The sequence below is a fragment of the Artemia sp. Qi Xiang Cuo genome, chromosome 1 (assembly GCF_049724085.1).
Source record: "Artemia sp. Qi Xiang Cuo chromosome 1, ASM4972408v1, whole genome shotgun sequence".
Lineage (NCBI taxonomy): Eukaryota > Metazoa > Arthropoda > Branchiopoda > Anostraca > Artemiidae > Artemia > Artemia sp. Qi Xiang Cuo.
Genome location: NC_142794.1, coordinates 68,039,166 through 68,104,098, shown reverse-complemented (window position 1 = coordinate 68,104,098; position 64,933 = coordinate 68,039,166). Strand labels below are relative to the sequence as shown.

The 64,933-nt window shown below is 36.2% G+C and overlaps 1 non-coding gene and 3 pseudogenes across 1 annotated transcript; 1 reads left to right on the top strand and 3 right to left on the bottom strand.

The window, feature by feature from the left end:
• Window positions 1-6,540: 6,540 nt before the first annotated feature.
• LOC148956637 (geranylgeranyl transferase type-2 subunit beta-like) lies at window positions 6,541-7,344 on the bottom strand (annotated as a pseudogene).
• A 17,645-nt stretch (window positions 7,345-24,989) lies between these two features.
• LOC148956636 (uncharacterized) lies at window positions 24,990-27,739 on the bottom strand (annotated as a pseudogene).
• Window positions 27,740-27,795: 56 nt separating this feature from the next.
• LOC148956635 (geranylgeranyl transferase type-2 subunit beta pseudogene) lies at window positions 27,796-28,448 on the bottom strand (annotated as a pseudogene).
• Window positions 28,449-35,726: 7,278 nt separating this feature from the next.
• TRNAF-GAA (transfer RNA phenylalanine (anticodon GAA)) lies at window positions 35,727-35,799 on the top strand. The gene has a single exon. It is a non-coding gene; the product is annotated as a tRNA-Phe (tRNA).
• The last annotated feature ends 29,134 nt before the right edge of the window (window positions 35,800-64,933 follow it).

Here is a 64,933-nt window from a genome sequence, read left to right as displayed (position 1 = left end):
TGATTCGTATTGTAGATAGTCTTGTACACTTTTAGTGTGAACACCAGTGACTTTGGAAAGCGTGGTGGGAGAACTTGAACGTAAACACGTTTTGTAATGTCCTCTTCCCTTTTGTTTACGAGTGTCGGATGATGACATGAAACGTTTTAGCTTTTCCCCCGCCAGCATAGTCAAGTTTTTTCCATTAGGTTTGCTGATACTTTCCAAAATTTATTTAAAACAGGGTTCTTCTTCTTCTTCATCTTCATGTTTTAATGATGTTGATGTTGATGATGATGTTGATGCATGTTCATTTAATTTTTTTAAAATTTGTCTATTGCTAATAAGACTTTTGGGGAAGTTTAATGTATTTAGAAAGTTGTACAGATGAGCGTCAAATGATAATAGTCTTTTACTAGATGTAAACATGTCATATATTTAATCTAGTAGATTATAGCTCTTGCCTTGAATTATAATCCCTTTCCCATTGCTCTCAAGTTGAATATGATCTTGACCACTTTCCATGAGATAAGTTAGGAGGCGTTTAATTTCTTCACGATATGAGTGGGGCATAAGATTTCCAATTTTCAATACAATTGAATCCAATTCCTCCTTCTTTAATTGTGTTCCAGCAGCAGCAGCAGAATCCTGAGAAGATGATTCTTTTTTGTGATCAATACCAGCAGTGGCCTTCGACCGATAGGACTTATGTTTGTCCACTCGGCGAAATGCATCTTGAAGTAAAAGCAGTTTTTTATCATCCTCAATATTCTCATTGTCAAGGAATTTACTCAGATTGTTCTCAAAGTGTTCCACGGGTGAAAGAGCGAGTTCTATTGGAGTCAATTTATAGGGTTTTGCCATTCTCACTAGAGAAAACTGGTTACAAGTCCTGCAATTATCGGCAGTAAAAGTGTGAAAAAACTACCGCCCGCCTGAAGAAGTCGTTTATTTTTAAAATTCTTTTCTTTCTTTTTAGAGGCCAATGTACGTACAATGAAACGATGTTGTTTAGCCTGCTGCTTAACTACTTCTGGCAGTTGAACATTGCCCTCGGTCAAATTTAAACAAATTGTCAATACCATGTTTGAGTATGGCTTTCCTAAGCGGGGGTTATGAAGTGCTTATAACTGAAAACAAATGTCTATTTTCAAGTAGTCTCTTCAGTGTCATGATACTTACTAATAGGTCTTTTTAGTGTTCACGGGGAGATATACTGTAATTGCATTGTCAAAAATATCTTTGACTACTCGTAGATCCTCGGGTCTATTTTGATTAAGATCCAATAGGATATAACCGTAGGGTTTATTAGTTTCCTGATTGTATGCTGAGAGCAGAGATTGGGGGGCACCTGGATATATTTGTTTATTGAGGGTTATTAGTGAGCTAGAATCACGAACAACTCTGTAGATGATATAATAGGTGCAGCTCAATGCAAGTGTTCGCATACATTTGCTCTGATGAAAGAGATTGTGTAGAACCAGAGTAACGGAAATCTGTTCATGATGAGAGCGAACAGTGAACAGTTTTAGCATTTCCTGGGACCATTTTTCAATAGATTCAGCCAGATCGTCAAAAGCCCAAATCTTCGCAGAAATCGTAGAAACCATGGACGCATCAGTGAACAATATTAGCAGAATTTGCAGAATGTCACCTATAGCATATTAATTTTAAACAAACAAAGTTTGTCCGAGGAAGTAAAGAGCGAAGTTGAAACTTAAAACGGAAAAAAATTATTACTTCACAGCCTATCCAATATATATCAATAAAACAAATACAGATAAACAAACTAATTATTTTTCCCTGTGTTTCTAGAATTATAGAAATCTAGCACTTTACTAAAAAAACAAAAGTCAAGCATAAGAAATAGGAATATTGATTTTGGAGTCAAAATTGAGTATGTAGTCTGACAACAATAAACCAATCTGTAAAGCTTTCCATAGTCTTACACCAATTGTGAAATCAGTAACTTTCAGTATACAATTAAAATCATCTTAAAAATATAAGCCTAAAATTTAAATAAAACAAAAAGGAATTTGACTCCTATGTAGAAATGTAACTCCTATTTCTAAAATGAAGGGATGGAGTCATAATTACGCAAGGAATCTCTCGAAAAAATATTGTTATTTCAACCAGGAGTAAGGGTCGTTGATTTTGAATGAGAACTAATTTTATAAATCTTGGATACTTTAGCTTAAAGAGCGAGAGTTGGGGAGGGGGTACACCCCATTCTCACAATTTTAAGGTTTAATTTTATTCCCTACTTTCACTTTAAAAAAAAATATTTAAGACTTTTCTTCACTAAATTAAAACGCTACAAAGAGCATATCCAGTCCAACCAGGACGCGAAGGTAATATTTTGACATCTATTTAATCGAGCATTGTTGAGAAGCCTAATAACCATAACCTAATAGTGGCTGGGTACCGACTTGCAGCGAGTGACAGCTGATTCGAATTTTCTCATAGGTCTGATTATAGCGCTCCGCGCTTTCATATGAATAGAAACTTTTTTCTCATTCTTTCGCCTTATAGATGGAAATTTAAGATAAGGACGATAAAAAAATCGCCCTGGTTAAATAAGAAAGTCACAAAGAGTTGTAGCAATGATGAAAATATTGAATTCCGTGATAAATCTAAGGGCTATTTTTTCACTTCATAAGAACACTGTATAGGAGATAATAAGCCAAAGCACTTTTTTGTAAGATATGAATTTTGAATTTTCTAGAAAAATTCTATTTGGTAACAAAATTAAATTCGAGACTTGTAAACGCGGTAAGCCGTATATATTAAGAAACATAGAAAAAAAGGCTTTAAAATGAGATACTAATGAAGCAGATACGGCTAATTCCCAAAAAACAGTGTCTGACCCCTTATACTCTGCTCTGCACTCTGCTGTGAGTGAATAGTGATTGTGCTCTGATTTGTGGCGAGTGACAGCTTATTTGAAATGTCTCATCTGTCTGACGATAGCAATCCACGTTTTGACATGAATAGAAACCTTTTTTCTCATGCTTTGACCTTACAGATGGAATTTTAAGACTAGGGCGATAATAAAATCGCCCTGGTTAAATAAGAAAGTCACAAAGAGTTGTAGCAACAATGAAGAAAATATTGAATGTTATTGTAGAATTAAGGGCCCTTGTTTTTCACTTCAGAAAAACACTGTATAGGACATAATAAGCCGCCCGCTTTTTTGTAAGACAGGGATTTTGAATTTCTTAGAAAAACTTTATTTGGGAATTAAATTGAATTCAAGACTTTTAACCGCTGTAAGACGTATGTATTATGAATCAGAGAAAAAAGGGCTTTAAAATGAGCTACTAGTCAAGCAGATACTATTTAGTCCCAAAAAGTAGTGTCTGACCCTTTAGAATCTCCTCTGCTGTGAGCCAATTGTGATTATGCTCCGATTTATGGCGAGTGACAAGTTATTTGAAACTTCTCATCAGTCTGATGATAACACTCCATGTTTTGAGAAGAATAGGAACCTTTTTTTAATTCTTATGACTTAGAGATCGAATTTTAAGACTAGGGCGATAAGAAAATCGCCCTGGTTAAATAAGAAAGTCACAAAGAGTTGTAGCAATGACAAAAATATTGAATGTTATGGTATATTTTAGGGCCCTTGTTTTTCGCTTCATAAAAACACTGTATAGGACATAATAAGCCAAAGCAAGGCCATCGCCCATTTTTTTGTAAGTCAGGGATTTTGAATTTCTTAGAAAAATTTTATTTCGGAACTAAATTTAATTCAAGGCTTTTAACCACGGAAAGACGTATATATTATGAATTAGGGAAAAAAAGGCTTACAAATGAGCTACTAGTCAAGCTGATACTGTTTAGTCCCAAAAAGTAGTGTCTGACCCCTTAGAATCTCCTCCGCTGTAAGCCACTCCGATTTATGGTGAGTGACAGCTCATTTGAAACTTCTCATCTGTCTGATGATAGCATTCCACGTTTTGAGAAGAATAGGAACCTTTTTCTAATTCTTAGACCTTATAGATGGAATTTTAAGACTAGGGTGATAAGAAAATCGCCCTGGTTAAATAAGAAAGTCACAAAGAGTTCTAGCAATGAAGAAAATATTGAATAATATGGTAGATTTAAGGGCCCTTGTTTTTCACTTCATAAAAACACTGTATAGGACATAATAAGCCAAAGCAAGGTCATCGCCCGCTTTTTGTAAGACAAAGATTTTGAATTTCTTAGAAAAATTTTATTTGAGAACTAAATTGAATTTAAGACTTTTAAACGCGGTAAGACATATATATTATGAATCAGAGAAAAAGGGGCTTTAAAATGAGCTACTAGTCAAACAGATACGGTTTAGTCCAAAAAAGTAGTGTCTGGCCCCTTAGAATATCCTCTACTGTGAAGCAATTGTGATTGTGCTTTTATTTGTGGCGAGTGACAGCTCATTTGAAACTTCTCATCTGTCTGATGATAGCACTCCATGTTTTGAGAAAAATAGGCCTTTTTCTAATTCTTTGACCTTAAAGATGGAATTTTAAGACTTGGGCGATAAAAAAATCGCCATGGTAAAATAAGAAAGTCACGTCTCTATGTGTCTGTTGTCTCTGTGCGTGTGTCGTCTCTGTACGTGTATCGTAAGAGCTGTAACAATGTAAGAGTAAGAGCTGTAAGAGCTGTGTAAGCTCTTACACTAAGAGCGTGTAAGAGCTGTAACAATGAATAAAATATTGAATTTTATGATAAATACAAGGACTATTGTTTTTCACTTAATAAAAACACTGTATAGGTTATAATAAGCCAAACTAAGGCCATCGCCCGCTTTTTTGCATGACATGGATTTTGAATTTCTTAGAAGAACTTTATTTGTGAACTAAACTGAATTCAAGACTTTGAACCGCTGTAAAACGTATATAATATGAATCAGAGAAAAAAGGGCTTTAAAAGGAGCTACTAATCAAGCAGATATGGTTTAATCCCGAAAAATAGTATCTGACCCCTTACAATCTCCTCTGCTCTGAAGTAATTCTGTTAAAGTATTTTTAATAGTCCTTTGGGTTAAAGGAGACACAATTTGGCAACACTGTAATCAATTTGAAAAATTCGGCGATCGGCGAGGGATGTTTTCTTCAAAATTTGGCAACACTGAATATAGGGCGATGGCCAGGGCGATGGGCTATTACTTCAGGCTGGTTTCCTGGATTTGTTATTCTTTCAGCATAACCACGCAATTTACTTTGGCTAAAAGGCAGAAGGGCAAAGCATTGCTCAAGAAATCTGAATCAAACTAGTACAAGTTCGATAAAATTCTATTATAAAATTGGAATACTAGAAGGTATAAAATACTGGAAGGTATTCTTAAATACAGTCGTCTTGCTACATTATTAGCAACAAGATAGAATTATAAAACTAATAAAGCAAATAAAGAATGAAAAGGGCATTATCTGCATTATTTGTTTGACCTGCAAGCCCTAGATTAAAAAAAAATCACCATAATTTTTTTGCAAATGAGCGTGTTTTCGTGGTTATTTTTGTAAAAGATATTGACAACACGAGAAAATTGTCCTCTCTGGAATTTACATTACTTTTCAGTACCCTCAACCCCCTCCCTTCATTACTGTAAATTAACACCATTTATTAATGCTAGTTCAGACTTAAGTGCTGTTTTTTCCATCGTACATGCCTGTGATAGGGGCATTAGTACAAGCTTACTTATTTAACTAATTAGTTTTGCTAAAAGATATTACTTTATTTATTGTCTTTTAACTTTTTTTTCTCTCTATAAACAGTTATTATAAACCGTGTTCTTTTGGTAGTCCCAAAATTGGAAAATTAGTTATTGTAAATTTTATTTTCAGAGAAATTCTCTTTGTCTGAAAAAAAATGTTGTCGGAGCATTGAAGGTGACTTTGCCATTTTAATGGCAACGCGTTCTGGGTGATTAATTAGCTTTTAGCAATAATTTGTGTGGATGCATCATTTTGTTTTGTTAGTCCTTCGTTAAAGCAAATGATAGCCAATGACAACTCGCCATAATTTGATTAAAGTTCCCTTAAATGGATTAATTAAAGCTGGATTGAATTCAGGATAGTATTAAAATGTTAGGTTTTAACCAATCATACTTACTTAGCTGAAGAGCTGCCTTTTTTTCTTTAATATCTATTTTACTCTAAATTAAGAAAAAGTTGAAACATTATTAGGTACTTGTCAATTAAATGGAACTCACGCAAGAAGTTAAGTTTGGTTAATGCTACTGAAATAAAACAAAATAGGATGAAAATATTATAATTTAGAAACAAACTTCGGTTATATATTTGCAAATTAGGGGGGTGGGTTGGGGGGTTAAGCATAGCATATATTAAATATGTAACCTAACCTAGGTACTTTTTTCCCCACTAAACCCCAAAAACAAAAGTTTAAATATTGTAAACACAGTCACAAACCACGTTTTATAATCCAAATTTCTATTGAAAAAAAAACAGTTTGACTTGTTTCTTAAGCATATTCCCTATACAATTATTGCGTCAGTTCCACGTGGGTTCCAGCTACTTGACAAGTACGTATAATTAGTATTATCATTAATTAAGTAATTCATAATAACACATTATATTGCAAAGAAACTGACATCCGATCTATTGTTTCTTGGGCCATGCAAAATACAGGGTTAATCATCTTGACCTCTTGTGACCCAAGAGGAGAGAGACCTGTCAAGGTAAAAACTTTATGAAAAGGGTCTGGTATATCCCCTGGTCTATCTGTAAAACCGCCCGTCTCTGGATCCAGACAAGTGAATATAAATTTCATTAATTTTTCTGAATCAATTCAATCTATTTTACCAATTATTTTCAAAGAACCAAGGACCCGCCAGCAATAACAAACATCTGGAAGTTTATCTGGTCTACCATTAAGCCCGCCAGCTGGTACCTGCCTGTCACAGAGACACCAGCCAAGAAATTAAGTGTCTACATAATATAATCTTTTTAACATTGAAATTACTCCAAGGCAGCAGTATATTTGCCCAGCATGGCTCTCTGATCCCGGAGGAACCCCAAAAGCTCCATCAAAGTTCATACATGACAGAACATAAATTGTTGCTTTGTCCACATCTATTACATCCATTGCATTCAATAATTTTAAACAAGTAATTACACAGAAAGAAAATCTAGTATCTATTTCACCCCATTTGTCACCCATAAAAGGAACATCTTCCTGCTGCAGCCTTGCTACATACTTCACAGCACTCGCAGAATGAATTGTTTCAATAGAATTGTACGTTACAAGAATCTGAAGAGCAGACAAAGTGTAGAGCAGATGTGGATCATGGATTGGACTGGTTCCAATGCCACCGCACGGATACTGGGAGGATTTGGTACATATATAGTGTTTGGTACACATTCGTCAAGAACCACATCACTATATCTATAATCTAAAAATGGAATAAGTTTTAATTTCATGCAACCAAAGAAAAAGGCAATAAATCTTTAAGTTAAAAAAAAGGCAAAGACATTGTGATATACTGAAAAGAAGAAAAGAATCCTGAAATCCAAAAAAAAACGCAAAGAAAAGAAATTCTGAAATCTAAAAAAAGGGTAAATAAATCTTTAAATAAAAAAAGCTAAATAAATCACGAACATATTACCTAGGAACCCATATTCTGGGGGAGGGGTAGGGGGTCTGAATACCCCCCCTAAATATTGTCTGACTCGTAAAAATGGAACAAAATGAATTTAAATAAATGTTAATGCGTTTCTTATAGGTTTTTAACCCCCCCCCCCACTCCCAAAAAAAATCCTGGATACGGTCCTGGTCGTCATATCGTCAGTAGTGACATATCTATATATTTGAACCGCACATTCAACCATACATTCACGCCTACAAGAATATACAGTGTTGTTTCACGTGGACATTGCAAAAAGCGACCTATAAAGTGGTCAAACACGTTTTGAAACTATAGTCAATGTTGTATAAGACAACCAGACTGGCTTTTTGTTATTGATATCAACTGTACAAGAATATGCAGCGTAGCTTTACGTGCACATTGCAAAAAAGCTGGCAAACCTATAAAGTGGTCCAACATGTTTTGAAAGTATAGTCGAGATTATATAACACAACCAGAGTGGTTTTTGAGGCAACATCCGTTTGTTAGGGCCAATCAGAGACAGCGGAGGTCGCTCCATATACGATAAGTTGATTGGTGATTGGGTTAAAAAAAAGGAGTTATTGACATTCGTCCTTGAGATTTTGTATATAATGGCCATGCCTTACGATTAAATATCCATAATGTTTTAGCATACCATGGATAATACATTAAATAGTATTGACATTGAAGCTATGTATACATCAATTTACAATGTAAGTTCAGTTTACTAAGTTGTCTTAATTTATTTCCAAATAAAATCATTTTACCACCCCCCTAGTAAATTCAAATTCAGGGGCATAGCCCCCCCCCAACAATACAAACTCTACAATATGATGATTATAGTCGCTAGAAAACGTAAAATGCTCTTTTTTCCCATTATATAAACCCCATCCCCCACCCCTCTGTTTACAAGTTTAATTCTTTAGAAATAGTTATTTCGTTCAAAAAATGTCATTTCCCATTATCAAAAATAGAGTATGCAAACTTTTCCGGTCTAAATAAAACAATCTGTGTTTATAATTACAAAAAGGGTCGTTCCAGAAACAGGCTTTAGACGGATGTCTTATTGGCATGGATTAATGCCACATGTTATTAGGGGCACTTTGAAAAAGAGATTCTTTTTTGGGTCAAATTAAACAAGAGTAAATCCTTTTGAAATGCAAAGCACAAGTGATGTTTGAACAATGTTGTCAATTTAAAATAGGGTCTATCGTTATAGTATACTAAAAAAGAGACATAGAGCGCTACAAATATCAGAACCGACTTTAGGGGATAATTTATATTATGGGAAGATGTTTTGAAATCCCCCTTCCCCCCGAACTCAAAATTTTCCAAAATTTAACTTTAGAAGCTTTTTTAAATATTTCTAAAGTGCTAATAGATAGAGCGCTACAAATATCAGAATCGACTTTAGAGGATAATTTATATTATAGGAAGATGTTTTTGAAATCCCCCTTCCCCCCAAACTCAAAAATTTCCAAAATTTTACTTTAGAAGCTTTTTTAAATATTTCTAAAGTGCTAATAGACAGAGCGCTATAAATATCAGAATTAACTTTAGTGGATAATTTTTATTATGGGAAGATGTTTTTTTAATCCCCCCTTCCCCTCAAACTCAAAATTTTCCAAAATTTTACTTTAGAAGCTTTTTTAAATATTTCCATAGCACTAATAGATAGAGCGTTACAAATATCACAATCGACATTAGAGGATAATTAATATTATGGGAAGATGTTTTTGAAATCCCCCTTCCCCCAAACTCAAAATTTTCCAAAATTTTACTATAGAAGCTTTTTTTAATATTTCTAAAGCACTAATAGATAGAGCGTTACAAACATCAGAATCAACTTTAGAGGGTAATTAATCTGTAAAAGAGAGATCATTATTTCAATCTAAATTTTTCTTCTTTTTTAAGGAGGAGGATTCCTACAATTAATCTCCCCCTGAAAAGAGAGCAAGATGGAACAATGTTAAATCGATGCAAGCTGCAAGGCCTTCCATCATCAGATATGCTGGTTCAATTACACATGCTCTGAACCAGCCAATGACCACACAACTTTTAATGCCAGGAGCCTCTCACGCCAGTGTCAGCTCTGCGCAAACCTCTATGCAACCTGGCAGAAAATTGAAAAGAGAGGGGTTGGCTTCTCATAATGCATCAGCCCCATCTACTCAAGATGGTGAGGTCATCCCCCTTCATGCTTTGTCAGGAGCTCCAGGCACACAAGTGCAGTCTGAATTTGGAAATGTAGGTATTTTACCTCTACCTTTTACCTTATTATAGAAATATCTACCTATTTCTTTCCAACATTTTTTACTCTTTTCTTTTCGCCATTATTTTTCAACACTCTAAGAGTGTGTGTATCAGAGATATTAAAATATTAATCCCCCGCCCCAAACCATTGTTTTAAATTTCTCTGCTCCCCTAAGAGATAGCTGAATATAAATTAATTTTTGATTGTCAAAGAAAATACTCTTTTGCTTCTTTCTGAACTTTCTGGGGGTGGGGGTGGAGGCATGTATTTACTTAAATAATGCTAGGAGGGGGAAATTGAGTTTTGAGGATGGGGTGAAAAATGGTACTTATTCAATATCCTGGTAAACATACGAATAGAAATGCTTCAGCATAACTTGGGTATTGCGTCTTTCTGAACTTTCTGGGGAGGGGTGGGGGCAAGTATTTAGTTAAAATAATTATAGGAGGAATTGAGTTTTGTGGGTGGGGTGTAAAATGAACATGGTTTTTTAACTTTATAAAATAATGGTTATTTCACATAGAAAATAAACCCTTTTTCTATAGATTAATGAATTAGCAGTGCCATTTTCATTGGGTCATGAAACTTCAATTTTTAGCGGACCTGAACCAATCCTAGCACCACCAATGAAGTTTAGAGATGAACCTACATTAGTTCTAGACAAAATGGAATGGCATAGGGGTTTTCTAAATGATTGTCTTGGGGACATGGCCAGCCTAGACGATTTGACTTTTGACATTGACATGGTGGAAGACCCGGAATGGACAGATAGATTTATGCGAGAGCATTTAGGCGATGTTAGCAGTAATACTAGTGTATCTGAACAGGGTTCTCATAAAGAAATTACGTCACAGGACAATACAGGCTGGCTGGATCAGCTATCCCCAAACACCCTGGAATACATACTAACTGACTTAGAGGACTTCATGCCACCTCCATCCAATGCAATTGAACTGACTGGGGGTGGTGCTATTGACAATTCTATGTCACCCCCCACCATTCTGGTTAATGATACATCCAGTAGTAATAGTAGTAGTAGTAACGATATAGCAATATGACCAGTATCCCCTCTTCCAGATTTTTTTCTTTCCAACTCTGCCTTGGACCACACAAAGGTCTACAGCGCCAAATTCGGTGACCTCTTTAACTCTCTAGTGTCGAGGTAAATAATAACAGATCCCCTGGCCATTACACATTTATATACTAATAAGATTTGAGCCATTCTTGAACAACAGATGGGGGTGTGGGGGTGGGGGTCAGATTAAAAGCATCAATAGCACTAAAAAATTTTTTTAATGAAATTCGAGCGAGCTGTATTCAAAATACTTGCACACAGAGATGTTGGCAATTCGCCCGCAGTTACCAAATTATGGGGAGGTTTTTCTAAATTGGGTTAATAGCATTCAAACTGAATGGGAAAATTATAACGAGGGGGATAGTGGGTCGGTAGTTTTATTTAAAAGTTCAAGTTCAAATTGAAAGTTCAAATGTTAATATTTGTAGATTTAAAAAGGATTTTATTTTAATAGGGGGGAGTGGGCCGAGGGGTATTGAATTAAAATATCATTCAGATTTAGAGGGATTTAGGGGGATACAACGAATCTGTTTCGATACGACGCTACAGTGTTTCAAGTATGCATTTTTAATTGGCGCCTACAGACCACTTCAAAAAGATGCCCCTAAGAAAAAGTTAGATGAAATGGCAGTTAATGGTAGGTTCAAAGTTCCCCATAGTAGATTTTAATTGTTTAAATGGTCAATTTCCCGTGACACTAAAAGGAATAGATATTTTTGAGCGGGCTGATGCACATTTAAAGACTGGTGTCACGGTGTTACAGTATGAAACAGAATTTGAGGAGGGTCACCGTTCCGATCGGAAGGGGGTATTATTTCCAGTGAGGGCTCCTTCAGTCGCATCAGTGGAACATTGGGTATGGCTTCTATACACGCCACCCACAGAGCCTGATTCAATTGGAAATTTTAATCCAATTACCGATATTAGTAGGGTTCTAAGTGAGGGTAAAAATATGGGGGTGTACGTCATTACTGTTCAACATGCCTCTCAAGATTTTGGACTAATTTAAAGTTAAAGCATCACATGAAACACTGAAAACGTCATGGATACCAGGCTGTGGAGACGGTAAGCGGAGATAGACCGATCTTACGTATTAAAAATTTCAAAAACACGCTACTACAGAGCAATAAGATCGCTTTAGACTGCGAAGCGAAACTCAGAGACGTGTACGATTCGTCAGATTGAAATTGTGTTAAAATCTATGAAGCCATAGGGGCCTCTTACGCTCACGCGTAACGAGATGCCAATAATGCCATGCAAGTGCTGTATGTAGTTGAGATGTTGGTTGAAAACAAAGAGTGCATGCACTTAACATTGGTCGGTGTAATCAACAGAGCGAATAATACGGGTTTGTACTTGTGTTATACAGGCTATCAAAAGCTCTTATCACAGGGTAACAGATCTACCCATGAAAAAAGTAAAATATAGTGTGTATGTCAGAGACACTTTGAAAATGGTGCATGGAATGGGGAAAGGAGGAAGGTGATCGACCTTGATCATTTGTGGCAGGAAATTATATCGGGGGGGGGGGAAGTAACTTTAGAGGGGTAACACATCAGTCGTGCAATTTAAACGTTAGACAGCAATATTTCGTACCTGTTTTTATGCACAATTCTAATTACGACTTAAAGTTTGTTCTAACGGCGTCGGCCCGCATTGCCAAGGGTGGAGTTGTAGATGATGCATGGATAGATGGTTATTTTTCATATAATATCATACCCAAATCATCGGAGAAGCTACTGCTGCTAGAATTCATGTGGAAAATAGTCGACAAGGGTAACACGTGCCTGAATAAAATCCGTTTTTTAGACTCTTTCAGTTTCTTCCCCAAATCTTTAAGTCAATTGATTCAGGAACAGAAAAGGGACAATTTCGATAGCTTTCCCCTCCTTAAACAGCGTTTCCCCGATGATGAAATGTATGATTTATTAACGTGAACGGGCATATATCCATATGATTATTACAACTCTGGCTCGAGGCTAGATGAGGTGTCATTACCGCCCATTGAAGCTTTTTACAATTCTTTTACTGAGAGTGAGTGCACCACTAGCGACTACGAATTTGCTAAGAGGGTTTGGGCAAAGGGCGGATGTAAAAATGGGTGGAATTATTGTAAACTATACTTGGCCAGTGTCCTACTCACTCTTCTTGATATTGTGTGCAAAAATACGGATATAATCTATGGGGAATTTGGGTTTGATTTAGGTTATTATTTTTTCAATCCTCATTTTGTGATGGACTTGATACTTAAAATCAACAAAGAAGAAATAGGTCTGATCGCCGATGTGGATCAGCATCTGTTTGTAGAGAGATCAATGAGGGGTGGGTATGTTTTTCAAGGGGATCGTATCATGAAAACTGATCCGCCCGGACAGCATGCCGATAAAAAGTCGGCCGCAGTTTTTTTGAATATGAATTCCCTTTACCCATTGGCAATGTCTCACTACTGTTTGCCGTGTGACAATTACAAATGGCTTAACAATCCATGTGCTTCGAACTATCCCGACATTGCTAGTGTTGAGGAGAATAGGGCACAGGGTTGGTTTTTTTTAAATTGACGGTGAAATACCCATGGAAATCCATGACTCGGAAAAGACTTTGTTTTTCCGTGCTTAAATAGACAAGTGGGTAGGGACTCTCTGAGCCCCTACAATTTATCTTTAGTAGAGGATGGGAGTATGCACTGGGTACCTTCAAAACAAAAACTAATTGCCGACCTCAACTCGATACAGAATATCGTTGTTCATCACGTACTATTGAAATGGATGGTGTCCAATGATTTCAAGGTCACAAAGATTCATAGAGCCCTCCAATTTGATCAAAAGCCTTACATGAAAACGTTTATTGACACCTTTGTCAGTAAGCGTTCACAAGCGAAAACGAAAGTTGAAAAAAAAGTTTATAAACTCATTTTGAACTCAGCCTTCGGTAAAATGTGCGAAAGCGTACGAAACAGAAGTCGATGTGGCATTGTAACCAATCCCAAAGACTGTGCTCGAATCATTGCGGATCCAAACTTCACATCGTTCACAATCATAGACTCTGATATGGTACCCCTACATCGCAAGAAAAAAACCATTTTTTTTTTAAAAAATATTACAGGCGGGAGTGCAATAACTGAAATATCTAAAAAACTCATGTTGTCATTTTATTATAATGTATGCAAGGTACAGTGGCCGATTGAGGGACAAGTTGAAGTGAATTACGGGGACACTGACTCACTCCTGTTAAAAATCAAAACTGAAAATCTATTGAATGATTTGGAAAATGGTGAGTACATTAGCTCACGAACGGACTACACTAATTGGGATGAATCCTGCTACCCAGAGCTAGTGAAACGCCAGGCCCCAAATCAATTGTTAATGTTAAAATCTGAAACGGGTAGCGATCTCATATCCAGTGGTGTGTTTCCTGGACCGAAGGTATACTGTTTGGAAACGGACAACAAGGATATAAAACAAGTTCGCAAGGGGGTACCTACACACTTTAGGAAAAATAATTTCGACATGAATGTGTATAGAAACTGTGTGGAACGTAGTTTAGTCCCAAGAGCGAAAGTCATGGCGATTCGCTCTTTACAATTTAAAAACTACACAGTTAGAGTTGAGAAAAACGCCATGTTGGCCATATCGGACAAAGTCTATGTACTTGAGGATGGTGTGAAGGTACTACCACACGGTCATTATTTAATCTCAGACCGAGTTGAATGTATAGAGTACATAAAACAACTCGGTCTAGAAAAATTAGCTTAAATTCATTAAAAAAGTACAAATTGGGTGGGAGGTTTTTTTTTGGGTGTTTTTAAATTCTTTTTTTTATCACAAACAATTTTCAATATGTGTATGTGTGTGTGTGTGTGCAAAGCAGATCAATTTCAATTATTTAATGCCCGCCCTGCCCCCGGCCTGCTGCAGCGGGCCCCACTTCCCAGCCTGCGGCTCTTCATGCGGCACTTCTCGGCCCGCCGCAGCGGGCCCCCACTTCCGCCACAGTTGCCGCCCCCGGGGTGACCCCAAAACTTAAATTTAAAATGCTGTAAATAAAAGTGATATTATTATTTTAAGTGTGTGTGCATATTCTAACAAATGTTGTATTTTCTATAAATAAATTAAAAAAAAGTGCATTTATTAAAGTGTTTTTTTTCTAGTGCTTATGTAAATGTGGTATTTTCCATTATAAATAAATTTTAAAAAAAAGTGTATTTTTTCATGTTTAATGTGCTTTTTTTCAATGTAGTATTTTTTAAGTGTTGTTACTTTTAAGTGTATAATAAAAGAAAATATGATTCTTTATTCGTCTTCTTCTCATTATTATTCTTGAACGGACTAGTAGGGAAATTATTTAGTCATTAGACAGCTAAAGTCTGCAGTTAGTTGTCTAGGTGAACTGTTGAAGGGAACATATATCAATTTAAAACACCATTCAGATCGTTTCTGTGCTGGCCGTCAATGTCAGGCAAAACAACACTCTTATCTAAATAATTAAAAATTGCGATAAAATGTTTGTGGAAGAGCCGAAAAAATATACTATTGTTACAGTATTTGGCAGGACTCATCCGATAAAATAAAAGCAATTGGCACGACGGGATTGGTGTATATACAATTCATATAAGGACTAGATGTTTTCAACATTATTGAACCAAACTCTTCGCGGGTTTTTGATAAGTTAGTTGAATCTATTGAACAATGTTTCCAGAAAATGCTAAAACTGTTTCCTATTTACTCACATCATGAACAGATTTCCTTTACTCTGGTTCTACACAATCTCTTTCATCAGAGCAAATGTATGCAAACACTTGCATTGAACTGCACCTACTATATCATCTACAGAGTTGTTCGTGATTCTAGCTTGCTAATAACTCTCAATAAAAAAATATACCCCGGCGCCCCCAAATTTCTGCTCTCAGCATAAAATCAGGCAACTAATAAACCCTACGGCTATATCCTATTGGATCTTAATCAAAATACACCCGAGGATCTGCGTGTGGTCACAGATATTTTTGAAAATGAAATTACATATATCCCCCCGTGAAAAGTAAAAAGACCTATTAGTTGCTATCATGACACTGAAGAAACTACATGAAAATAGACATTTATTTTCAGTTCTAAGCACTTCAAAACCCTCGCTTAGGAAAGCCATACTCAAACATGGTATTGACAATGATTTCATTGATTTAATATCCTCGCTTTGTTTAAATTTTATTGAGGGCGACATTCAATTGTCAAAAATAGTTTATAAGCGGGCAAACCAACATCTTTCCATTGTGCGTAAATAGGCTTCCAAAAACCAAGGAAAGAATTTTAAAAGGAAAAGACTTCTTCAGGCGGGTGGTAGCTTTTTCACATTTTTACTGCCAATAATTGCAGGACTTGTAAACAGTTTTCTCTAGAGAGAATGGCAAAACCCTATAAATTGAAACCAATAGAACTCGCACTCTCACCCGTGGAACACTTTGAGAACAATCTGAGTAAATTCATTGACAACGAGAATATTGAGGATGATAAAAGACTGCTTTTACTTCAAGATGCAATTCGCTGAGTGGATAAACGTAAGCCCTATCGTGCGAAGGCTAGTGGTATTGACCACAAAAAAGAATCATCTCCTCAGTATTCTGCTGCTGCTAGAAAACAATTAAAGAAGGAGGAATTGGATTCAATTGTATTGAAAATTGGAAATCTAATGCCCCACTCATATCGTGAACAAAGTAAACGACTCCTAACTTATCTCATGGAAAGTGGTCAAAATCATATTCAAGTTGATGGCAATGGGAAAGGGATTATAATTCAGGACAAGAATTATAATCTACTTGATTTAATCTATGATATGGTTACAAATCGTAAAGGACTATTATCAGTTGACGCTCATCTATACAACTTTCTAAATACATTAAACTTCCCCAAAAGTCTTAATAGCAATACACAAATTCTAAGAAAATTAAATGAACATGCATCAACAACAACAATAACACCATTAAAATATGAAGAGGAAGAAGATGAAGAAGAAGATTTTAAATCAATCTTGGAAAATACTAGCACACCTAGTGGAAACTTGACAATAAGGAGGAGCACACCATTCATAGCTAGACAAAAGCGAAAAGGTATCAAGTCACCATCACCCCCATCACCAACCACAACTAGTATACAAAAGGGTAGTGGACGTTACACTACGTATTTACGTTCAAAATGGCTGAAGTTCTGAAAGGTGTTTATGAAAATATTGGTGAAGCGGGGAGTTTAAGTTCCCCCACCACTCTTTCCAAAGTCACTGGTGTTCACGCTGAAAGTGTACAAGACTATCTACAAAATGAATCAAGTTACACTCTGCATAGAAATTATAGGCTTCTTGGTAATCCTTATCGAAAAACTAAAGCCTTTTTCCCATTGCATATAATGCAAGCAGATCTTCTAACTCTAGATGAGATTCAACAACGTCACAATATACAGTACATTCTACTTGCAATCAGTGTTTATAGTCGTTATTCATATGCAATTCCATTGCCCTCGAAGAGAGGTGTTGAAGTTGCTCAGGCTAAAGAAAGTTTTCTCGAACAGGATTCGTATAAAAAAATTCAAACGGATCGCGGTAGTGAATTTGTTAATCCTCATGTTGCAAAAGTACTAGTGAAATATAGTACACTGCTTTATCATAGTCATAGTCCTATAAAGGCTGCATTGGCCGAACAATTGATAAGAACCATTCGACTTTTAATTTCAAGATATTGTACTTTGAAAAATACTCCTGTTTTTATTAAAGATTTAGATAAAATCATGTTGATCTATAATCAACGACCTCATCGATCATTGTCCAACTCAACCCCAACGGAAGTCCATCATTCTGATCATGATACAATTGACATCTTTCTTAAACAATATTCCAATGAAACGATTGTCAAGAAGAAAAATAAATTCAATGTTGGTGATACTAATCGAATTAATAGAACAACTAATGTTTTTGAAAAGGGGAATTACTTGTGGTCCACAGAACCTTTTAAAGTGGCAAAGATCCTAGACACTAAACCCATAACTTATCGTTTGCGCGATACCAAAGATGAAGAGATTAACGGCGGCTTTTATGACTATGAACTACAAAAGGTTAAAAATAATAGTGAAATCTATCAAATTGAAAAGATATTAAAGACTTGTACTCGCAGGGGTAGGAAACAGTTACTTGTTCGGTGGCTAGGATACAACTCTGATTTTGATTCTTGGATTAGTGTTGAAGATGTTGACAATGCCCAATGATTTCTTTGTAACATTTATGTCCAACATTTCCGATCCTCTCTACAACGATTTGAATAAGACAAGTGATTTTTGGACAAAACTCTCCCCCGTCATCAAATTTGATGGTGTGTATGAAGTGGCTCTTGTCGACTGTATTCTCAAAAATACCTATGACATCCTGAGAAAGGATCGTTTGTACGTTATAAAAGTTATACCATTCAATTGGTCACTCTTTGTCGACTATGAATGGGTTGAAGCACTTAAATCTAGCGAATATCCAAATGTTAAATTGAAATATATTGAATACGATAATATGACAGATTTGTGTCGTACAATCAATAGAAAAATCTCATATCGTAGGAGTGGTACATTCCATTTTAATTATTCATTGGAACACGATAGGATTCACATTACCTCACCTGTTGACACTGAAATAATGATTCTCAATGATAATCTGAGAGACGTTCTTGGCTTTAAACAGAATATGATCAATGGGAAAAATGCTGGCACCGTTTACGGGATGGATCAAGTTATTTTGCTGATTATCCACCTGGTTTCGCCTCGGACTCTTGCATATTTCTCTATGCATCCTTTGTGGAAACATCGAGAGTTGGGAATTCAAATGTCCCCCTCCTACGTGTTCTTGAACGAAAAACAACCCATGAACGTGTTCATCACTATACTCGACAGCCTTTTGATTATGTTTCTGAAAAAACTTCGTATTTGGAACTGCCATTTAACACTAAGAAGTTAAATTGGCGATCCTTTAGCAATATCAAAAGACATAGCAGTGATTACATGTCATTTTCGACCCATTGTCGGCGACAAAACCTCCTAAAATGAACAATAGAAGAATTTCATTTGTCTATCCCGATATCGATTGTTATGTTGGTGCTCTGATTCCACGTCAAATAGGCAATGGATTGGACTACTACAAGGGGCGTACTACAATGTCTGGCTGTGGTCTTGGTAGCTGGTTTGCTAGGCTATTTTGTTCTGCACTACCCTTTGCCAGAAAATATTTTGTACCTGCTGCATCAAATTTTGCTGCCTCAACACTACAGGACTGGGGGTCAGGTAAGAGTTTCAAGGAGATTATTAAGGAAAATATTAGATCTTGAGCAAGAGCCGCTGTCGAGAAACTAAAATAGTAAGAAACTGAGGAGGGATTGAAATTGACGCGTTCATATCATTCGTTCATCAGTCACTGACCAGGTGGGACGCGACGAATATCAACAAGGACTTTGAAGAATAAAGAAAGGAAGACCAATGAGAAGAAGAAGAAAAAGAACAAGATTGTTAGATCAAAGAAGGATTTCTTCTCTTAACATGACTTGTCTCCCTCACAAGGAATCATACCCATCAATCAGTTCCTCATTGAATCTATTCCATACTGAAAATGTTGATGTCAGTGTCAAGTATGGCTACTATGAACAATTTCACCCCCAACAACCCCTCTCGGAAAATATACACTTTCAAATATTTTCCCATGAAGACTATTTCATTGATTTGTCATCAACATTTTTTTATTTAAATGTTGCGGTGAAAAAAAAGTCATATAATACAACTCCAACTGTTGCCGGTGGTCTTTCCTACGAAAATGTATTCTACACAATCTGTTCAAACAAATTAATGTATTTATTAATGGAACATTGGTGAGTATTAGCAATAATTTATCCAACAATGCAAGCTGCATAAAATTTGTGATGGTGACACCAAAGGCATACAAGGAGTTGAGAGGACAATCATTGGGCTATGAATATCGATCAGGTGTTGATACTGACGGCGAGTTGACTACTTCAGTGAGCCAGGAGTATCATTTGGTTGGAAAATTAAATCATGAGATATTCAATATATCCCAATGGGTACCACCAAATGTCAAGATTGACATAAAGTTGTAACTGGCCCCGTCGAATTTCATTTTGAGAAAAACACTTCCTGCAGCACCCGATGCAAATGTCATTATCACATCGGCAATTCTCCACGTCCGAAAACAACAGGTAATGAGCTCAGTTGCATTGGCAGTGGAAAAGCTGAGAGCCAATGGTAACAACATTAAACTTCTTGTCCCCCATACGATCACCAATCAACGTCACATTGCCACCGGCTCTCGTAGCTATAGCGATTCATTATTTATCAATGGAGAAATCCCATCAAAATTGGCTTTGGCCTTTGTGAAGAGTGGCAGTGCCGTTGGATCCTGAACCGAATCTCCCCACGAATTTAATTTTGTCGGTGTATCTAGCTTTTTGTGTAAAGTGAATGTGATTCAACTGTACACTCTATCTTTTGACAAAAAATCTTACAGAACTCTGTACGAGTTGACTATGCAATCCCTAGATAATTACTCTCAACTATTTGAAAAGGGAACAACCCATTCAATATTTTCAAAAAATTATGGGGTAATTGTTTTGGACTTGTCGGGGACTCAGGATATGAGCATAGTACGAACAGGGAATGTTCGTTTAGATTGTACATTTGCCGATACTTTGACTTAGAGTATCACGCTAATATCATTGAGTCAATTTGAAACCTATTGAGAAATCACACCCGACGGCAGTGTTCTACTAGACCTAGCACCATGAACACAAACCAAATAATCAACGTGTTTAGTATGGGTTCATACATGTCCCAGTACAAGTCCTATTGTATACCTTCGGACTTCATTGAAAAATTTCCAAGTGTTAACAATACCCTAATCATTTTTAATAGCAGTCCATCGACTTTGAAGACCAGCCATTGGCTATGCATCTTTCAAACAGCAAAGAATATTGAATTCTTTGATCCTCTGGCCTTTCGTATAAATTCTATACTCCATACATCAGCAACTTTATTGAAAGCAGTGGGAAAACGATTATTCAAAAACAACGAAGAGTACAGGATTTAACGACTAAGACATGTGGCTTTTAGGCACTACTCTTTTTCATTTTCAGATGTCGTGGCTATACGTACAAGCAATTTCTTGAAATCTACGTTGACTTTCCTCGATTGAACGACTTTCTAGTGGAAAATATACTTACAAGCGTATTTAATATTGATTTTAGTGCCCTACGAATAAAATGTTCTAAAAATGTTTGTTAATTTTTTTCTTAATAAATGATAAAAATGATTTCATCTTCTACTAAGTATAGGTATTTGTCGACAACAACTAATGCAGGTAGATTATCTGAATTCACAGTATACTGATTCTGATGTACTGCAATGTCAGGGTCACATTTTCTACAGTAGAGTGTAGCTTCACTCTTGTCATATCTCTTTGTATAGTCAATGATATTATTCTCATTCATTCTATAGAATTCACATGTTTCAATTTGATTATTTGAAACAATATCACAAACAGTGTCCTCAAGTGGCGAATCACATTCCGTAACAGCCAAATAAAAATCAGTGGGCTTATAATCATAGCAGCCATTGTCTTCACAACAATGTCGTGGAAACCATATTCTTTTGTTGTTCCAACAGTTGAATCGCTGACCTGGCTCCTCCTCTCAGAACAATTTAAAACCACGACGATACCAATCTCGTAGCAATAAATTAAAATCACGCTTATGATTCTTTCCGATCATACCAGGATATGTATTCTCCCATTGATTACATTTATCATAGTGGCAATTGGAGCATAGGTGTCCTCTAGGGTGAGAGTCACACTCCTCTTCAAGACAGTACTTACAACCTTTAATTTGTACGGCATATCCTCTATGCAATTTACACGGGTGGCATAATCTACACTTTTCATCATACTCATCAATCATTGTACAATTCTCACATAATGACCAGCTGCCCAGTGTGTACATACATAGTGGACATGTATGGAACATTTTTTCATGTGTTGACACTCTCACTACCACAATGAAACTGAGCTACCAACAGCAACAAATTGACTGGGATAGAGAGAGAGAGGAGTAAATCATCCTTGAGTACCATCTTTCTCATGAAAAAAAAGTCCTAAATTTCTAAACTAGTGTTTAAAAGCATATCCACAAAAACATTTTGCCGTGTCGTGATTAATATATCAATAAATTGTGTAAATGCATTTGGACCACGACGTAGAAGCTTCATACAATAGTCTAGTGATTGAGAATCAGTTTTCATTATATCGACAAGCATTCCCAGAGAAAATATCTTCCTTTGAATAGACAGCTCTAGAAAATCGTCATCTAGAATCAAACGTTTTCCATAAGCACTAGATTCCCCATGATTCGCTCTTTCTCAAATCTATCCATTTTTTAGATTTAACACTCTCACTACCAACTTCAGACCAACCAGAATTTTTTCTACTCTAAAAAATTTATGCTAGTCTACTATAGAAAGAAAATTAACTTTGATTTAGAAACAATTCTATTGATCATAATTACAATAATAATTTTCACTGATGCATTTTGTTCTCATCAATATATTTCACTAGCACAACTAATGCTGCCTTAAGTCTATTTATATGCACAATATTCAGTTTCGCAGCAAAACATAATTGCTCCTCCGGCTTAAATTTGCTTAATGATATCACGTATCTAGCATACATATTGTCCCATTCAAGGCATAGTCTACACCCTCTGGTTATTTCCACAGCCACATTTGGCACTCGTATATCTTTGCTGCTACCGGCTCCACCATCAATCTCCCATAATCTAAATGCTCCACTCATTTTCTCTACTAATATCCTCTCAAATTAACAATTCTCTCTGAAATCAATACTCTTACTAATATGAAATGCGATGAAAATCACTCCTTTTATTTGAATCCAGTCACCAATCAAGTTATCGTATATAGAGTAACCTCCGTTCTCTCTCTGATTGGCCCTAAAAAATGGGTGTTGCCTCAAAAACCAGTCCGTTTGCCTTATACAATCTCGACTATACTCTCAAAACGTGTTTGACCACTTTATAGGTAAAGGATTGGTCACTTTTTGCAATGTCCATGTGAAACTACACTGTATATTCTTATAGGCGTGAATGTATGGTTGAATGTACGGTTCAAATATATAGATACGTTACTACTATCGTCTTTTTTCCAAATTTAAAGTAAAAGAACACGCTTTTCAAATGAGAGTAAAGAGTGAAATTAAAGATCAAAATGAAGAAAAAGTCTCCTGTCCCCGAAGGAACCCATAGCTCCCTTTACCCCCCCCCTTCCCCAATCCCATCCCACTTTTTATACTGAAGGTTTACTTGTGCTTAACTGAAAGTATTGAAAAGGGAAAATAGCCAGTTTGCGATGGGAAGTCTTTTTTTAAGGAGTGCCTTCAAGACATTTGAACTAAAATATTGTTGAAACTCCATGCCAATAAAATCTACACAGTGGTTGATTTTTGAAGGAAAATTAAAAGTTTGATTGTCCTATTTCAAAGAGACTGATCAAAGAGACTGGAGGGTCAAAATTCGGTCAAACCCTTTCGGTCAAAATCGTCCGACCAAAAGTTTGAGATATCCATTTTGTTCAGAATATTTAAAAGGCCACATAAATTATACCTCTAGAGATACCAAGATCTCTCACGACCCCTGGGGAAATGTCTTTAAGTTATAGAATTTGTCCATTGCTTACGTATAATAATTTTTATTGGAAAGCATGCATACATTTTTCGGGTGTGGGAGGATTTTCTGCTGGGAGAGTTTTCCACGGGGAAAATTTTCCATGGAGAGTGAAGTTTTCAGGGGGTGAACTTTTCAGGAGAAATTTTATGCTGGTGGAATTTGCAAGAATTCTCATACGAAATTCTTCTTATGTCTCGCACGCAAAAAGTGAAGTATGCTTGATATTAATGAAATAAAACAAAATAGGATGAAAATATAAGAGATTAGAAAAAAAATTCGGCTATATATTTGCACATTAGGGGGGGGGGGGGGGTAAAGCATAGCATATATTAAATACGTAACCTAACTTAGGCACCTTTTTTACCCCTAAACCCCCAAGAATTGAAAGTTTAAATATTGTAAACGCAGTCACAAACCACGGTTTGTAATCCAATTTTCTATTGAAATAAACCTGTTTGACTAGTTTCTTAAGCATATTCCTTATACAATTATCGCGTCAGTTCCGGTTGGTTCCAGCTACATGACAAGTACCCTTTATTAGTGTTATGATTAATGATAAATTGAAGCACATTTGTCCGAAAATTGTCCTTAGACTTTTGTATTTTTCACTTGTCCATTGATACCTTCTATATTGTTGTTCGGTATCGTCTTCAACTTTTCATTCCTATCTAAAACGACTTAGAGCTTTGCAGAATATTCTGCCATTAGGATTTTAGAAAATTATGGACCAAGAGCTTCAGTGAGAAATGTGTATTTGAAACTGAATATTCTTCCTCTAGCAGGTATATTCCTTTTTTATCGATCTATGTTAATGTTTGACATTACCTCAAAATGTTATATTGGCATTCTTATAACTGGTGTGGATCTTCACAATTATAATACAAGAAATGCAGATGCATTTCGACGGCCGCAGTGTGAAACAACCCGGTCACAGTTCTCTGTTTTGCCGAGCTCCTGGAGTCATTTACCAATTGAGGTTGTGCGTGAGTATGACCGAAGTAGTTTCCGGGGAAAATTGAGGGATTTTTTTAATAATATTTATCAATTGGTTAATTTTTTTTTTTTTTAGTAGTGCTATAATTGAATTTTTGGTTGTGTTGTTTTGTTAGCCCATTGGCGGGGGATATTATTTTGTTTTTGTTTATTTATATTGAATTATGTGCTAGAAGTTGGAAGTTGGCCTAACAAACCAAAAGGTTCCTTGGCATTTGTTTTTTGTAAATTATGCGTAAATAAAATTATACTCCAGGAAAAAATTAAGTAATTTATTATCACACTTCATTAAATTGCAAAGAAATAGACGTCCTATCTATTTTTTCTTGGGTCATGCAAAATACAGGTTAATCATCTTGACCTCTTGTGACCCAAGAAGAGAGAAATCTGCCAAGGCAAAAAGTGTATGAAAAGGGTTCAATCTATTTTGCCAATGATTTCCAAAGAAGCAAGGGCCCGCCAGTAATAGCAAACCTCAGGAAGTTTCTTTGGTCTCCCATTAAGCCCACCAGATGGTAGCTGCCTCTCACAGAGCCAAAGGCCAAGAGATTCAGTGTCTACATAATATAATCTCTTTAATATTGAAAGTGCTCCATGGCAGCAATATATTTGTCTAGCATGGCTCTCTGATTCTCGACAAACCCCAAAACCTCCATCAAAGTTCATACATGACAGAATATAAGGCGTTATTTTTTCACATCTATTACATCCATTACATTCAATAGTTTTAAACAAGCAATTACACAGGAAGAAAATCTAGTATCTATTTCACCCCATTTGTCACCCGTAAAAGAAACATCTTCCTGTTGCAGACTTGTAATATACTTCAAAGCATTCGCAGAATCAATTGTTTCAGTAGAATCGTACTTCTTCAAAAACTCACCTTTGCACCTAGTCTTAAAATTTGTAGGCTAATTTGTAGCTAAGCAAAATCTTCCCAAGAATCTATGGGTCCACTCAGAACAAAAATTGCCAAATACAAGATGATGGAAAGAAACCCAAATAGGAAAATGAAAGAACTACTAATAACAATCAAAGACACAATTCTTTTTAAGACCGGCTCTTATAATCAAAAATAATTTGAGGCTTAAATTATACAGATGCCGAAACTGTCACCAAAACCCTATTCAGTTATGCAAATAATACTATTTTCAAATTTAATAGAAACAACACTTGTAGCTTCCTAGGCCTCGAAAAAATGGAAAATCATATTTTTTCGTCTGAGAAAAAAGAAGAAAAATTGTATATCATTTTCAAAAGTTCATGGTGAAATTCGGAAATAATCCATTCCCCACTTGATTTAGACAGCAAATAGGAAGAAATGAAGATAGTAGAATGTCAGCTATAGAGGCAGAGTCCACAATAATATTAGTTAACTTTTTCTTTCAAGCTTCTTGGAAGAGAGTTTCCCTGAGGATGTAGAAATCATGGGTAGATTAAAAAAAGAGATAAATTTAACAAACACATTTTTTTTTCCAAAGGGAGGGGACATTGGGAGGGACCCATGGGCCTGTACCAGATTGGAAGAAAACGATTCTTGTATTTATTTTTTAGGCCCATAAATGGTGTAAAAGCAATCCAAGTCCAAGTAATATTTGGTCCTCTTTTGTTGCATTTTAGAAATTAACTATTGCTGGATTTGCAATCCTTTCAGCATAGCCACGTAATTTATTTAGGCTAAAAAGCAGAAGGGCAAAGCATTGCTCAATAAATCTGAACAAAAATAGTAAAGTTCACTAAAATTCTGTTATAAAACTGGAATTATACTTAAAGGCCATCTATTCTTAAATACATTCGTCTTGCTACATTGTTATTAACAAGATGAAATTCTAAAATTAATAAAACAAGTGAAGAATGAAAAGGGCACTATCTCTGGATTATTTGTTTGCCCTGCAAGCCCTAGATTAAAAAAAAATAGTCGTAATTTCATTGCGAATGAGCGTTCTTTCGTGGTTATTTTTGTAAAAGATATTGACAACACGAGAAAATTTTCCTCTCTGGAATTTGAAATTACTTTTCAATACCCTCCACCCCCCCCTCCCTTAGTTACCGTAAATTAACAGCATTCATTAATGCTAGTTCAGACTTAAGTGATGGTTTTTTCCAACGTACATGCCTGTGGTGGGGGTATTAGCACAGGCTTATTTATTTAACTAACTAGTTTTGCTAAAAGATATTACTTTATTTATTTTCCTTTAACCTTTTTTTCTCAGTATAAACTTTTATTATAAACTGTGTTCTTTTGGTAGCTCCAAAATTGCAGAATTAGTTACTGTAAATTTCCTTTTCAGAGAAACTCTCTTTGTCTAAAAAAAAAAAAAAAAAAAAAAAAAAAAAAAAAAAAAAAAAAAAAAAGACAGTGTCGGAGCCTTGAAGGTGACTTCGCCATTTTAATGGCAACACAACCACGCGTAATGATGCTCTAGCCGAGAGCGCCAAGGACCCTTGGCGATTAATTTGCTTTTAGGAATAATTTGTGTGCGGACATCTTTTTGTTTTGTTAGACCTTCGTTAAAGCAAATGATAGCAAATGACCACTCGCCATACTTTGATTAAAGTTCCATTAAATAAATTAATTAAAGCTGGATTCAAGTCAGGCTGTTATTAAAATGTTAAGTTTTAACCAATCATACTTACCTAGCTGAAGAGTTGCCTTTTTTTGTCTGTTATCTCTATTTTACTAGAAATTAAGAAAAAGTTGAAACATTATTAGGTACTTGTCAATTACCTGGAACCCACGCAAGAAGTGAAGTTTGGTTAATGCTAATGAAATAAAACAAAATAGGATGAAAATATAACAGTTTATAAACAAACTTTGGCTATATATTTGCACATTAGAAGGGTAAGGGGTAAAGCATAGCATATATTAAACACGTAACCTAACCTAGCCTAGGCACCTTGCCCCCCCCCCCTAAACCCCAAAAAACAAAAGTTTAAATACTGTAAACGCAGTCACAAACCACGGTTTGTAATCCAATTCTTCTATTGAAAGAAACCCGTTTGACTAGTTTCTTAAGCATATTCCCTATACAATTATCGCGTCGGTTCCACGTGGGTTCCAGCTACTTGACAAGTACCCATTATTAGTATTATGATTTATTAAGTAATTCATTGTCACATTTATATTGATAAAAAATTTACATCCTATCTATTGTTTCTTGGGCCATGCAAGATACAGGGTTAATCATCTTGACCTCTTGTGACCCAAGAAGAGAGAGACCTCTGGATATGAGAATATGAGTTTCTTTAATTTTTCTGAATCAATTCAATCTATTTTACCAATGATTTGCAAAGAAGCAAGGACCCGCCAGCAGTAACAAACATCTGGACGTTTCCCTAGTCTACCATTAAGCCCGCCAGAGGATAGCTGCCTCTCACAGAGCCACCAGCCAAGAGATTCATTGTCTACATAATGTAATCTCTTTGAAATTGAAAGTGCTCCAAGGCAGCAATATATTTATCCAGCATGGCTCTCTGATCCTGGACGAACCCCAAAACCTCCATCAAAGTTCATACATGACAGAATATAAGTCGTTGCTTTATCCACATCTATTATATCCATTGCATTCAATAGTTTTAAACAAGTAATTACACAGAAAGAAAATCTAGTATCTATTTCACCCCATTTGTCACTCATAAAAGGAACATCTTCCTGCTGCAGCCTTGCTACACACTTCACAGCATTCGCAGAATCAATTGTTTCAATAGAATTGTACGTTACAAGAATCTGAAGAGCAGACAAAGTGTAGAGCAGATGTGGATCATGGTTTGGACTGGTTCCAATGCCACAGCACAGATGGGAGGATTTGGTATATATATAGTGTTTGGTACATATCCATCGAGAACGACATCACCATACCGATAATCTAAAATTGAAAGAGGTTTTAATTTCACATAACCAGAGGCAACGCTACAGCGTTATACATATACTGATCAATAGTTTCACCTTCACGTTGGTCTCTTTTGTGAAAAATATATCTCGAGAATACTGTGTTTGATAGGGGGTTGAAATATTCATTGAATTTTGATATGTATACATCCAAATTGTCTGTTTCCTCGTCGGATATTGTAAATGTACTAAATAAATCTCTCCTTTTGTCTCCCAGCTATATTAGCAAGAACTTACATTGCTTTTTGTTGTTTTTTTCGGCTGAGAGGGCCTTTTAACATAATATTGGCATGTGTTCTGAATCTTGACCATGCCTCCTTCAGATTGTCATTACACCAATCCATTGTAGTGTATTGTACGCTGGCTTCCATATCTGATACCATATAAAAGTTCGTTAGATACAGCAATGACTTTATTCAATAATTGTAGAAACCCAAGTTACTAGAATAGAAAGATAAGTTAGAACGTTACAATTAGGTACTTGTCAATTAGCTGGAACCCACGCAAGAAGTGAAGTTTGGTTAATGCTAATGAAATAAAACAAAATGGGATGAAAATATAATAGTTTAGAAACAAATTTGGGCAATATATTTGCACAATAGGGGGGGGGGGTAAAGCACAGAATATATTTAATACGTGACATAACCTAGGTATCTTTTTCCCCCTTAAACCCCAAAAAAACAAAAGTTTAAATATGGTAAACGAATTCACAAACCACGGTTTGTAATCCAATTTCCTATTGAAAGAATCCCGTTTGACTAGTTTCTTAAGCATATTCGCTATACAATTATCGCGTCGGTTCCGCGTGGGTTTCAGCTACTTGACAAGTACCCACTATTAGTATATTAATATTATGATTAAACTCTACAAATAATGCAGAGATAACGCCCTTTTCATTCTTTATTAATTTTATTATTCCATATTGTTACTAACAATGTAGCCAGAAGACTGTATTTAAGAATAGATGGCCTTCAAATATAATTCCAGTTTTAAAGTAGAATTTTAGTGAACTTGTATTAGTCTTGGTCAGATTTCTGAGCAATACTTTGCCCTTCTGCTTTTTAGCCTAATTAAATTACGTGGTTATTCTGAAAGAATAACAAATCCAGCAATAGTTACTGTCTAAAACGAAACAAAAGAGCACTAAATGTTTCTTGGACTTGGCTTCTTGGCTTGCTTTTACACCTCTATGAGTCAAAGAAATAAATACAAGAATCGCTTCCTTCCAATCTGGCTCAGGCTCATGGGCTCCTCACAAAGTCTGCTTCTTTTGGAAAAACAAAATTTGTAAAATATAACTCTTTTTGTAATCTGCCCATGATTTCTACATCCGCAGGGAAACTACCCGCAGAAAATACATTAATGTTCAGTAGTCAGGCTCAAACATAATTGTTGTGTAACTGAGTGGTTGAACAATTCCTGTAGCAAATAGCCCCCCCCCCACTTAAATCTTCCAAGAAGCTTGAAATGTTTTTTTTTTACTGATATTGTGGACTCTGCCTCTATAGCTGGAATTCTACTGCCTTCATTTCTTCCCGTTTACTGTCTAAATCAAGGGGGAATGGATTATTTGTGATTTTCACCCTCAACTTTTGAAAATTATATACAATATTTCTTCTTTTTTTTCAGACGAAAAAATGTGCTTTTCTGTTTTTTCAAGGCCTAGGATGCTACAAGTGTGGTTTCTATTAAATTTGAAAATAGTATTATTCGCATAATTGAATAGGGTTCAACAACTTTTGACTCGTTGGTTTTGGTGGCAGTTTCGGCATCTGTGTAATATAAGCCTCAATTTATTTTTGTTATAAGAGCAGGTCGTAAAAATAATTGTGGCTTTGATTAGTATTAGTAATTCTTTCATTCTCTTATCTGGTTTTCATTCCATCATCTTATGTTTTGCAATTTTTTTTCTGAGTGGACCCATAGATTCTTGTAAAAATTCCACATAGCTATAGCCTATAACTTTTAAGACTTTTTAGTGCAAAGTCTGATTTTTGAAGAAATTGTTTTATTAATTAGTATCATCACCACCTTTTTCTGCAAAGGTGGGTTTTTAAAGAAACTTTTTATTAATTAGTATCATTATTCTTTGAGTAAATAGTAGTCAAAATAGAAAAATCAAACAGGTAAAATTTAAAGCAGTTGTGTTGCATATGTCTCTTTTTGAGAATGCCTCGTGGCCAATTTCGGTGAAAGTTAGATAATGGCTCTTCCACGTGTTTTTTTTTAAACCCATATAGAATGGTAATAAAATTTCTTTATGTAAATCTATCAAACAGTTCGTGGTAACGAACTGTAAGTAAGGAGCGACCCGGCTCAATGGTAACCGAAATTCTAGAAAACGGGATTTTGATACCAATAGATATATCAAAAGAATCAAATTTTAATGCTGATTTCAAATATATAAGTTTCATCAAGTTTAGTCCAACCCATCAAAAGTTACGCACCTGAGAAAATTTGGCTGATTTTCGAAAAAAGGCTGAAACACCCCATAAAAGTCATATAAGCTAAATGCAAATCACCCCATAAGATTCAGCGTATTAGAGAACCCAACTGCATAGGTTTTAAGCTCCTGTCTGCAAAATTGCGGAATTTTGTATTTTTTGCCAGAAGAAATATCCCGGATGCGTGTTTATTTGTTTTTTGTTTCCTAAGGGTGATTGTATCAACCCAGTGATCCTAGAATATCGTGGGAGGGCTCATTGGAACGGAATTTAAAATTTCTATTGTCCTTTTTAAGTGAAAATTTCTATTGTCCTTTTTAAGTGACCAAAAAATGGAGGGCAACTAGGCCACCTACCTCGCTCATTTTTTCCCAAGGTCACCTTATCAAAATTTTCAGATAGCCATTTTGTTCAGCATGGTCAAAAATATGATAACTATGTCTTTTAGGATGACTGAATCCCCCGAAGTCCCCGGGGAGAAGTCCCCGAAGTTTCCTTTGTGATTAAGGGGTCATTTTTAAAGAATTGGAACAAAATTCGAACTTTAGCTTAAAGAGCAAAGTATTGACTAGGGGGCGAACCTCCTAATATACGTATTAAAAATCTATGAATATAGAAGTTCGTTACGTAAGTTAATTCGTAAATTACGTATATTTATTACTAAAAAAACGTTCGTAAATAAAATTAAACAAGTTTAGAGAAAGCCATTTAACCAAATAAAACTAAAATAAATATGCAAATTTTGTTTTATTTATTCATGTACGGTGTGCCAAAATCAAAACCTGCATTAATTCAATAACGTTCAAAAATTAAATTAAAAAATTAAGTTTTTTCCACTGAAAGTAAGGAACGACTTTAAAACTTAAAACGACCAGAAATTATTCCGTATATGAAAGGGGCTGTCCCCTCTTCAACGCCTCGCTCTTTACGCTAAAGTTTGACTTTCTCACAACTGAATTTTTTTAAACAATAAAAAACTTTAGCGTAAAGATTGAGGCGTTGAGGAGGGGACAGCCCCTTTCATATACAGAATAATTTCTGTTCGCTTTAAGTTTTAACGTCGTTCCTTACTTTCAGTTAAAAAAAAAATTGGTTTTTTTTTTGTTTAATCACTAAATGGGGTAAGTAGCTTTTTGTTCACTTCTAAGAAGTATTGAATAAATGCTGCGTGAAATACATTGCAAATACTTTCTGTTTCCTACTAGATACTTTCTCTTATCATTTCAAATAAAAAAAATGTATCACTATATTGCATTGAAAAGTGGCGAATATTAGGCATACACTTCGATAAAATTTGATTCTCATGTTAATTTTAGGGAAAAGAGTTTAGGGTTTGAAAGACTTTTCTTGTTCTACGCAAATGAACAAACTATGTAATGCTCTATGCTCTAGGGTAAAGTTTTTTATTACTTTAAAAAGTAAAGTTTCGACAAAGAGTCAAACTTTAGCGTAAAGAGTGGGGCGTTGAGGAGGGAGCATCCCCTTTCATATACGGAATAATTTCTATTCTTTTTAAATTTTAACGTTGTCTCCTTGCGTTCAGCTAAAAAAATTATTTTTTGAATTTAATTTTTGAACATTTTTCAGTTAATACAGGTGCAAATTTGGTTCACCTTATATGAAAAATAAAAACAGAATTTACATAGTAATTTTGGGAGAGTTAAAAATTTTAACTCTCCCAAATTTAAATCCCCCGTATAAAATTTTCTCAGGAGAGTTCACCTCCAGAAGCTACCCTCCCAATGTGAAAACATTGGGACTTCAGCAGTCGCTCTTAAAAAATTGGGACAAAATTCCAACTTTAGTGTAAAGAGCAAGGTGTTGAGGAGGGGATAACCCCCCTCAAACAGTAATAATTGCTGTTCGTTTTTGTTTTATTGTTGCTCTTTACTTTAAGTTGAAAACATTTTTATTTCTTACTTAATTTTGGATCATTTTTTAAAAAAATGTAAGGAAATCTGGCTCTACTACCACGGAAAAATCCCTCCTCCCAACGGATATATTCTCTAGACAATTCAATCCTGGTGAAAATCTGCCACGGACAATACCGTTTTAACATCTATATGTGTAGAATTGAGTCGGAAAAGAGAAAGCAAGACATAAGAAGAATTTCGTATGAGAATTCTTGTAAAATCCCCCAGCATTAAATTTCTCCTGAAAAATTTACCCCCTGGAAACTTCCCTCTCCATGAACAATTCTCCCCGTGGAAAACTCCCAGCAGAAAATTTGTATCCCTCCCCCACCCAAAAAAGTGTATGCATACTTCCCAGTAACAATTACTATACGTAAGCAATGGGCAAATTTTATAACTTAATGACCTTTCCCCAGGGGCCGTGGAGGATCGTTGTATTTCCAAAGGTATTGTTGTGTGGCCTTTAACTATGCTGAACAAAATGGCTATCTCAAACTTTTGGTCGGGCGATTTTGACAGAAAAGGGCCTAATTAACCTCCAATCTTTTTGATCACTTAAAAAGGGCACCAAAACTTTTAAATTTCACTCGAAAGAACCCTCTTCCGATATTCTACGACCACTGAATAGATTTCATTGGCATGGAGTTTCAAAAATATTTTCAGTTCAAATGTTTTGAAGGCAATCCTTAAAAAAAGACTTTCAATCGCAAGCTGACTTTTTTCTCTTTTGAATACTTTCAGGTAAGCACAAGTAAACCTTCAGTATAAAAAGTGGGACGGGATTGGAGAAGGGAAGGTGGAAGAGAGCCACGGCTCTCTTTAGGGATAAGAGAATTTCTCTTCATTTTGATCTTTAATGTCACTCTTTACTCTCATTTGAAAGGCGTGTCCTTTTACTTTAAATCTGGAAAAAAGATGATATGACAACCAGGGCCGTATCCAAGATTTTATTTCGGGAGGGGTGGGGGTAAAAAACTACAAGAAACGCATCAACATTTGTGTATATTCATTTTGTTACGTTTTTACGAGTCGGACGATATTTAGGGGAGGGGGTTTAAACCCCCTACCCTCTAAGATATGGCCTCGATGACAACAATAGGAATTCTTAAATATAGGGCAATTGTTGAGACTAAGCAAATTTTCGGAGATAGTTATTTTGTTGGCATTTATTAACTCAAAAATTCATTTTGATAGATATTATCCACCTACCCATGAGACATTGCAGCGCGATAGGTAATATAGTCGTGATTTATTTACCTGCTTTTTTTTTATTTCAGGATTTATTTACCCTTTTTTTTGATTTCAGGATTTCTTTGCCTTTTTTTGGACTTCAGAATTTATTTTCTTTGCTTATTTTTGGATTTCAGGATTTCTTTATTTTTTCAGGATATCAGAATTTCTTTGCCTTTTTTTGAATATAGGATTTCTTTGCCTTTTTCTTTGATTGAATGAAATTAAAACATCTTTCAATTTTAGATTATAGATATGGTGATGTGGTTCTCGGTGGATATGTAACAAACACTATATATGTACCAAATCCTCCCAGTGTCTGTGCGATAGCATTGGAGCCAGTCTAAACCAAGATCCACATCTGCTCTACACTTTGTCTGCTGTTCAGATTCTTGTAACGTACGATTCTATTGGAACAATTGATTCTGCGAATGCCGGGAATTATATTGCAAGTCTGCAGCAGGAAGATGTTTCTTTTATGTGCGACAAATAGGGTGTCACGAGGAACATCTTCACCGACAGATTTATGTAGATCTTGTAATTTCTAAAAAATATATTCACTAGCGTGTACGGTAAGTTTTTGGCAGTTCATATTATTGACTTACAAATAAAGTGAACATACCCCCTAATGTGCAAATATATACCCTGAATTGGAATATATCATGAATAGTCGACGGCAAAGTTTCGAATCGCAAAAATCAGCGCTATTTCTGTCGACGGCATTTGAAAAACTTGAAACGGTAGAAAAATGTTTTATATTTGAGTTGCCTAATAAATGAGGTTTGAATTGCTATAAATGAGTATTTTTGGAAAATGTTGCTCTTGAACAGCTTATTTATAAACTAGTTATATGTTTCAACCACTTTTCAATAACGTAACTAGCGTTGATAACTTCTTTGTGTGGTTACAATTCAGAGTATATACTTGCACATTAGGGGGTGGGGGTGGGTAAACTTTAATTTCAGATAGAAACTATTATTATATTGGCAAAGAGCATAAATAAAGGCATCGAGTGGTATGTTCATTTTATGCCTAAGTCAATAATACGAACTGCCAAAAATTTACCACGTGTACTAATTCGAACCCCGGCATTGCAAATTACCTACACTTTTAGGTACTGGTGCATTAAACGTACTCTTTTATATACTGCTAAAGAAGTCAAGTTTGGTTAATGCTAATGGACTAAAATAAAATAGGATGGCTATTTAATAGTTCAGAAACAAATTTGGGCTATATATTTGCACATTAGGGGGTGGGGTGGGGGGTAAAGCATACCATATATTAAATACGCAACCTAACCTAACCTATGTACCTTCCCCCCTAAACCCCTAAAAACAACAGTTTAAACGTCGTAAACGCAATGAAAACTACTCTTTGCATTCCAATTCTTAATAGCGGTATCTTGAAATAACCAGTCTGGTGGGTATCTGCCCCGTATCTGTAGCATCTCCCGTTTGACATTCCATATACAGTGTATAAAAGAGTACGTTTAATGCCCTTGTACCCACTTTTATTGCTGGTTTTTCAAAGACGAAACTAGTAATGAGCACATTAGTCGCACGTTATTCCTTGATAAATGAAGTACTGTTTAAGCCGAAATAGCTCAGTTGGGAGAGCGTTAGACTGAAGATCTAAAGGTCCTTGGTTCGATCTCGGTTTTCGGCAAACTTTTAGAATTATTTATACACACTTCAGTAGTGTATTACAAGAGGAACAGAATAGAAACAATCCCGGCTATCTCTTCTATGTTAAATATTTTTAGCTTGTATGGGGACAACACACGCATTAAGGCATCCATTTTGGTTTCTATCTGTTCCCCTGATCTAGCAATATAATCTGAGTTTGCTATTTTTTTAATATTTTTTACTTGGCTTTCTAAATTAGACTTTTTCGTGCAAATTCCATTTCAAATTGTATGAGGAAACGGTAAATACAAGTTTAATAAATTAACACGAACTTGTAGAGGATTTTAAAAGGAACAACTTGATTTTTAAGTTTTTTTCCTAATTAGTTCAAAAAAGACATTTTCATCAATTTATTTGAAAGGTGTTACCATCAGTTTTTTATTAGTAACTCCTGAACTGTTGCATATTTAGTTTCAATAGGCGGGCATAATTACCGGTGTGCAGGTGATAAACGTTCAGGTTTCAACTTGTATCGACTGACATCAAAGGGGAATGTTTCAACATATTATGCAAATAGGAATGCTCCGTCAAATTAGGTTGCGATCAAAGATTTTGAAAGAAGAGAAAGGCAATTAAAGAAATTGGCCTTGTTGAAAGATGGTGAAAGATGGTAAAGAAGCGTAATAAAAGAGGCATTGGCTTGGTTACTGTACAGAAGTACAGGGAAAAACTAAAGCAAATATACAAAAAGCTTGGAAGACCACGACTTCCAAAACGTTTACTCGACTTGAACGAAACATCTCTTCCAGAAGAGCCTGCAGCAGAAATGGTTACCTGCGCTGGATGGTTAATGTGCACAAATACACATTTTGTGTTTAAGTTTATTTTTAATGGTTTTCTTTCTTTTTTAATTCTATTCACCTAGAGACTTTCAAATTAAAACACACTGAATGTGCCTTATAAAAAAGCATGTGACTTATGACCCTTCAATTTTTATCGCACTTCGTTCCTAGTAGAAAAAATGTTTCGAAATGTAGGATAAATCAAGGAAGATACAAATTTTTTGTCGCAAAGAGAAAGGCAGGGGATTGTAGCCCCCTAACAAATAGCGCAATTTCTAGGCATACAACCATAATTCATTCAATTCTGTAGCGTAAATCTTAAAAAATGGACTTTGATCTATAACCTTCTACTTAGTCACTGGCAGATCCAGGGATGGGCCTACTATCGTACGTGAAAATAAAGTAATTAATAACGATTTATGGAATGTAATTTTTTTTTTTACTTTTGCTTTGTATGTTTTTGCTAATATTTTTAAATAAAATTTTACAGGGATAAGAATACTACTCTGATATTTAGAAAATAAAGATTAAAAAAATGAGGGGGTATGGGGTGCGATTGAACCTTCAAAACATAAAAATCTTTTACATATATCACACTTAATCCTAAAAGAAATTTATTTTGATAATAAGGGGTAAAGATTGGAAGTAAAATATTATTTGTCGCAAGAAGAGGGGTAGGGGATTGCAGTCTCTTAACAAATAACACTTTTTCTAGGCATGCAACTATCATTCATTTTATTTTGTAGTGTAAATTAAAAAAAAAAAACTAGACCTTGATTTATGACCTTCTGCTTAGTGATATTAACGATTTATTCCACATAGTTTTTTTTCTTTTGCCTTATATATTCTAATGTATTTTTTTATATAATATTTTACCAGAATATGCATAGCTTCACATAATATTTTGACGGGTAAGTAAAATTAATACGAGTGTTTGGGGGGAGGGGGAGGGTTGAAGCTACAAAAACTAGGTTTCTAGGCCATAATTTTCATTCTTATTATGAGAAGCAGTTCAGGTCGTCGACTTTTTGTCGTAAAGTTCAGCAGATAGTTCTAAAATAAGAGCAGCGAATTTAGTTTCTATTTTGTTTAATTGTAAATGTAAATGTAGAGAGGTCAAAGAAAATTTTTATGTGTAGACCTATTTAATCTGGTAAATAAAAAGTAGATGTCGTAACAAGAAGTGAAGAAAGCGATGGTAGTATTTTATAGGTGTTGCTTAATTAGTTTTGTAGTGTCGTTTTGACACATTTTTTTTTTCACTATTAAGGCCTTACACTTCGTGCAATCGTAACAACAGAAACTCGAGTCTTATATAAGCAAGGCTGTATCCAGGGAATTTTGGTATATTTTTTAAAGTTTTTGTTACCTCCCACCTCCAAACAGAAATACTGGATACATTCTTGCTCATAATTACAAATAAAATCTTATGAACATCTTTCCTCACAATTTCCGTCGCGTAGTTTTGCCACATGTTCTAATGCATAAGTTTTTTTTTCTTTTTTTTTACGGTGAGTTGAAAGTAAATACAGTATGACTGGTTGAAGATTCGTAAAGTAGGTTTATAGATACATTTTGATGGATTTTCTAGTGAACTTTTCTAGATCAAAGTGACAAGGAGCACTGGAGGGTTGGAACCACCAATAATTCGTATACCATTTTTTCTGACAGATTTCTCTCCTTTTAATTTCATTCAAATGATAGCCTTTTCAACAAACATAGCTAAAAATGAACAGAGACGAGAAAATTAAAAAAAAAAAAATCTTTTTTGTCAGAATTTAAAAGACACACAAATAATATTACGTAGGCACAGCTAGGGAACTTACAATTCTTTCGATTTTTCATTAGGTCGCTAGTCAAAACAAGCTTGAAAGTGTATTAAATCTAGGTTAAATAAAAATAATTTCTTAAACCACATTGGCCTTACATAACATAAAGAAAGAAAAACGAGCAAAAATGGGTTTTTTATAGGCCAAATGAAGATACTGAAAAAACAAAGCGAATATTTCGAGAGGACAAACGCCTCTCTTCTTCAGCGCGAAACGAAACGATGTATCAATAAAAGCCAAAAATTAAAAGAATTAAAACCAACTACCTAACAACCATAAAAGCGAGTTATTCGCCAATATCCGCGATTTGCACAAAATCCCAAAAAATATGAACTGCCATCGACGGATACTAGCGAACAACTGACAAAGAGAAGGAACCAATTCATAAACTCGAAAAACAAAACGAACCAGCAATTAAATAAGTTGGAGAACTATGTAATTTGATTTCGGATTTTAATTAATGCATTTCTTGCAGACACCCTTTGAGACCTAAGGGGTTGTTCACGTGTTTGAATAGATGACAGTAGAATGGCCTTATTGAGCCCCACCCCTCACCCCTGCTGCCACCTACAAATTTTTTTAACACCATATATGGGCATAGAACCACGTGGTTTATGGTTTTTGTCAATGAAAATGAAAAAACAGGAATTTTGTCACATTTATGGATGTTTTCTTGGATGGTTATGTGTGTTGGTCGATTTAATGGTTTTTGTCAGTGAGAATGAAAAAACAGGAACTTTGTCACATTTATGTATGTCAACAGCAATTCATGTCTGTTTTATGTTTTTCTCAGTGAGAATTAAAAAACAGGAATTTTCTCACTTGGATTTACATAATCGCTAGGGGAAATTATTGATTCACGAGGGGGGAATTAAGAAACATTATGGTTTCTTTGATCTTTAGGTGAACCTAGCCTGTAAACTTGATTTACATAATCGCTAGGGGAAATTATTGATTCACGAGTGGGGGAATTAAGAAACATTATGGTTTCTTTAATCTTTAGGACTGAGGGATTTATTTATTATTGTTGTTTTGGACAAGTGCAGGTTAGGGGTGAATGTCAAGGTATCTTGGAATAGAAAACCGGAAGTACATGCATCCTTCACAGCCAATCAGCGAGTCGGATACATCCTCCTTCTCAGCCAATCAGAGACGTGCTTACATATGATTTCCCCGTTACATAACAATTCGCCCTTGAGATTTCGCATATAACGGGCATGCAATGTGATTAAATTGTCAGAAAGTTCCAGAACACAATGGATAGAACACATGAAATTATTGATGAACTTGAAGCATTGGCAGCCACAATTTGCAATGTAAGTTCTTTTTTAATTTTTTATTTTCAAATAAAATTGTTTTCCGTAGTTATCCTCAACTGTATTCGGGTCCGAGCCCCCCCCTATCACCATGCCCCTATATGAGGGTTTTAAGAAATAAAAAGAGTACAATAAGCTCTTTTTTCGTTAATTAAACCCCATCCTTCATTCCCTTTCTGTTTAAGACCATAATTCTGTTTTTTATAAATTCCGTATCTTATCTAAAAGCAACTGTCAACTTTCTGTCAACCCCTTAATATGGCTTCACCGCTTATTTTCACGGCTATTGCTTGACTTACAAATTTCTCGCAACGATTTAAAAGCTGATAATTACTGACAACCTTTAAAGGACATCCGGCGGTCCTAAATATAAAAGAATTTGGATAGTGGCTTAACCAAAAGGTTTCTCTGAGAAGATTAGTTTTTTCAATCGTATTAAAAACAGTTTCGCGTGAAAAGAGGGATTATTGTTAATCAACCGTGTGTGCTTACAGGGTTTTTGTAATTCTATGTGTTATGGAAGCTTGGAAATTAGTTATTTACAAAATTAATGCCTAACAATATTTTTAGAACATTAGTGAAAGGTGGGGGGGGGTTGGGGAGGGTTCGACAAGGCCTCAAGTCTAACACCTCCATTGTAAGGTGAAAACAAACTGTGTCTTCGCATGAGCTGTAAGGGGAATGAGTTTAAGAAAAAGATACATTGCTTTATTATGCTTAAAATTAATCGCCTTTTTACCATATCCGTCGGTGGGGGGAAGGGGTATTAGCCAAGGTTGTGTCTCTGGGCTATGGGACGTAATGGGTATTGTATTTGGGCTGTTTTTTTTCTGGGTGTGGGATAAATGCAAACTATCGAAAAAGGATATGTAAATATAAAAAATACATTTAATACTTTAAATGAATCGAACAAGTCATGCTCAAGGAATATTAAAACCAGAAGAGAGCATAAATATATAAAAATAATAAATTCGTCTCACCTTTATATACTTAATTTTTAACGACTCAGTGAGCCATAATTTTTCTTTCTCAGATTCAAAAAGGATGCAATTAGTATATTTCACTAATTTTTTTTACGTTGTTCTTTCTTGGTGATAAATGTTTTGTCTAAACAAAATTACATGGATGGTCATGCTAACTTTCTTTCTGTAAAAAAGGGGCAAATTATTTCAATACTAACTTTTTCTCTTCTTTTCAAGGCCAATTGTGAAGAATGCCAATCGCCTCCACCCGCTAAGAAAGCGAGGGTTAATAATGCGCCCCCTGCGAAGGTTACAGTTGTGCAGTATGGTAGATGGCCGAAGCCTCCTAAACAAGTGGTGCCTACCCAAGCCGTATTAGACTGTGACATTGCTTGCCCATCCGCTCTCCATGTACCTCTAATAGCTGCCCCATCATCGATAGGTCAGGAGGTTACCATCCAGCATGCACTACCCGGACCTTCGGGCACCCAAGCCCAGACGAATTTTGCAAATGTAAGCATTTTTTCCTACCTATCATATAGAAATATCTATCAATTTCATCCAACTTTTATAGGCCTTTTCTACATGCAATATTTTCGATCACTGCGTAAAAGTATATCTCAGCGGGAATATTGAAAGATTTTTTCTCCCCAACGGAAATATAATGTTCCCCATTTTGAATCACGTCAAGTGCATGCATTCACCCTTTTGCTAAATTAGATTAGCGAATCAAAACAAGACGATATATTCAGGTCATTGTAAGGTTTGATAATTTATATTGCGTTATAAACTAATTGTTCACCTTGGCTATACAAATATTATAAAAAAAAAAACTTTATATATGATTGAGTTGTGTATCATGACAGGAGATGGCTATCCTTTTCAAATCATGTTTTTTTTCCAAAGCAGATAAAGATTATTAATATGAAATTTTATTTGGAGGAAATGTTTGAAAAAAAACGAAAAATACTATGTCATGTTTTAGTTGGTAAATATCGTCTTTTAATGGTGGGTGAGCGGGGATTCAAGACCGTGTCGGTGGACCCAATGCGCAGGGCGGGAAGCACCCGAGAAAATAGCTGTGTGACATGAAGCGGGGGGGGGGGGGTTTAATATGGGGCCTTTGGCCGGGGGTAGGTTTTTTGAAAAAGATAAAATTTTAAATTATATTTACAGCGACGTTTTAGATTTTATATATATTATATTAAGTTTGAAAATTGTAATTTAAGAACATCGATAATTGAGGGGAACAGTGAATTAAACAAAATCTAATATGTACATGCTGCTACTACTACTACTACTACTACTACTACTAAGCACGTTTTTAAAAATAAGTAAATAATAATCAAAACTTTAAACAGACGGGGCTGATTTGAACACTTTGAAAATAAGCTTTTTTTTCATTTATAGATTGTCCTGGTTCCAAACTCACCATCTCCCCCTGCTCTTCAGTAGGAGAAGAAGAGGCCACACATAAGGGGAGTTAAAACAATGAAGCATTGGCTATCAATGAATTGCATGCTCATTCCATAGAAATAATCTTTAACAGTGATGACCGTTTAAGGGATTTTTTTTTTAAATGTTGATAATAGCACAGATGAGCAGTGACATGTAGATAATTAAGATTCAGACTTATAATTGCTAAGCTCAAATACTATTCAGATTTTGGATGATTTTATTGGCGACTTTAGGGAAAACCCTTCCCCATCAGAGAGCATGAACATGTCCCCTCTGCAACCGAATGAATCGCCTTCCCATCGCCCTATTATTCAAAACCGTGGGGGTGGGGGTAAAACACACGCGGGGGAGGGGGGTACAACTCTCCCAGACTTTCAGCTGTCCAACCGAATTTTAAATAATATAGTTGTTTACACTGCGACGTTTGGAGACCCTTTTAATACACTGATGGGGGGGAAATTTGTTTATGACCCTGTATACATTGTGCATTCATATGTATATAAAATTCGTGCACTTCTGGAGAATAAAATTCAATTGTGGGGAGGGATAGATTCAATTAGGGTCTCCATTGTTCCAAAGGTTTTTTATTTAAATGAGAGAAAAAGCGAGGTTTACTATCAGTTTGCACAGTCCGAGATGCGTTTGGTTTATCCAAATTTGGAAAACTTTGCGAGTGTTTTCATGGATTGGGTCGATCAAATTATAAAACCTCTCGAGAACTTTAATGAAAATGGTAGTGGCTCTTTAGTTCTTTTTGTTGAAAATGTAAGTGTTAATATATGTAAAATTAAGAAATATTTTATTTTAAGAGGGGGGGCAGGTGGGGGGTATGAAAGGGAGACAGTTGTAAAATATAATCCAGATCGAGTAGGTTGTCGTGGTGTCCAGATGATTTGTTTTGAAACAGGTTAAAAATGTTTTAGGTATGCTTTCCTCATATCAGCCTTTCAGCCTCTAGCAGATGACGCTACGAAGAAGAATTTAGACAATTGGGCTATATATGGGAAGGACGGGCCCCATTTCCCCATTGTAGATTTTTCTTGTTTAGAGCGAAAATACCCAGTGACGCTAAGATCTGTTGATAGTTTTGAACGGGCTAATGCCCACTTAAATATTGGCGTTACTATGGTACTGTACGAAACAGAATTTGAAGATGGGACTCGTTCAAAAAAGAAGGGGGTGGTCTACCCAGTCAGGGGCCCCTCAATTAATTTGGTTAAACACTGGGTTTGGTTGCTTTACACGCCGCCTAGTCAACCAAACACAATCGGCCATTTTAACCCTATCACTGACATTAGTAGAGTTCTGGGGGAGGATAAGCTTAGGGGGAATATTTCTACTGTACAACATGCCTCTCTAGAGTTCGTAGTGATATGAAACTATGGGATCATATGAAGCATTGTAGACAGCATGGATATCAGACAGTGGAAACGGTTTCAGGGGATAGGTCAATTCTACGTTTCAAAAATTTTCAAAACACCCTTCTCCAGTGCAACAAAATATCTTTGGACTGTGAGGCTAAGCTGGTGGAGATGAACGACCCACATTATCCAAACAGAGTCGAAGAACACCAGGCCATTGCAGTGTCCTACGCCCACGCGCAAAGAGACAGTTCTAACACCATGCATTTGTTAAAAATAGTAGAAACATAGGCTGGGACCGAGTGCATGGTCAAGGCATTGACTAAACTGATTGGCACGGCTAATGGTGCTATTTCTTGTTTGAGAAATACCCATTATCCAATGGTGCTGTTTGCTGAGGATCGTCTCGCTATTAAAATTAAAAAATGCTGTTGGGTATGTACGTCAGAGTTTGTAGAGGGGCATACGGGGACTACCGGGACACGTGGGGGGCGGGGGACAGTCAGAGATCATGATCACTTGGGGCAGGAAATCTCCTCGGGGGGAGTAATTTTAGGGGGGTTGCGCATCAATCGTGTAATTTAAATGTTAGCCAACAGTTTTTTATACCTTTTTTTATTCATAACTCCAATTATGACTTAAAATTTATAGGACCGGCACTGGCACAGATGCATCGGGTGGGAGGGGGAGTAGATTTTCCATGGTTAAATAGTTCTTTTACCTATAACATTATTTCCAAATCAGCTGAGAAGTTATTGCTTCTCGAGCTGAAATGGCAGGCAGTGAATAATGGGCATACGGGTTGGAATAAAATCAGGTTTTTAGATTCCTTTAGTTTTTTCCCCAAGGCATTGAGTCAATTGATTCAAGTGCCAAAAAACGAAAATTTTGATAGCTTTCCCTTGCTTAAACAGCACTTTCCAGACAGTGAAATGTATGACCTGTTGACCTGCAAAGGTATATACACATACTATTATTACTGTTCTGGCGCACGCTTAAGTGAAGAGAAACTACCTCCAATTGAAGCTTTTTACAATTCACTGACCAACAGTGAATGCACAGCCGAGGAGTATGAGTTGGCCAAGAAGGTGTGGTCCAAGGGGGATTGTAAAAATGGGTGGGATTATTGTAGACTGTACTTGGCCAGTGACTTTCTAACTCTGTTGGATATAGTCTGTAAGAATACAGACCAAATCTATTCAGAGTTCGGGTTAGATAAACGTTAATATTTTTCTAAACCCCATTTTGTGATTGATTTGATTTAAAAAATTAGCATGGAGGACAGGGGCACACTCACTGACAAAGATGAACATCTTTTTTTATAGCATTCTATACGGTTTGGAGCCGTTTTTCATGGGGACCACATCTTATCAATCAATCCTAATGGTCCAAGCACTGTTGTAATTTCAAAGGCAGTGTTTTTGTACATGAACTCGTTGTACCCCTCGGTAATGTCTCACTACTCATTGATGTGTGGGAACTATCAATGGCTTGAGAATCCTTGTGAGTTCCCCGACATTAACACCGTCGAGGACAATGGTTCGCAAGGATGGTTTTTTAAAGGTGATAGTCACATTCCACTGGTGCTTCAGTACTCCGTCAACGATTGGATTTTTCCTTGCATCAATCGACCCGTGAGCAGGGACTCGCTGAGCCCCTATAATCAATCATTGGTTGAGGATATGGGGATGCATTGGACTCCCTCCAAACAGAATCTGATTGCTGATTTAGACCCTATGGAGAATATCGTTGTTCACCATGTGCTTTTGCACTGGATGGTGAACAATGGTTTCAAAATCACCAAAATACATAGGGTCCTGCAGTTTAATCAGTGACCTTATTTGAAAACATTTATCGACAACTTTGTCGATAAACGCTCTAGGGCAAATTCAAAGTTGGAGAAGGAAATGTATAAGCTCATTCTAAATTCAGCGTTTGGCAAAATGTGTAAAAGCGTTCGTAATAGATCTCGCTGCGACGTCGTGACTGACCCTCTAGAGTGTGCCCGAATTATTGCCAACCCCAATTTTACATCATTCACGAGCATAGAGACTGGCATGGTTCTTCTACACAGGCGAAAGCGAAATGTGGTACTGAACAAGAATATTGCAGGCGGCAGTTCAGTATTAGAAATTTCCAAAAAGCTCATGTTGTCGTTCTTTTACAATGTGTGCAAGGTGCAATGGCCACGGGAGGGGGAGGTTCAAGTTTACTATGGTGATACAGAATCTCTGCTGTTAAAGGTAAATGGGACTGAATTGGATTTATTGGGTGATTTGCAAAAGGGGGTGCACATCAGCTCGTGGATGGAATTCACCAACTGGTATCCATCTCTCTACCCCGAGTTGGTGAAACGTCAAGCCCCCAACCAACTATTAAAATTAAAATCAGAGACAGGGAGTGATTTGATATCCAGGGGGGTGTTCCCGGGTCCCAAAGTTTATTGCGTGGAAACTCATAGTGGGGATGAAAAGAAGGCGTGTTAAGGGGTGCCTACACATTTTGTAAAGATGAATTTCAATAAGAGCGAATACAGAGACTGTGTGGAAAGTAGCCTAGTGCCAAGAGCACAAGTGCTTGCAATTCACTCTCTACAGTATAGAAATTGTACTGTGAGAGTGGAAAAGAATGCAATGTCGTGTATATCCGACAAGGTCTATGTGCTCGAGAATGGTGTGACTGTCCTACCTCATGGTCACTACCGTATTTCAGACCGAGTTGAATGCATTGACTATCGCAATCAACTTGGTCTGGATAAATTAACCGAATCTGACTAACCGCTAACCACCACCACTCAACCTCTCATAAATTAAATGCTCCAACCTGTACATAAATTAACTAACCTGACCCAATCTAACCACCTTAACTCAACCTCATCTAACCCAAGCACTAACCACCACCACTAACCCAACCTCAACTAACCCATAGCAGTGATGGCAACTATTCTTTTTCACCCCGCGGCCCCCGGGGGGGATCCCTTCCCTCGGCGGCCCCGGGGGGGGGTCCCGCCCGCGGCCGGCCGGCCTGCGGCCCCGTGGTCCCGGGGGGGGGGGACCCCATTTTTAAATTCAGAATGGTCCACTGTGCTAGTTCAGGTTCAAAGTGTATTTTTTACTGTTGTATAGATAGTGTTATTTTAAAGAAAAGTGTTGTCACAGATGTTATACGGAAAAGTGATGTACAAAGATGTTGTACCGAAAAGTGTTGTACAAAAAAAAAGTGCTGTAGATGGACAAAAGTCTTTAAAGACAAAAAGTGTTTTTTATTGTACATAAAGTGTTGTACAGAAAAGTGTTTAAAGACAACAAGTGCTTATTTATAAAGTGTTATCATTGTCCTGTGTACATGTTGAACAAATAGAATTTTCATGTTGACCGCCATGAATTTTTGTCAATTGTTCTTGTTGAACAAGTGTTATTATTTTTATCGTTGTGCAGTTCATGTTGACTGCAAATATTTGTTTTTATGCAGTGTCGAAATAAATATTGCCATGAAATAAAGATTTTTGTTGTTCTTGAGTAGATAGATTTATGCGGAAAATTACTACTTATTCATTGAGCACATATGATTTACAGTTAGTTTCAGTCCGATTGTTGCCCCTAACAACATTATGTATCAATTTAAAAAACCATTCAGATTGTTTCTGTGTGGTCCCTCAATGTCGGGGAAAACAACACTTTTAGCTAAAATAATTCAAAATTGCGATAAAATGTTTTTGGAAAAACCGAAAAAAATCTACTATTGCTATAGTATTTGGCAGGAGTCCTATGATAAAATAAAAGCTATTGTCACATCCATACCAATACATTTCATACGAGGACTTGATGTTTTCAAAAGTATTGAATCGAACTCGTGGTTGATTATTGATGATTTGGCTGAATCCATTGAACAGTTCTCACAGGAAATGCTACAACTGTTCACTGTTCGCTCCCATCATGAACACATTTCCGTTACTCTGGTTCTACACAATCTGTTTCATCAGAGCAAATGTATGTGAACCCTTGCATTGAATTGCACCGTCTATATTATCTATCGAGTCTTTCGTGATTCTAGCTCGCTCATAACTCTCAATAAGCAGATATACCCCGGCGCACCAAAATTTCTGTTGTCAGCGTACACTCAGGCGACTAGCAAGCCCTACGGTTACATTTTGCTGGATCTTAATCAGAGCACGCCCGAGGATCTACGTGTAATCACCGACATTTTCAAAAATGAAATTACAGTATATCTTCTGGTGAACAGTAGAAAAGACTATTAGTCGCCATTATGACACTGAAGAAACTACACGAACAACGGCATCTGTTTTCCGTTTTAAGCACTTCAAAACCATTGCTTAGGAAGGCTATACTCAAAAATGGGGTTGACAATGATTTCATTAATCTAATATCTGAACTTTGTTTAAATTTAACCGAGGGCAATGTTAAACTGCCAGAAGTTGTTAGACAACAGACAAAGCAACATCGTTCCACTGTACGCGCCTTGTATTGTAAAAAAATGGGAAAAAATTTTAAAATAAAACGACTCCTTCAAGCAGGCGGTAGCTTCTTCACACTTTTACTACCGATAATTGCAGGACTTGTAAGCAGTTTTCTCTAGGGAGAGAATGGCAAAACCCTATAAATTAACACCATTTGAACTTGTCCTCTCACCCGTCGAACATTTTGAAGACAATCTAAGCAAATTCATTAACGACGAGAATATTGCCGATGACATACAACTGCTTTTACTTCAAGATGCATTGCGACGTGTGGACAAACATAAACCTTATCGTGAGAGACCTGCCACCGCCACCACAGATCCCTCTAAACAGGAAACATCTCCTCAAGATTCTGCACTGCAATCAATGGAGAAAGAATTGATTTAGAGTGTATTAAAATTTGTTAAACTTGAAAAACTGTAAGATCGATACAGGATTACACTAGTGTTTTACTAGACCATGTTGGACACTGTCAATTAGACTATATTTAATAGGAACGGAACACAAAATTCAAACCAGGGAAAAATCGACACTCGCACGAAGTTAATATGCGATCTTGTGACGAAACGTAAAGGACTTATATCCTTTGACGATAATCCATACACCTTTCTGTATGTATCAAACTTTCCCAAAAGTCTTATAGGCAATAAGCAAATTCTAAAGAAACTAAGAGAATATAGTCCTCCTCCAACACCATTTAAAAAAGAAGAAGAAGATTCAATATTTGAAGATACTAGCAGCGTCACTGCTTTTACAACACCTGTGGCTGCCAGTCAAAAGCGAAGACGAAATGATTCACCCACCAGTGTGCAAAAGGGGAGTGGACATTACACTACGTGTTTACGCTCAAAATGGATGAAGTTTTGAAAGGTGTCTATGAAAATATTGGCGAAGCGGGAAGTTTAAGTTCTCCCAAAACGCTTTCCAAAGCTGTTTCCGGCACCACAATGAAAAAAGCAAAAGAGTATCTAGAAAATGAACCGAGTTACACACTGCATCGAAATCACAGGCTTCGCAGTAAACAATATCGACAAACTAAAGCCTTTTTCCCTCTGCATATAATGCAAATGGATCTTTTAACTTTAGACGCAGTTCAACGGCGTCACCATGCACACTACAAATATGTTCTAGTGGCAATCAGTGTCCTTAGTCACTATGCCTATGCCATTCCACTGCGATCAAACAGAGTGTTGAAGTTGCAAGGGCCATTGAAAGTATTCTAGAATAGGATTCGTATAGAAAAATTCAATCGGATCGCGGCAGTGAATTTGTTAATCCCCATGTGCAAAGGGTTCTTTTGAAATATAATACAACACTTTATCATAGTCACAGCACGATAAAGGCTGCATTGGATGAACGATTAATAAGAACGATTCGACTATTAATTTCAAGATATTGCACATTGAAAAATACACAGGCTTTTATTCATGATTTAGATAAAATCATGTTGATTTATAATCAACGACCCCATCAATCTCTGTCCAACTCTACGCCAACGGATGTTCATTATAGTGAAAATACATTTGATACTTTTCTAAAGCAATACTTAAATGGCAATGAGAAGAAGAAAAAGAAGAAGAAATTCAATGTTGGTGACACTGTTTTAATTAATAGAACCAGCAATATTTTTCAAAAAGGGAATTATTCATGGAGCACTGAACTTTTTAAAGTGTCCAAAATTCTAGATACCATACCGATAACATCTTTGCTGCGAGACACTAAAAATGATGAGATTCTCTGTTGTTTTTATTAATATGAACTGAAAAAAGTTAGAAACACTAGTTAAAGTTATCAAATTGAAAAGATATTAAAGAGTCGTACACGCCATGACAAGAAACAGTTGCTTGTTCGCTGGCTAGGATACAACTCAGATTTTGATTCTTGGGTCAGTGCTGAAGATTTTGACAATGCCCAATGATTTCTATGTGACTTTCATGTCCAATGTTTCTGATCCTCTCTACAATGACTTGAATAGAACAAGTGATTTTTGGACGAAACTCTCCCCCACCATCAAATTCGACAACGGAAAGTTTGAAGTGGCTCTTGTCGACTGTATTCTCAAAAATACCTATGACATCCTGAGAAAGGATCGTAAATATGAAATAAAAAATAGACCGTATGATTGGCCGCCGCCACCAACAGGTGATCAAGAACAAATTCGAAACATCAATTGGATGAATTACCAATATGCTGAATTACCTTAAGAGAAGATAACCTGTATGACCGGTGTAAGTAGTTCTATCCATAAAATAATTTTAGGTTTTCAAGAGGGGGCTTTGCATTTAAAGTATTAACAGTAGGAGTTTACGTTTTACATTAGTTCACCGAATGCCAGTGAAAAGGTTATTCTCAACGATAATCTAAAGGATGTTCTTGGCTTTAAGCTGAATATAATGAATGGTAAAATTGCCGGAAACACTAATCTCATTTTTGCTGACTACCCGCCTGCCTTCTCCACGGACACCTTTATATTTTTCTACGCTGCATTTGTGGAAACATCTCGAGTTGGTAATTCAAATGTTCCCCTCCTACGAGCTATTGAACGAAAAACTAATCATTTACATATTCACCACTACAATATAAAGCATCTTCAGTATATTCCCATAAACACTTGCTATTCGGAACTCTGTCAGTTAACACTAAGAGCCGAATTGGGTGATCCCATAGCAATTTCAAAAGGTTTGGCTGTGATTACATGCCATTTTGGACCCATCATTCAACAGCACGATGTCTAATAAAAAAGTGGTATTCACTTGTCCTGATATTGACTGCTATGTTATTACTCTTGGCCCGAGACAACAGGGCAATGGAATGGACTATTACAAAGGACGCTCGTCAATGTCTGGCTACGGTCTTGGCAGTTGGTTTGCTAAGCTGTTTCGCTCTTCACTACCACTGGCTAGAAAATATCTTGTACCGGCTGCGACAGATTTTGCATCCTCTACACTATACGATTGGGGCTCTGGCAAGGATTTTAAAAAAAGTGCTTCGGAAAATCTTATGTCCAGTGCGCGAACCCTTGGCGAGAGATTAAAACAGAATGGTAAAGGCTTAAAAAGGTCAAGAAACAATGCATCCCTCATCAGTCTCCACTCAGGTCGGAAATAAAAGACATCACCCCTCTTGTCAAAGAAAAGAAGGAAAAAGCCGATACGTTCTGTAAACAGAAGTCCCAGAAAGAAAATTGTCAGATCGAAACTAGATTTCTTCTCCTAAAATGTCCTACCTACCGCATAAGGACTCTCAACCTTCAATCACCTCCTCATTGAATCTATTCAATGCAGAAAATGTTGATGTGAGTGTCAAGCATGGATACTATGAACAACTTTATCCACAACAACCCCTCTCCGATAATATCCACTTTCAAATTTATTCTAATGAAGACTACTTTATGGACATGTCTTCGACATTTATAGATTTGCAAATGAAAGTCCGGAAATCCGATAATACAATGCCAATGTGCTTAAAAAATATTTGTGAATTTGTTTATTAATAAAATGCATATAAATATATTCAATAATGTCTTTAAATCTTCACTTTTAGATTTCTTCATCTTCGATTTATAGGCAACTATCGTGAACCACTAATGCTAGTAAATCATCTGAATTCACTCTATATTTATCTTGATTGACTGCAAAGTCAGGGTCACATTTTCTACAGTATAATGTAACTTCACTCTTGTCATATCTCTTTGTATAGTCAATGATACTATTTGCATTCATATTATGAAATTCACGAGTTTCAATCTGTCCATTTGAAGCAATATCACATACAATGTTTTCAACTGGTGAATCACATTCGGTAACTGACAAATAAAAATCAATTGTTTTATAGTAATAGTAGTTGTTGTAATCAAATCGATGACTTATAAACAAAATTGTCATGATAGCCCAACTATTTAATCGTAGACCTGATTCCTCTTCCCATAATAATTTAAATCCACGACGATACCAATCTCGTAGAAATAAACTAAAATCACATTTGGGATTCTTTCCAATCATAGCGGGGTAAGTATTTTCCCACTGATCACATTTATCATAGTGACAATTGGAGCACAGGTGCCCTCTAGGGTGAGAGTCACACACCTCTTCAAGATATGAATTACATCCTTTAATTTGTACTGCATAGCCTCTATGTAATTTACAAGGATTACATAATTTACACTTTTCACTATAGTCATCAATAATTGTACAATTCTCACATTGATTCCAACTGCCAAGAGTGTACATGCACAATTGACATATATAGAACATTTTTCGGTTTCCGATGTCAACTCACTCACAGCTAAAACGAAACTGATCCTCTTCGTTCGATAAATTCAAAGTGACGGAAATGGTGGGAGAGGGGAGTAGCTCTGTGACATTACCTCTTTCGAATGATGGGGGGATCCATCTAAATTGAATTCATTGGCAATATTTTCAAAAGTATATTCAAACTGTGATTCTGCTTTGTTTCAATTAATATATCAATAAATTGACTATAAGCATTTGAATCACATTTTAAAAGTTTCATACAATAGTCCAATGGGGGAGAATCACTCCTCATTATATTGTCAATTGTTCCCTGACAAGAGAATATCCTGCGTTTAAGAGATAACTCGAGAAAATCATCATCCAAAATCAAATGTTTTTCCATAAACACTAGATTTGATCTAATTCTCTCTTTCTCAAATTTATTCATTTTTCAATCCTTTCACTCCGACTGCTGACTCTAGACTGACCCTGATTCGTTAGCCCCTAACCAGAAAAGAAAGAGAACATTTTCGATTTCGAAACAATTTTATTGAATAATTACAACAACAACATCATCAATAATACAGAGCATGTACAATCAGCAATACTGTTTATTGTCTTCAATATGTTTCACCAATGCACTTAAAGCACGTTGAAGTCTATTCACATGTGCTATATCAACTTTAGTGGCGAAACATAATTGATCCTCTATTTTAAATTTGCTCAAGGATATCACATATCTTGCACATACTGTATCCCATTCCAGACAAAGACGTGATCCTTTCGTGATTTCCACCGCAATGTTTGGTGCTCTTGTACTATTATCATCAACTCCACTATCAACTTCTAATAGGGTAAACATTCCACTCATCGCCAACACAAATATATATCCAAATGAGTAAAGTCAAAGCTGTTCTTCTCACTCCTTGAAGTCTATTCACAGACTAATAAAACTCTAGTAAAAATCCTTTATTTATATTCACTCCGCTGCTAATATGTAACCAGCCCTATGATTGGCTGAGAAGGAAACACGTGATCTAACTGTTTCCGGGAAACTCATAACATTTGGCTTGAACAACAACATCAAATACTATTTCTGGATCATCCATAAAACAGACATGAAAAACATCAAATAAATCGAACAACACACATAACCATCCATGAAAACAGACATAAATGTGAGAAAGTTCCTGTTTTTCAAATTCTCACTGACAAAAACCATAAACATCCATAATTTGATGTTGAAATCCTAGAAAAACACCAAATAAATTAAACAACACACATAACCATCCAAGAAAACAACCATAAAAGTGAGAAAATTCCTGTTTTTTCAAGTGAGAAAATTCCTGTTTTTTAATTCTCAGTGAGAAAAACATAAAACAAACATGAATTGATTTTGACATCCATAAATGTGACAAAGTTCCTGTTTTTTCATTCTCACTGACAAAAACCATTAAACATCCATGAAAAACATCAAATAAATCGACCAGCACACATAACCAGCCATGAAAACATCCATAAATGTGAGAAAATTCCTGTTTTTTCATTCTCATTGACAAAAACCATAAACCACGTGGTTCTATGCCCATATATGGTGTTAAAAAAAGTTGTAGGTGGCAGCAGGGGTGAGGGGTGGGGCTCAATAAGGCCATTCTACTGATGACTGGGAAAATGGTTCAAGGTTTATTTCAGGGATTACTAAAGAATCGGCTTCTGTGCCGAGAAAACTAAAAAACCACTCGTTTATTTTTATATCACTGGAATCTCTGTTTACAATTAGAACTTAAAGCAGGTGTATATAAATTTCAAAAGCGTCTCTGTCATTCTGTACTTCAACTCTGTCACGTGAAATTAAGCTACCTTGACGACGCAAAATTTTATTATCTGGTTTTTCAAAAATCTGCTCTGCAAGGGCCGAGTCAAAATTTTCTGTTTTTTTTCGCTTTTTAAGTGTATTATTAATTGAATAAGAGTGCTGAGTTAATCTATCCGTTAGTCACTGATCAGTTCTTCCGATATACCAAAGACCACACGAGCAAGGAATTCTGTAGACACCGGAGTTTTCACCTATCGGGATAGGGTCTTTACCTTGATAAATTTGAGAACTGATAGTTTTTCTGGGTTTATAGTAAGTGTAAATGTTATTTTTCCTTCGATTTTTTGAAATGTGGTCTGAAATCCTTTTAACATATGGGAGACCAAGATAAGCTGAATTTTCCCTTTGATTTGTGTTTTCTGTGGAACTATCTGATAATTTTTTAATGCGTTTTGCAATTACAGATTTTATTAAACTAATTGGATAACCATTCCCAAATAAAATAACTCTAAGGTGGTTGAGCTCTAAATCCAAGAAACGTGTTGAACAAACTTTCAATGCTCTATCTACTAGAGAAGTGACAACTCCTCTTTTCACAGCAGGAGAATGATTTGAGGAATAACTTAAGTAACGGTCATTATGTGTGGGTTTTCTATAGACACTAAACTCGAAACATGAATCATTTCAGTGCACCAGAACATTTAAGAAAGGAAGACGCCTCTCTATCTCTGATTCCTGAGTAAATTTTAGTTTTCGATCCAAGGAGTTGAGCAAGTGAAGAAAAGAACCCAGAGACTCGTCACCATGCTCCCATAAATAAAAAATGTCATCTTTAAAACGAACCCAAAATTCAAGTTTACAAGAACTTTGCAAAATGGCCCTTTCTTCAAGGTCTTCCATGAAAATATCAGCCTGTATTGGAGAAAGGGGGGCACCCATGGAGAGCCCATATTTCTGTCTATAAAAAATGCCTCTATAATGAAAGTAAAAAGAAGTTCTGTTACAATGGCTGTAAGCGAAAGAAGTGTCTGATTCGAAAGAGTAGAATTTTCTGATATAGATGGGTTAGAATTAAGTTTGTGCTCCAAAATCAGTTCGGCCTTTTGAGGATCACAATTGGTATACATTGAATCTGCATCAAAGCTGTCAATTCTTGTGTTTGGTTTTAACCGAAACTTGCTTTACCTTGGAAACAAAATCAGTGGACTTTTTAATAAAGGATTTTCGAGCTTGAATTAGTGGGCAAAATATCACTGATGAGGATTCCCCTATTTTTGCTGTAGGAGAATTAAAAGAAGAAAAAATGGGTCGAAGTGGATTACCGGGCTTATCAACTTTAGGAAGACCATAAAAGCGAGGGGACGTGCATCCGCGTGGGTAAAACCTTTTGTACAACTGATCTGTAATTTCACCTTTTTTTTTTAGAAAAGAAAGCTTTTTTCGGACTTCCCGTACATAATTTTCTGTGGGATCGGTAGCTAATTGTTAATATGTGTTAGAGTCATTTAAAATTTCTCTTACTTTTTTGTCGTAATCATCTGAATCTAATACATCAACAGTATTGCCTTTATCGGCTTTCGTAATAATCCTAGAATGATCTTTATGAAGTGTGTGTAAGACCAAGTGTTCATTTTTACTAAAATTTTTTTAATTTCGAGTATTAACAGGAGGCGAATCCAACAAAGTTTCAACAAATTGTGCTCTAACCTCAGCAATCTCTCCAATATCCGCACGAGAGTCATGAAAAGCCCCCTCTGTGTTCGCGATAATTTCACTATAAGATATTTTTGAATGGGTTATCGAAAATTTCAGTCCTTTCGACAAAACCTGATTTTGCTCTGTTGTAAGGGGCGTGGAGCTGAGATTTATCACAGCAGGACCAGGATACGCATTTGGGACAAAAGGTGGATTATTAGAGAGTTTTTCCAACTTCAAACGGTGTAATTTCTCAGAAAGTCTTTGTCGAGAAATCCTAAGATCTTGCTGAAAAGAATTTTCAGCAATAGCCTTAATTTGATGAAAATCAGCATAAGAAAGCGTACATAATATTTCTTGCTCTAGCCTTAAAATATCCTGATTTAACCGGTAGCGCTTGCTTTTGCAGTCGCTAATAACATGATTTAAAATACCAAACTCTATACGTATTGTAAATTGCCGATCGTCATGTGTGTTTAAGTTAAGTGAAGGTCGCCTTGACTTGGGTCAAATATGGTTCATTTTATAATTATGAAGAAAATACTGTTGATTAATCAAATTAGCTTTTTTTCTCACAAGAGATATGAATGTAGTGACAACATTGGTTGAATGCTCCCCATAAGCATGACGCTTTGTTTTTCGAGTGAATGTATTGGTTCCTTCTCTTTGTCAGTTGTTCGCTAGTATCCGTCGATGGCAGTTCATATTTTTTTGGATTTTGTGCAAATCGCGGATATTGGCAAATAACTCGCTTTTATGGTTATTAAGTAGTTTGTTATAATTCTTTTAATTTTTGGCTTTTATTGATACATCGTTTCGTTTCGCGCTGAAGAAGACAGGCGTTTGTACTCTCGAAATATTCGCTTTGTTTTTTCAGTATCTTCATTTGGCCTATAAAAACCCCATTTTTGCTCGTTTTTCTTTCTTTATGTAGGTTAAATAAATCTTTTATCTATCGAAAGTAGGGGGAGATGATATTGTATGACCTTAAAAAAGAGTGTGGAATTGTAAAACAACAGATAATTTACCTAAGACCTAGTTAGGGATGGAGGGACATGCCTCAAAGGATGTTTTCTGATGCCAAAAGATCCCAACTCTCATTGATCCTTCACATTAATACATAATTAGTTCTAAGAACGAGACAAGGGGAGGGGGATAGAGATTAATGTATAATCCCTTGGGCCGTATTCAGAACTTTTGTTTGGGTATTTTTTTTGGGGGGGGGTCCCCCTCCCCCCCCTCCCAAAAAAAACTTTCACATCAAAAATGTGAAACTGATATTTAATCTCTCTTGATTTCTGGGGATACCTCCGTCTACGATGTTATTATGAAAGTAAAGAGTAATATCAAACCCCGAAATGAGCAGAATTTCATCCTTATAGGAAGGGGACTGCCCCTTCATCATCCCCACCTCCGCCTCATGGTCGTAGAAACTTTGGAGGATGCTCATCTGATCAGAAATTGAGATTTTTAGTCATTTTATAAGTCGAAATTACTTGGAAACCACCCAGCAGCGGGAGGGGGGGTATTTTTCTTGATTTTTTTCCGGGGAATCTTCCTCGCCCTTCGTATAAAAGTGGGTGAACAAAATAGCTAGGTACCACTCAAATACGGGTATGGAAATCTACCACAGGACAGGATAATGTATCGTGGGAGGCAGAGACTCCGATAACAACAGAAATAGGGGAATGATAGGTGCTCGTGGAGGGAAACGATGATTCTAAATCATAATCATTCGTAAAACGTGTTTTCCGTTGAATGCAAATATTTACACAAACTTTTCCCATAGCTTGGTTGGGATGATTATCAGCTGTAGAATGCTTGGGCACTTCTAATTTACAGGAGCTTGTACCGATGATTTGTTTTTTTATTGTAGGTGTCAAGACTTCAGTCTTATTTCAAATATGATTTTCGACAGAGAGTACATTGTTGGTTTGCATTCCCGCTTTATCTTCAAATGTGAATCTTGCCAAGAAGAATCTACGCTTCACACTGATATTCCAGTGAAACTACAAAAGGATACGAAAGCTAGCAGCAGTAACATAACACAAGAGGAAAAAACAGAACTGTCAAGTAAACGACCGCTCAGCTTGAAACAGAAAAGAATCGACTGGTCAATTAGAGGTATGGACAAAAAGAGGCAACAAAAAGAAACGGGGTCTAGAAATATCAACAAAGAAGTTGTAGTTACTGCTATAAACACTAGCATGACTCATGCCCAGATTCAAGAACTTTTTCCTACAATTGGAATTAACTGCCCATCGCAAAAGACATTTACCAAGTACGAAAGCATTATTGGGGAGTCCATAGAGAAAATCCTTCGCGATTATTTGCCAGAAAGCGGTAAAATAGAGCGCCGAATGGCATTGAAGGTTGATGGAAAGATTGACTCCAACGGAATAGTCGATACTTGTGTTATAGTTGATGGAAGTTGGTGCACACGAAGCTATGGTAATAGATACAATGCATTATCTGGTTGTGGTGTTGTAATTGGATTCTATTCAAAAAGACTCCTTCATGTAGGAATTAGAAACAAGTATTGCTGCATATCAATGCATGGCAAATCGACAGCAAGAATCTACTTTAGTTCCTGAACATAGATGTTTTATGAATTGGAGTGGTTCTAGCACTGCGATGGAATCAGATATACTGGTAGAGGCCTTTCGTGTTGCACCAGCTATGAATAAACTATAATATACAAAGTTTATAGCAGATGGTGATCCAAGCACCCATTCAGAAATTATTTCAAAGGTTTCATATGGTAGGATAGTGGAAAAAATTGAATGCGCCAATCATGTTTGTAAGTGTTTGAAAAAGAGGCTTTATAACAAATGCAAAGAAACCGCACAATGTAGGAAATTTCTTAGCGGTCCAGTAATAAAGAAAATGTGCGATTTTGCAAGAAAAGCAATTGTGCGAACCACTACGCATGCCATGTCGTCAAAAGATCTGATTAGAGAGTTAAACGCAATTCCTTTACATTTTTTTTCGTGGGGACCACAGACAGTGTCCATCTTGTTGTCAGTTATCCGGGAAAATCGTGGAGCTGGAAACTGAAAAAATCCCAAGCAGTCCGTTCATTAGTCATATATATGAAGGGTTTGACACCCTCATTAGACGAGCTCGCTTACTGATCAGAAACGGCACAAGTAATTTGGCGGAGTATTTTATGTCCATTGTTGCTAGGTTTATAGGCGGAAAAAATATAATGGTAAGCAAAAGGGGACGTTATAACACCCGTGTTACTGCTGCAGGAATACGGTATGCAAAGGGGCATTTAGGACGCCAAGAAATTTTTAGAAAAAGCATAGGAGCAACCCCAACTCGTCAATTGAAAAAACTTACACGTGAAAGAATTATGGCTAGCTTAAGGGAAAAAAAATTCAAAGCCAAAAAGCGCCTATTTGGCAGTGTTTCAGGAAAGATTGCTAGCCGAGGAGATAAAAACTATGGTCCCAACGCAATTGCTCCAGATCTTGACGCAGAATCTTTTGAAAATGCAAAATTTCAAGAAGGCCAAGAATGGGAAAGAACTTGTGCCCTTGGGGAGGAACGATTCTTTTAATTCATCATCATTCATAAAGCATGTTTTTTGCTGAATACGTATATTTGCTCATGTTTTCCCAAAGCTAACTCTGTTGCTAATCATTGCGTACCCCTACTTGGGCGCCCATATGGGGGGGCTGGGGGGGCTCTTGCCCCCCCCTGGCTGACTGATGCTGCCTTATTTTTACATTTTTGTTGTGAGTTTTCTATTACATAGCATTAAAAGTAGCAATTAGACGAAGTTTGCCCCCCCCCTGGAATTCAGCTTATGGGCGCCCATGTACCCCTATTTTCACATTATTTTGGACAGAGCCAAATTGGAAGCAACTCTGAAAACTCAGTATACATAAATTTTCGAAGTGTAATAAGAATTTTCCTGGTAAAGTGTTTAAATTAGAAGAAAAGATGAATTGCACTGTTTCTATATCTTTTTTTCATGCCATACCGAATAATTAATACTAACAAAGTATTTTTTTTCTTTTAAGTTACAAACATTTTTTTCTACTTGATCATGCTATGTAGGGAAAGAGGTATAAGATGTGTTTTGCGCAGTATGTTTTGTTACGACCTAAGGATTTACGTATTTTTATTTCTATAGGTGTGTCGTTTCTCTCCACTCACTGTGTTCAATTTTTGCGTACCAGAATAAATCCTTTTATTACCATTTAATTAGCCCTCTTTAAATTTTGTGTTAAAATGATGAAATTGTTGGCGGTTTTCAATAAGAATTTCTGAAACGCAATAATAGGGTTTCAATTTATTAATCTTTTTCGGCATGGAAGGAGTTGTCGTAGAAACTTTGGAAGGTGCTCATTCAGCTGAAAATTGAAAGTTTTAGTGCTTTTTATAAGAATCAAAGGGATTGATACCAATCCGTTTCCCTCCCAAGCCTTTTTCTCGCTACCCTTCTTCCAAAGACATTTGATCAAAATTAGGTATTTTGTTCAAAATGGAAAGAATTGGGACAATTTAAAGAGCGAGGTGTTGAGGAGGGGGCAAATCCCCTCATATACGTTATAATTTCTCCTTACTTACCGTCAGTTATCATGAACTATTTGATCAACATCAAAATCCAAGCACAGATCACTGAAATATCGATCTTGTTTCTGCGTTACCAAAGGTATTTTATTCATAATTCTTTACAGTTTCATGAAATGTAATTAAACAAATAGAAAAGATTTTTCAACTAAAGTAAGGAGCAAGTTTAAAACTCATAACAGATTGAAGTTACTTTGTATATAAGGGGTCTGCCCCCTTTTCAACACCCTGCTCATTAAACAAAAGTTTTTTAGTGCTTTGAAAAATCTTTTTTTTTTTTCAGTTACAAATTTTCTTTAAAAATTTGGACAAAAGCCAAACTTCACAGTAAAGAATAAGGAGTTACGGAAGAAACAGACTTTTAATATTTTACATAAATGAAGCCATCACAAGCTCTGCAATAGGATTTCTTATAGATAAATAGATTGCATTCATTTGTTTAAATACATTGAAGTACTTCATATAAATAGAAAAAAGAAAAATATTACAATTTGAAATTGCTGAAAACTAAGTTCCTAGCAGTATTTGTCATCCCAAAAAAATTTACTGGCGGGGCTGATGATGGTCTGCCTTGCTTTCCTCCCTCTGTGCTGGTAGATATGGGAATTTAATATTTTAGCTGTATAGAGAAACGTTTTAATTAATTCCAACTCCTCTCTACCTCTTTTAACATTTATCTGAAGCCTCATGAAGAGTAAGCAATGTCTCCATTAATATCTACTTTTTTAGGAATCTACCCTCTCTCCAACTAAAGAATGACTCCCCCCCCTCATTTTGGCTGATACGCAAATACAGATCACCAAACGTAGCCTAATTTCATTACAAATAAAGTGGATCAAAATGGAAGTTCTATCTACTTATATAAATGAATAAACGAGTAAAACTTCAATTGAATATGCAAATCAAGCTAAAAACGAACAAAAATCGCTACAAGACATGTATTATCGTCCCACCCATTTTCTTGTTTTATTTTCCTAAGGCATCCAGATTGGAATGCTGCTTTCCCGACTTTATATGGCTTTAGGTCCCGAAATGAGCAAGCTATTTTTCTGCTTTTAGGTCCCAAAAAACATTCACCCTGGTAATGAAGGCTCGATTTTAGTAAGATCGCTTAAAGCTATTTTCGAATAAGAGATGCTCATACAGATGCGTGATGAAATCTCTGACTGCGGTAACAAGATAAACTTGACTTAAAAAATTTCAAAGTAACAAAGTAATCAAAGTAACAATAAGCAACTTACATAATTTACATTCCTTACCTCTGGAGCTTGGGGGGGGGGAATTTTAATCCCAGAAGAATAGTTATTTGGTCTTTTGTCTATTTTTAAAAATGTCTATCTCAGAATTTTGACCAAAAACATTTGGAGAAAAGGGGAAGGGCTGGCTGCCCTTAGATCATTTTTTACTCTTGCAAAAAGAATTAGAACCTTCAATCTCCAGTCGAGTGAGCCCCCTCCAAAGTGAATACGGCCACCCCTTCCAAAAAAAACTTATATATTAATAATTGGAAACTTGTATAGCATTTAACCCTTGCATTGAGGGAAAAAGCACGAGGAGGGGGTGGGGATTACCCTCTGATCACTTTAGAGTCTTAAAAAGGGCACAAGAAATTTCGATTTCCAATCAAATGAGCCTCCTCCAAAGTTTATACGATCCCGCCTTCCACATAAAATTGCATGTTAATATGGGCAACTAGCATAACTTGTAGCCCTTTTCCCGAGGACTGGAGGGGTTTCAAACCCAGAACCATAGTTATTTGACAATTCGACTATTTTAAACAAAATGGCTCACTCAAAATTTTCGGAATCATTTAGGAAAAAGAAGTGTGTCTGAGGGTGGGGGGGGCTCCAATTATTGCCCTGAAATTACTCTTGACTTTGAAAAATGCAGCTAGAACTTTCAATTTCAAATCAAATGAGCCTCCTTCAAGATTTATACGACCACCCCTAAATAGAAGCCATATATACTCCCAGTTTATAACTTATAACGCATCCCCCCGGGCTCGGCTGGGTTGTGTTAACCCCGGAGGCATTGCTATATGATCTTTGTACAATTTTGAACAAGATGGGTATTTCAAAACTTCGATCGGATGCATTTTGGGAAAGGATGACAATGGGGGGGGGGGCTTGTTGCCCTCTGATCACTTTTGACTCCTAAGAAATGAATTAGAACTTTCAATTTCAAGTCAAATGAGCCCTCTCTGAAGTTTAAACGAGCAACCCTTCCATAAAAACCTTGCATGCCCAACGGTCATAACTTACAAAGTGCTCCACCCAGGGCACACTTTTGACTCTTAAAAGAGAACTAGAACTTTCAGTTTCCAATCAAATAGCTTCCTCCTAACTTTATATGGCCATCATTTCCATAGAAAACCTTATATGTCCCTACAGCATAACTTACAACCCTTGCCCCCAGGCTTTAGGGATTGTGCCAACCCCAAAGGTATTTTTATATAATCTCTGGACTATTTTGAACAAAATGGCTGCCCCAAAATTTAGATCGGATGCATTTGGAGACAAGAGGACGTGGAGGGGGAGCTATATGCCCTCCGGTCACTTTTGACTCTTTAAAAAGGATATAGAACTTCCAATTTCCAGTCAAATGAGCCTCCTCTAAAGTTTATACGGCCACCTGTTCCATAAAAACCTTATATTTCCCCGGGGCATTGCTTACAACCCTTGCCCCAGGCTCTGGGGTTTTTTATTAACCCCGAAGCCATTGTTATATAATCTTTGAAATTGTTATATAATCTTTGAACCCCACTTCGTAAAAACCTTGTATGTCCCGGGGCATAACTTACAACGCTTGCCCCCAGACTCTGGATGGTTGTGTAGACCCGAAGTTCTTGTTATCTGACCTTTGGTCTATTTTGAACAAAATTCGATTAGATGGCTTTGAGGAAAATAGAGTGTAGGGAGAGGGGCTAGTTGCCATCTTGCCACTTTTGACTCTTAAAAAGGGAACTAAAACTTTCAATTTCCAACAGAATGAGCCCCTCCGAGGTTTACACGACCAACCCTTCCATAAAAACCTTATATACCTTCGGGGCATAACTTATTACCCTTGCCCCCAGGTTCTGAGGTTTTTTTCAACCCCAAAGGCCTTGTTGTATGATGTTAATAGGGTACGATGTTCAAATATGGTCCTAAGCCACAAAAGGGACCACGCCATTTTCAATACAACAATATTTTCTTGAAGAGATTTTATTCCATAACTAAATGGTGCCGAGACTGATGAAACAAACTGCACTCGATTATTTAGAAGGAGGAGGGGTCAACAGAAAATGTTTCTTTATGTAAAATTTAAGACCTTAGTAAACTGCTGTTACAAAATCTTCACTGCATCCAGCAACGTGGGGCCGACGCATTAGCGAACGCTCTTTCTCAGTTTTTTAATTTGCATTAAATAAATAACTTGGAAACTTAATCGTTGGGCAACAATTCAAAACATTCTGAAAATTTGTTTAAATACAATCACACCAAACTAAAATGATTAAAACACACATTTGAAATACTTGGTGCAGGAATACTTATATGCTAAGAACAATGTTGAAACAAAACATACTCACCAAGATTGGCTCCAAGCACCGTAATTAGACCAATCTCACCGAAATTCAACAATAAATTTATCATAATCCCAACTATAATCAATAAATCCGTTCTTATGAACCACTTTCCAATCAGTAAATCAGCTTCAAACAGTTGGTGAAATTCAATAGCCATCCGACCCCCCAAGAAACACACAAAAACTAGCTTTTGATGCTTCTGAATACTAAAGATTTTTTTTGGAAAACAAGATTTTCTATTTTAACTTTCAGAAGACTGTAGGCATAACTTGCAATGACTATCAAAACACACTATATCAAAATTGATTATCATTAGGGAACTACTAGATAGCATCAAGCTGTAAGGGACATTGCACGCAAAAATAAAAATAAAATATATTTCATTATTGGAGATTTTATTGTAACTAAAAGACACCTTGTAGCGCATTGTACAAATTGTGAAAACGCCATCCTGTCTTCAGCTTAAAGGCATTATAGACCTAGTTACACTAAGATGCTAATTGATGCTGTGCTTATTTATATTATCAGCGTCGCCTAAAGGTCTAAAGGTCGTAAACGACATTTTTTACACAAATGAACTAACTGCAAACACCTATTTGCCAAGCTGTCCTCAAAGGCAGATCAGAAGGGCATTTATGCCGAGAGAGGATCAAAGGATTGTAAAAACAGATTGACCACTGATCCTCCCCCTTTAATGCAATTTGGAAAACATTTTTGGGAAATATTTGAGAAGTGTGAAAATGTCAGATATAACCTTAAAGTGTAACAGTGAAGATAAGTCTTAAGTTTTGGCAAAATCCAAGTTAACAAAGCAATTAAGTTTTAGAGTGAGTTTTTACTCTTCAGAAGTTTTTAATACGCTTTCACTGTCCAAAAACTTGCTCTACTAATTACCAAGCATGTAGATGCACACATGTAGCATATATTGCATGATGCCATAGTATAAATTAATGAGCCGCTAGGTATCTACCAAAAATTCTTTTAGAACGAACTTATAATAAGTAAAGATCCAACTAAGTGTCAGAAAGCAACTTTCG